At 37.9% G+C, this 72,089-nt stretch overlaps 5 protein-coding genes across 6 annotated transcripts in view; 3 read left to right on the top strand and 2 right to left on the bottom strand.

The window, feature by feature from the left end:
- Positions 1–19,698: 19,698 nt before the first annotated feature.
- LOC109240757 (pre-mRNA-splicing factor ATP-dependent RNA helicase DEAH7) lies at positions 19,699–32,346 on the bottom strand. The gene is made up of 18 exons (XM_019407436.1): positions 32,211–32,346; positions 31,033–31,088; positions 30,730–30,865; positions 29,087–29,311; positions 27,687–27,757; positions 26,286–26,532; positions 25,795–25,971; positions 25,572–25,711; positions 25,296–25,393; positions 25,045–25,153; positions 23,569–23,746; positions 23,239–23,468; positions 22,962–23,138; positions 22,553–22,624; positions 22,263–22,439; positions 22,037–22,098; positions 21,771–21,923; positions 19,699–21,675 (listed from the first exon to the last, which is right to left on the bottom strand). The coding sequence occupies exons 2-18, from the start codon at positions 31,036–31,038 to the stop codon at positions 20,076–20,078; spliced, it is 3,858 nt and encodes a 1,285-aa protein (XP_019262981.1). The 5' UTR covers positions 31,039–31,088; positions 32,211–32,346; the 3' UTR covers positions 19,699–20,075.
- A 4,325-nt stretch (positions 32,347–36,671) lies between these two features.
- LOC109240756 (copper-transporting ATPase RAN1-like) lies at positions 36,672–40,569 on the top strand. Of its 2 annotated transcripts, XM_019407435.1 has the most exons (4): positions 36,672–37,136; positions 37,275–37,378; positions 39,620–39,878; positions 40,044–40,569. In XM_019407435.1, the coding sequence occupies exons 3-4, from the start codon at positions 39,635–39,637 to the stop codon at positions 40,331–40,333; spliced, it is 534 nt and encodes a 177-aa protein (XP_019262980.1). In that variant the 5' UTR covers positions 36,672–37,136; positions 37,275–37,378; positions 39,620–39,634; the 3' UTR covers positions 40,334–40,569. The 2 variants fall into 2 exon arrangements, with proteins under 2 accessions (XP_019262980.1, XP_019262979.1); XM_019407434.1 differs by having other exon boundaries at positions 36,673–37,136; positions 37,275–39,878.
- A 6,941-nt stretch (positions 40,570–47,510) lies between these two features.
- LOC109240748 lies at positions 47,511–49,085 on the top strand. The gene has a single exon (XM_019407422.1). It carries the CDS (start codon positions 47,511–47,513, stop codon positions 49,083–49,085), a length of 1,575 nt encoding a protein of 524 aa, XP_019262967.1.
- Positions 49,086–54,046: 4,961 nt separating this feature from the next.
- LOC109240747 (ATP-dependent DNA helicase PIF1-like) lies at positions 54,047–54,640 on the top strand. The gene has a single exon (XM_019407421.1). It carries the CDS (start codon positions 54,047–54,049, stop codon positions 54,638–54,640), a length of 594 nt encoding a protein of 197 aa, XP_019262966.1.
- Positions 54,641–68,971: 14,331 nt separating this feature from the next.
- Positions 68,972–72,089, bottom strand: part of LOC109240755 (receptor protein kinase-like protein ZAR1) — a 4,512-nt gene continuing 1,394 nt past the window's right edge. Inside the window, exons 1-2 of the mRNA XM_019407433.1 lie at positions 71,614–72,089; positions 68,972–69,877 (exon numbers count right to left, since the gene is read on the bottom strand). The exon at positions 71,614–72,089 is cut by the window's right edge and continues 1,394 nt beyond it. Coding sequence (XP_019262978.1) covers positions 69,237–69,877; positions 71,614–72,089 — 1,117 coding nt within the window. The 3' untranslated portion in view covers positions 68,972–69,236. The remainder of the gene's footprint in view (positions 69,878–71,613) is intronic.

Genomic DNA, 72,089 nt, shown 5'->3' with positions numbered 1-72,089 from the left:
GCATGGACTACCGGAAGCTAAATAAAGTGACCCGCAAGGATCATTTTCCGTTACCATTCCTTGACCAAATGCTTGATCGCCTTGCGGGGCGTGCCTTTTATTGCTTTTTGGATGGATATTCGGATTATAATAAAATCTTAATTTCTCCGGAGGACCAAGAGAAGACCACATTCACTTGCCCATATGGCACATTTTCTTTCTCTCGGATGTCGTTCGGGTTGTGCAATGCTCCGGCGACCTTCCAACGATGCATGATGGCTATTTTCACCGGTATGGTGGAAGACATTTTGGAGGTCTTTATGGATGATTTTAGTGTGGTTGGTGATTCATTTGAAGAGTGTTTGGGAAATTTGGATAGAGTTTTGGCCCGGTGTGAAGACACCAATCTAGTGCTAAATTGGGGAAAATGCCACTTGATGGTTGAAGAGGGCATAGTGTTGGGCCATAAAATTTCAAAGCATGGGATTGAAGTAGACAAAGCCAAGATAGAAGTGATTTCAAGGCTTCTTCCCCCCACTTCTATAAAAGGGCTAAGGAGTTTTCTTGGGCATGCGGGGTTCTACCGGCGGTTTATCAAGGATTTTTCGAAGGTAGTGAATCATCTTTGCAAGTTGCTAGAGAAAGATGCTAAGTTTGTGTTTGATGAGAGATGTATGGAAGCTTTTGAACTCCTTAAGCATAAGTTGACCACCACCCTGATCATTACCGCACCCAATTGGGGTTTGCCTTTCGAGCTCATGTGCGATGCAAGTGATGTTGCAGTTGGGGGAGTGTTGGGTCAAAGAGTGAACAAAATGTTTCGTCCCGTGTACTATGCAAGCAAGACTATGGAAGGAATTGTTGGCTATTGTGTTCGCCATAGAAAAATTTTGGCCATATCTTATGGGAGCCAAAGTCATAGTGCACACCGATCATGCCGCCCTTAGGTATTTGATGACAAAGAAAGACTCCAAGGCAAGGTTGATGCGATGGGTGTTACTTCTTCAAGAGTTTGATTTGGAGATAGTGGACCGGAAAGGTAGTGAGAACCAAGTGGCGGATCATTTGTCCCGCTTGGAGGAGGAAGGAAGGCCGTGTGATGGCTTAGAGATCAATGATACATTCCCCGATGAGCAACTACTTTCTGTGTCGATGTGTGATATGCCATGGTTTGCGGACATCGCTAATTTCCTTGTGACTGGCATCATTCCGTGTGAGCTCTTTTCTAACCAAAGGAAGAAGCTCAAACGGGATAGTCTGGACTTCTATTGGGACGAGCCATACTCTTTCAAGATTTTCACCGACGGAGTGATCCGGAGGTGTGTACCTGAGGAGGAGCAATTTAGCATCCTGGAGGCTTGTCATTCCTCCCCCTATGGTGGCCATCATGGAGGGGTGAGGATGGCTTCGAAAGTTTTGAGTTGTCATTTTTATTGACCAACCTTGTTCAAAGATGCAAGTGTTCTAGTAAAAAGATGTGATCAATGTCAACGAGCAGGCGGGATTTCCAAGAAAGATGAGATGCCTCTAAACACTATTCTTGAAGTTGATATCTTTGATGTATGGGGTATCGATTTTATGGGCCTTTTTGTTAGCTCGTGTGGTAACAATTACATTCTTGTAGCGGTTGATTATGTGTCAAAATGGGTTGAGGCCGTGGCCTTGCCCAACAATGAAGCTAGGAGTGTGGTGGCATTTCTGAAGAAGAGCATTTTTACAAGGTTTGGTACACCTCGGGCAATCATTAGTGATGGAGGATCGCATTTTCTTAATAGAGCCTTTGATGCCTTGCTTTCCAAGTATGGTGTCAACTACAACGTCTCTACGCCTTATCATCCTCAAGCAAGTGGCCAGGTTGAAGTGTCTAACAGGGAGATCAAGAACATTTTGTCCAAAACTGTCAATGCCAATAGGACCGATTGGTCTAAAAAGTTAGATGATGCTCTATGGGCTTACCGGACCGCTTACAAGACCCCGATTGGTATGTCACCGTACCGGTTGGTGTTTGGGAAAGCATGTCATCTACCAGTGGAGTTGGAGCATAAGGCCATGTGGTCCTTGAAGAAGTTGAATCTTGATTGGGATATAGCTGTTAATCTTCGAGTGGAGCAACTCAATGAGCTTGATGAATTTAGGTTCCATGCCTACTCTAGTTCGTCCCTGTATAAGGATAAAATGAAATATCTTCATGAAAAATACACTCGGGGCAAGGAGTTCAAGGTGGGGGATTTGGTGCTCTTATTCAATTCTCGTCTAAGTTTGTTCCGGAAAGACCACTTCCCACTTCTCTTCATTGATCATATGTTGGACAGACTGGCAGGGAGGTCACACTTCTGTTTCCTAGATGGGTACTCAGGGTACAATCAGATCTCCATTGCACCGGAGGACAGAGAGAAGACCTCCTTCACCTGCCCGTATGGCATTTATGCCTTTAGACGGATGCCAATTGGCCTATGCAATGCACCTGCCACATTCTAACGGTGCATGATGGCCATATTCACTGACATGGTAGAGGACATAATGGAGGTGTTCATGGATGACTTCTCAGTGGTGGGGAATTCATTTGATGAGTGCCTGATAAATCTGACGCGGGTGCTGAAACGGTGCATCGAGACTAACTTGGTTCTGAACTGGGAGAAGTGCCACTTCATGGTACAAGAAGGCATAGTCTTGGGGCACCGGGTGTCAAGCAAGGGAATTGAGGTGGATCGTGCGAAAGTGGATGTAATAGTAAAGCTGCCTCCCCCAACCTCAGTCAAAGCAATCAGAAGCTTCCTTGGGCATGACGGTTTTTACGGGAGATTCATAAAAGACTTCTCCAAAATTGCCAACCCTCTCTGTAAGTTGTTAGAAAAAGATCACCCGTTTTTGTTTTCTGATGATTGCAGGGTAGCATTTGAGGATTTAAAAAAGAGACTGGTCACAGCACCCATCATTGTTGCCCCCAACTGGGAGCAACCGTTCGAACTAATGTGTGATGCCAGTGACTACGCAGTGGGGGCAGTGTTGGGCCAGCGGAAAGACAAACTAATGCACCCAATCTATTATGCTAGTAGAACATTGAGTGGCGCCCAGTTGAACTACACTGTGACTGAGAAGGAGATGTTAGCTGTGGTGTTCGCGTTCGACAAATTCCGATCCTGCCTGATAGGGTCCAAGGTAATTGTATATACTGACCATGCAGCTCTCAGGTACTTAATTGAAAAGAAAGAATCTAAGCCACGCCTGATTCGTTGGGTGTTGCTACTGCAAGAATTCGATCTTGAAATTCGTGACCGTAAGGGCACTGAGAATCAAGTCACTGATCATCTATCACGACTTGAGGGAGCTGTAAAGGCAGTTAAGGTTGAGGAAATTCTGGAAACTTTTCCAGACGAGCAGCTGCTCGCCACCACTCTTCAGGAAGCGCCATGGTATGCAGACTTTGCTAATTACTTGGCCAGTGGTATAGTTCCTCACGACCTTTCATCGGTCCAAAGGAAAAGGTTTTATCGTGAAAGCCGCCAATATTACTAGGACGAGCCTTATCTGTTTAGAATATGCCTTGATAATATGATCCGGAGATGCGTCCCCGAGATAGAGCAATCTTCTGTTTTGCAGGCTTGTCACGCATCGGCGTATGGTGGACACTTTGGAGGGGTCAGGACAGCGGCAAAGGTGCTAGAGGCTGGATTCTTCTGGCCAACAGTGTTTAAAGATGATCACTTATGGGTGAAGGGATGCAATGAATGTCAGCGCACCGGGAACATTTCCCGGCGCCACGAGATGCCCATGAACCCAATTCAAGAGGTGGAAGTGTTTGACGTCTGTTGAAGTGTTCAATAGAGAAATCAAGAGTGTTTTAACCAAAACTGTGAACGCCACAAGAACTGATTGGGCGAGGAAGCTAGATGATGTACTCTGGGCTTACAGAACTGCTTTCAAGACACCAATTGGTATGTCACCATACAAGTTGGTGTTTGGGAAGTCCTGCCATCTGCCAGTGGAACTTGAACATAAAGCGTGGTGGGCATTGAAACAACTGAACTTGGATATGGAAGCTACGGGCACAACAAGAATCACTGAATTGCATGAGCTCGAGGAGTTCAGACATCTTGCTTTCGAGAGCACAAAGTTATACAAGGAGAGAATGAAGAGGCTGCACGACCAGAACATTGTTGAGAGGAATTTCAAATCCGGGGACATGGTATTGCTCTACAACTCAAGACTACGTCTGTTCCCAGGTAAACTTAAGTCACGATGGTCTGGACCATTTCGAGTAGTTGAAGTTTTCCCTTCAGGGGCTGTTGAAATTGCCACAGAGAATGACTCTCGTACATTTAGAGTCAATGGTCAAAGATTGAAGCCATATGTGGGTATGAGCGAGCCAAAGGAAGTGTCGGAGCTGCACCTGACTGAACCACAGAGGTCGAGCGAGCCTTAAATGCGCTCATCCTGCGTCATGCCGCGACGTTAAATCAGGCGCTGCGTGGGAGGCAACCCACGACATTGTTGTAAGTGTAACACATTATATATAAAAAAAAACGAAGGTTCAGAATACTGCCCAGACCGCGGCACCACCGTAACCGCGGTGAAACCGCGGTTAGCTAACCCCTCTGAAGTTTTGTCATCGCGTTTCTACCGTAAATGCGGTCAAACCGCGGTGGGAATCCCTCTCTGAACCTCGTCTACCGCGTTTCCACCGTAAACGCGGTAGAACCGCGGCAGACCACGTCGGGCCCAGGTACGAGATTTTTTTTTTTTTCATTTTTCTTTTTCCCCCCTTTTATCTAATCCCTCACCCACCCCAAACCCGTATTCCCCTCCCATCAGCAGCAGCAACAAAAACAAACCCTCCCCCCAAACCCAAATTCTCTCCTCTTCTCCTCTTTCTCTCAAAATCTCACTCCCCCATCTTTATCCTTCATTGTCATCTTCTTCAAAGCTCCATCACCACTACCCACCCCTTCCCTCCTTCATTCAAGTAAGTTATTTTTTCTTCTTCCTTCTCTAATTCTTCATCTTAATTAGTGTAATGTAGCCTACATTAGATTGATTAAACCCTAGGTAGGAATACTGTTAATTTTTGTTAAATCTTTGCTTCTTTTTCTGTTTTTATTGTTGTATTTGCTTCTTGTGGACTTGTGTGAGGCTTAAATGTGTGGGTCTTCATTGTGCTTCAATTGTAGGGGTTATTTAGATGATTTGGAGGCCTATAAATAATTTGTGTGATGTAGTTTGGTGGAGGGGCTTGTTTGGCCGAAAATTGGAGGTTTGTTGTGATATGTTGGAGCACTTTGTGCCCCCCTTAGGTTGTGGCGGTGTTGTATTTGGCATAAACCACTTGAAGGAGCATGTGTGGGGTGTTGTGTGCCAAAAATTGTGAGTTAGTACTATTGTGGGGCCATTGTGGGGGTTGTTAACCTTGAGCACCTTACTAGTTGGGGGCTTGGCATAGTTGTAAGAAAGAAATAAATGGGGGATCCTGTTTGGTGCCATNATATAATGCACCCAGGTTCTAGTAAGATGTATCATGACTTGAGGAATGTCTACTGGTGGAATAACATGGAAAAAAAATTACATACTGTGTGTCTCGCTGTCTTAATTGTCAGTAAGTGAAGGTTGAACATTAGAGACCAGACGGTTTAGAGCAGCTAATAGAATACTAGAGTGGAAATGGAAAAGAATAAATATAGACGTCATGGTTGGCCTACCCAGAACACTCAAGAAGGACGACTCAATTTGAATCATTGTTGATAGGTTAACAAAATCAGCTTAGTTTTTACCTGTTAAGGCAACTTACACAACTTATGAGTATGCAACTATTTATATAAAGAAAATTGTATGATTGCATGGCTCGGCAATGTCTATTATTTTCGACAGAAGTGCACAATTCACTCCCTAATTTTGGTAGAGTTTTCAGGAAGATATAGGTTCAAAGGGATTCTACTTCCCTTCATTGGTGACGAGGTTGTGCTTGCTGAAAAATGTTCCCACCAATCCTACTGATGGAGCCTTACCCGCTAAAGCACCATTCAAAGCGGCAGGCATCAAAGTGGGCCGAGATGCACCTGCCACCATTCAGCTCGATGATGAGGATAAAGCCCCAACACCATCCAGGAGATCCTATGACAGAGCCGGACCCTCTCGGCAACACCATACTGGGGCAGGCTTCTCTAGATCCCAGTCCACCCGACCTATGTTGCGTTCCATGGAGGAAGAGATCGTAGATCTTCGCACCACGGTGGATGGCCTACACACGCGTATGGATGCCATGTCTCAGCGGCATGCCAGGTCTGAGAGCCGGATTATGGCGTGGTTCCGTGCTTTGGGGAGAGCTTGCCATGTTGACCCCAGCACCGTCTCAGACTCCGATTGATGCTCAGGGAAGTCTTCCTACCCTTCTGTTCTTTATTTTTGATATGACATGGGGACATGCCATAATCTTAAGTGTGGGGTGGGAGACTTGCTCTGGTAGTGTATTGTAGTGTATATAGACATTGAGTATTTTGTAATATTAGATTGATGTTGTTGTGTATAATTGACTGTACTCACATTAGAAGTAACTGACTTGGCCCAACGACAGACACTTGTCGACGGGTCTCTTGAGGGTCAAAGTCAGATATAAAAAAAAAGAATTTGTAGAGGACTCTTCCTGAGGACGGACCACTTGGACAGTACTCTTGAGGGAAGTAGTCCAGGTAGATTTTTCTTTATTTTATTTTATTTTTTTAGGTAGTGTAGTAATTCTCCCTTGATTTTTCTTTTGACCACGATTCTTTTCCAAGGGCTTTTCTTGAACCGGGTTAGGTAGATTTTTCTTTTGTAGTTTTAGGACCAAGATGGGTGAAGGCTAGAATGCAACCCTAGATGTACACACCTGAGAATAACAAAAACGAACTGAGGGTTCGACGTCTAGGCTCGTTTGTAGACTCATACTTTGATGCCTTAATTTTGCACATCTTGTCTTGCTTGAACGCTCGTATGAGTGTGTTGATAAACTGATTCGTAATGAGTTACATGCCAAGTGTGTGTGAGCTATTACTTGCATTCTGTGCTTGCATGCGATACCTAGAACTTGCCCTGTGTGTTTGCAAAGCGAAATAGAAGCTGTTTGGTTTTAGAGATGATTAAGGCATTTCTTTGTATAGCCTGTATAATTGTGAATCCACCTGTACATATTGCCATAGTTAACCCCTTTGAGCTTGAAGCTTGTTCTTTGATAACCCTATAATAACCTACATCCCTGTGTTTGAGTAGTTTGACTGCTTGATCCTGTACCTCCTAGAAGCACTTGAATTATTAAAGAACATACAAAATTCAAAGTGTGGGGTAGTAGGGGAGTGGAAAAAGGGGAATCAGGAAAGAAATACTTGAATGGTGCAATGACTGTTAAAAAAAAAGAGAAAAGAAAAGAAAAGAGAAAAAGGCCAGTGCACCTAAAGAAAAGTGGGGGGCAACTATGAAACAAAATGTGGAAGAACAATTGGGCTGAACATGGAAATTGAAACAAAGGGAAGTTTGTATTAAAAGTGCTTAGGGAGGTTAGTCANAGTTTCAAAAAATAGAATAATAAAATAAATAAAAAATAAAATATAAGCAATTACATGGAATCACAAGAAGTAAAGATAGAGAAATAAAAGATAAATAATATACAAAGAAAATATATTTTAAAATTTCAAAAGAATTAAAAAGTAAAAATAAAATTAAAAAATAAAAATAATAAAAATAAAAAGTTATANAAAGTTATAAAGAAAATAAATAAAAATAAAAATAAAAAGGAAAAAACTAAAATGCGACCTTGTAATTACACAGTGTAACTACCACCAATTCTCACCTCCCCCTTGAGAATTGGAGAGTGTAATTACACCCCTCCAATTACCTCCAATTCCATGCTGACTGATAATAGGTGAATTTAACTATAATTAGGCCCTAAAGAACCACCTTCTTGTATAGTTTTGATGATAAAAGTGATAACAAAATACTCTGATTAGTGTTTTTCATGCTTTGCAGGTGATATATGATAAGAGAAGGCTATGGAGTACTTTTGGGTAGTCAAATATGGAGAAAAAGAAGGCCAATCGTAAAATTTTGCCAAGTGAACCAAGCGAAGCAGCTCAAGCCAGGCCTGAAGAAGGACTGCCGCGGTTCCACCGCGACCGCGGCAGAACCGCGGTAGAAGACTGTCGCGGATAAGTTGAGATTCAGAGAAGGTGTGTGGCCGCGGTTTGACCGCGACCGCGGCAGAGGCGGAAAAGTTCAGGGACTTAAGTGCAAAATACGGGATTTTTAGCCCAAAACCCTATTTTAANTTGCTTAATTTTATGTGTGTGGAACTTCTCTCAGATTTGTGATGTGAGGGCATGTGACTCAGGAAGAAAAAGTGAGTTTTCACCTCTGTTAGAGTAACTAGAGTGAGCACGAGTGTGTCATGGCGTTAGAGTCTGCATTTGAGTGTGACTGTTGCACTGCTTAGGTTATTCTTTCATAATGGCGGGTGTGGCATAAACTTGGGGCAATGCATCCAACGGTTAGGCCTAGAAGTGTGGTTTAACTTGCTCGAGGACGAGCAAAGGTTTAAGTGTGAGGTGTTGATAATAGGTGAATTTAACTATAATTAGGCCCTAAAGAACCACCTTCTTGTATAGTTTTGATGATAAAAGTGATAACAAAATACTCTGATTAGTGCTTTTCATGCTTTGCAGGTGATATATGATAAGAAAAGGCTATGGAGTACTTTTGGGATCAAATATGGAGAAAAAGAGGCCAATCGTAAAATTTTGCCAAGTGAACCAAGCGAAGCAGCTCAAGCCAGGCCTGAAGAAGGACTGCCGCGGTTCCACCGCGACCGCGGCAGAACCGCGGTAGAAGACTGTCGCGGATAAGTTGAGATTCAGAGAAGGTGTGTGGCCGCGGTTTGACCGCGACCGCGGCAGAGGCGGAAAAGTTCAGGGACTTAAGTGCAAAATACGGGATTTTTAGCCCGAAACCCTATTTTAAATACTAGACTTCGCCCAAAGGAGGCAAGGATTGTATTGGAGAATATTTTAACAAGCAAAACAATTGTGAGAGATCACCAAAAATATCATATCTTCTTCTTCTTTAATTTTTCTTGCAAGTATGATTATGAATATTGTTCTAGTTTATTTACCCATAGTCATGAGCAGCTAAATCTTTTGTCTAGGATTTTGATGGAACCTATTGAGGGATGAACTTCTTGTTTATGTGAATACAGTTTGCCAATTTAATTTCTATTTGTTCAACTACGTGTTTGTTGTAGTTAATTGACATGATCCTCAATTAGCTGTGCCTATTTAGTGTGCATAACTCGGGAGAGAGTGCATATTTAGGTGAATATTGAACAACACAACTTCCAAAGTATAAGAGGGATCTATAACTGCGGGTTTAAAGGCGGGATTAGGAATAACAAAGCCTTGGGTGCAATCTTAAGTGAACTGTGATAAATAAAGCTAGCTAGTGTATCTCGGGAGAGTGTAATTAGTAAATTGCTGTGATTATTCGGGAGAGATTTACGGTAAGAAGAGCGTTCATGATTGATAGAACGTGTTGGTGAATTTGTATGAAACATAAACAGAAGGAATTCCATCAATAGGGGAAATCAGTACCTTAGCGCTTTCTCATTATTGTTTACAACTTAGCATCTTTAATTTGCAGCTATTAGTTACTGTTAGTCTTAGTTATTAAAAACACCATCAACTGTGATTCTCAACGTTCGGAAAATTGATTCTAAAGAGTTTAATAGGTCTAAAGATAGTAATTGATAGGTTAATTCTCTGTGAATTCGACTCTGGACACAATACTCAGGTTATATTTGCAACGTCCGCATTGTCCTTTTTATAAGGCATAGTTGGGCGTGATCACTGACCAAGTAATTACTTGGCCAAACAAACATGCCAAACTGTGTAATTACACCCAATTACACCCAAATCCAATTTCAAGGTGGCTTTCCAAACAGGCTCTAAATGAATTTGAAATTTTGGCATTTGACTCCTTAATGGAGATTAACGTTCTTCATTACCTATGAGATGTCCATCTCCCTTTTGGACTACATATAAATATTATCTATATATAAGTATATGTTGGTGTTCGTTTTGGTGAAGTGAAAAAGTAAAAACTTTTCTTTCTCTTCTTTTATGCTGGGTTTAATTTTGTTAATCTTTGTTGTTTCTGCTCCTAGTTATACTAGAAGAGCTTGTTGAATCCTGGGGGATACGCCTAACTTTATTCATCCCGGTGTAGGCGAAATATCCTTAAGGACAGTGTCCTTAACACGCCTCAAGCCAAATCTTTTATTCTCCATATTCATCACATTTTTCCAACAATCTTAAGGATATTTTCATTTTGTTTATTATGGAGAATCAAATTTGACGATGTCCAAGTTATTGTTCTAATTCTGAAAATGAGACCTACAATTCAAGTTTGCACAATGGTCTCATGGAGAATATCACTCTGTATTCAAATTATTTTTGTTGGTTGCAATATGTCAATCAAGTCAATGAGCATTATAGTGGTGAACTTCAAGGTATTATTGCTCCCTAACTTACATGTTTCTCACAAATGTTCAAAGGATTCTACTGGATTTTAAAGATAGTAACCTTAACCTTTTTCTCTTGTCTTGTTTTTTGTGTGCAACATACTATAAAATTTGGAGTGAGTTTGGTTTGTTTTACCATGTTATGTGCATTTGATGTACATGCGTTTAAGTGATTTTTCACTAACCTAAATAAAAAAAAAAGTGGGTTAATGAATAAATCTCTTCAATAGCAAAAGTTGACGAAATTTGCTATGTCAAGTTTGACAAATTTTCAATTGTAGTATTTTTATTTTCTTTGAAATCACATGAACAATATTTATCCAAACGTTTATCAGACATATGTGCTTTGAAATTTTCTTTTTTAAAGATAAATTTCTATCTCTTGGACGGGTTAATTCTACTCGTGTAATTGAAAATCTTCGGGCGAAGCTATATTATTAGCTTGTTATTTGTAAAGTAGAATTTTTTATGACTTATGAAAAAGTTATCTCCTTAACCTGAAATTTTCTAAAATGTGGGGGACCGTGATGTCTAGAGTTATATAGCCTGATCCTAAGAAAGAAAAAGGTGCTAAAAATTATTTATTAATGTCATAATATAGCCTTACAAAATTGAGATTTTTTGTGGCAAAAATTTGAATTGGAAGATCAAAAATATTTTATATTTTTGGCTTTAAAGAGTTATGTTTCTTCGGGTCTCTTAGTCATTTGGGTGAAGAAATTATTGAATTATGACCCGTCTCCTACTGATTTGAGATATTTCTGTCGAAGTTAAAGTTGCTTCTATATTTAAAATTTTTTACTTTGGTATTATAGTATGGAAGATACCAAAAAGAAAACTAAATTCTTATGTGTTGAAAGATGTTACAAAAGGCACTTGTACAGAAGTCAAGTTTTATTTCATTTGAGATGATTTTATACTTTATTTGAGAAATACTATAAGTTAGTATTTTGTATGAGGATTTTCCACTGTATTAGAAAGATACAGTGATGATATTGACTCTCTGATTCAGATGAGGAAAAAAACTAGCTAGTTGTTGTGTGATCACCTTTGGTGGGTGTTATGATATTAAAATTGTCTGGCAGTGAAGCTGATTAAGCAATCTCTTGGCGTGTATTCCACTAGGAATTAAACCGACAATATTTTGTGTCGATGAATTGGGATTGCCAAGGTGCAATAGCCATTGTAAGAAAATAAATCTTTCGATGGGAAAAGTAGACATATTTTTTAAGATATAATGTCATAAAGCAATTGCTTAGAGATGAGAATTTTTTATACATATTATGTGTAGTCAAAAGAGGATTTGGCCGATCCTTTGACTTATAGTGAAACATCGAGGGGTTGAGACTTTTGCCAATTTGAGATTTATCAACAATGATGGTAACCCAACCTATATGATTGGAGATCCTATGAAGTAGGTTCATATGGGTAATAACAAGTCATTAGTTGATCAAATATGCACTATCAAATTATGTCTCTTCTTATGGTGTGTGTGTGTATATAGTGCAAGGCTGCAAGGAATGTGAGGTTGAGTTATTAAACTCTTAATCCACTAATCCATAGCCTTTTGTAGGTGGTGTATTGTACTGCAGAATACACTTGATGGATGGACCTATATGAGTGTGGAGTGGGGCCGCTCCTATGAAATTTGTGGCGAAATTTCTAGAGCACTCATGAAAACCAGGCGCGCGCATGGCCTATTAGCGCAAAACCGCGTCAAACATTTGTGCGAGTATAATGTGATAGATAAGACACTAAATTTACAAAAGAATTCTTGGTTCATAGAAGTTTTAAACTTCACCAATTGTTCTGTAAGTTTATTCTTATTTTATCTAGGTCTGGTTCATAGTCCAAGAGACACCAGATTCGACGCATTATGCTTATTTGTGAAACCCAGCGAATTGTTTTTTATTTCATTATAATATTCTTTTTGAGTTATGAAAAATAATTTTAATAACTCAAAAAGAAATATTCAAGTTGATGTTTAGATTCATTCTTTTAATATTATGTTAATAGGTATTTATTATACAATCAATTTGAATATATTTTAATGTGTGTAATGGTACATTATAATAACTTTAAATAATAATATTTTATTAATATTGAATGGCTATCAAAATAACTTATCTTTTTATAACTTTGAATTTGACCAAAGTTGGTCTTGGACGACCGTTTCATTAACGTTAATTTTGATAACGTTTCTTTAACTTTGATAGATAATGCTTCTTTGGTCTTAAATGATTTTAAAGTTGATAGCCTTAAATGATTTTAAAGTTGATAGCCTTAAATGAATTTGAAGTTTTGGCATTTGACTCCTTAATGGAGTTTAACGTTTTTTATTACCTATGAGATGTCCATCTTCCTTTTGGACTACACATAAATATTATCTATATATAAGTATATGTTGGTGTTTCGTTTTGGTGAAGTGAAAAAGTAAAAACTTTTCTTCCCCTTCTTTTATGCTGGGTTTAATTTTGTTAATCTTTGTTGTTTCTGCTCCTAGTTATACTAGAAGAGCTTGTTGAATCCTGGGGAATACGCCTAACTTTATTCATCTCGGTGTAGGCGAAATATCCTTAAAGACAGTGTCCTTAACACAGCTCAAGCTAAATCTTTTATTCTCCATATTCATCAAATTTTTCCAACAATACTAACATTATTTCTTTGTTAAATATGTAATATATTCTTAAAAACACTTCTTGATTATAAAGAAATGGATTGAACGAGCGCAAGAATTAAAAAGAGAGGTGAAACGATAAGGACATAACAAGCATAGCACCTACACTACGCGGCAAATTGTAACAAGTGTTTGCTACTTCTACTCAAGCTATTTTTTTATCTCTCACTGCAAGTATTTACTAAAGTCCCTGAACATATCACTTATCAACAATATACAAATATTTTCTTGAAAAATGCACTAATATGGGCACACCTGAATTTAAAATTCAACAACTAAAGTTTGCGATTTCTCATAACTAATGTAATTTTGGGTAATATTTGAGGTGAAGTTAAAAAAAAGGGTACTGTTTATCTCGAAAATACGAGTAACAATTAAATTTGATTTGTGGTTTTAAAGATATGTGGTTAGATTCAATACCAATTAATAATCAAGAAATATGAAGTAGAAATGAAAAAAACAAGTGAATCAAACCAATGTAACTCAGCAGCAGTGACCTCGAGCTTAGTGACCTCGAGGTGGGTTAAGAGCAATAAGAATAATGAAGCAAGAAAAGTAAAGTAAGAGCTGTAAAGCTAAGGGACAATCCTGATGAACAGTAGACAAAAGCAGAGAGAATATTCTTTTTCTCAGTGATTATGTGATGTTACAAATGATTGGGGCCCTTTTATATAATAGGGGAATCCTAAATATGGAATATTTCTATTTATAGTAGGGAATATTCTTGATACAACTGTCTAACCACCTAGTACGGAATCGTACAATCATATTCCGGGATTTGCGCCACGATCATGGGGATGTGGCATGAATCTAGCTCATTCTATTACAAATCCTCAACGGTACAATTTCGGGATCGAGCATAATCGGCCTCGGTGTACGTCGTCCTTCAGTCTTCGGGCATTGTACTCTGTCCTCGAGCTCGAACTCGACCTTGCCCGAACTCGGGCTCAAAATGACCCCTCGATCCCATAGATCGGAGGCATACGATTTCGATCGTATACAGATTGTCCCCGCGTTTCTTAGAGTGGGACGATAAGAAACGAATTGAGTCCTTAATCCTTACCTCGATTTGTTACGACATCATCAGTGGCGTAAGCGACTGAGGAAACAAAAGTTTGGAAGATGGCCCTTACCGAGGGCGACTCCGAGAACTCTAGCGAGTCCGGCGGTGGGGAAGATTCTGAGGGTGAAGACGCTTCTGCCGATAAAGATCGTGCTGCTTAGGTTTTGTGTTCTTTGTGATTCTTCGCTTTTGAGGCTGATCGGCCCTTATGAGGCATTCTTGATCGTGACTAATAGCCCTTGTAAATAGGTTTATACAAAACTTTTATCCTTCCATGGCTCCGGAATCTGTTACCCCTTTGTGCGGGTCAGAGTGTCTTAGCATAAAATTCCCTTTGAATGTTCACAGACTAGAGATGGTAATGGCCGAAAATAAGTACAGCCCTCGACCGTTTCTGATCAATGAACCCCGAATAATCGTTTGAACTTAAGTTTGAATAAATCTTAGACCAAACAGTCGATGAGGTAAGGCAGCCCTTGGGCTTGATGGTTGAGTGGGTATATGTTTCGGACTTGAAATGAAAGATAGCCCTTAGGCTTTATAGTTTGCTCGAACTCGAAGTAAAGTTAGCCCTTAGGTTTTTATTGATTGGCCCTTAGGCTCTTTTAGATCGGCCCTGGCTCTTTTATATTGGCCCTTAGGCTCTTTTGGTTAGCCCTAAGGCTCTTATATATCGGCCCTTAGGCTCTTTAAGTTGGGCCGATTCGGCCTCTAAAGTGGCTATAATTTTTACCTCTTTTCGGCTAAAAGACTTAGTGAAAATTTTTGTATGCCTTAGCATGTGCTTTTTGTACCCGTTAGGTTTTTCGAGGGTTCGACGTATCGGAACGTTATTAGTAACTTGTTTGTGTAATGGTAATCGAATACCTCTTGAGGTTTTTTCGAAGGCTGAAATTATCGAAGCCTTTAAATTATTCAAGGGCTGATTTTATCGAAGCCCTTTTTGCTTTTGCCGAGGGTAGCCGAGTTTAACCGGTTTTTCGAAGTATTTGAAGGCCTTTAATTTATGGCGGAAGTCGGACGTCTCTGAGCCGCATTATTTCGGCCGTAGCCTTTTTATATGACCGTAGTCTTTAATATGGCCGTAGCCTTCGGGTATGTCTTTTGGACTTGTTTTCCGATAACATTTCGAACTTGTTTGAAATGTTAATTCCCGAATGCGATGGCCTTGGCCTGTATATCAGGGGTGCCTCATGAGGTCTTATTGTTTAGATAGCTCGGGTAGGTAGTCCCCGGGTGTTCGAGATATGCTTCCGTTTAGGTTAAGATAACCCTTGGGCTTTTGTATCTGTTACGGATTTCAGGTGTCTCCGATCCGCGTTAATCTGGCCGTAGCCTTTTTAGTTCGGAACTTTCCCTTTGGGCTTATCTTCCGTTTTACTTTGAGCTTGCCTGAAATGTCAGTCTCCAGGTGGGGTGGCTGTGGCCCGTAAAGTCGAGGATTGTCTTTAAGGTCTTATGGTCTCGAAACGTTAGCAGTTTGATTCCGTTTGCTTTTGGGACGACAGTCCTCGAGCATAGGGTCGGTTGTTCGAAATTTCGTCGTGGTCGGCCCTTAAGCCTGTTTACACAATAGATCAAGAGTATAAAATATGAAATTCCCTAAAGCCATGAAATATCAAGGAAAAATACTTCTCTCAATGGACGATTATACATGAGCGCATGTTTAATGTTTGGGGCTCAAGTAACCTATATGGGTACGGTGCATCTGACCGTTTGACCCTTACAACATTTTCCTTTCGAGGCCCCGCCGTCATAAAGTAATCTCCTTGCCACAAAGTAGTCATTCGAGGGTAATGCCCCCCGATACTCGAGGCTTATTGTAGGGAACTTCGGATACTGTTGACTTGCTCTAAGTTAGCACGATCAATGGTTGCCTCGTTAAAAACCTTGCCGGAAAAACCCATTTGGGATAAAACCGGTCTAAGGGAAAAAGAGTGCAACGCGTGCTTTAAGACCCATAGCTTCCTGACACCTTTAACGTGCAAACGTTAGTCAAAAAAATAAAAAAGATGGGGTCGTACCTTTATTCGAATTTTAGATATTCGATGTGATCTTCCTCGGCGTCGAGTCCCCGTGAATTTTAACCTCGATCATTTCGTGCGAGGCTTCGCCCAGATCCGATGCTCCTACGATCTCCGTTGTACGATTGATATCGTTCTCTACTCGACCTCGGCTCTCGATCAATGTCCCTTTTGACCCTATCCATGGGCCTGTTAGAATAAACGGACCCCGAAAGAGTCCCCAGTTGATCATCCTCGACCCTAATCTTTGACTGATACCGATTGTGTACGTCGGGCCAAGTGACAGCCGGATACTCGATTAAACTTTGCTTCAACTGCTGCAAAGCTATAGAACTCCAAGTATTGAGACCTTGACCGAAAGCTTGAACAGCCCAGTCATCGGAGACCGGGGGCAAATCCATTCTCTCTGTTTGGAACCGAGACATGAATTCCCTGAGCATCTCGTTATCTTTCTGCCTTACCTTAAAAAGGTCTGATTTCCTCGTTGCAACTTTGAGGGCTCTGGCGTGTGCCTTTACAAAAGAATCTGCAAGCATAGCAAACGAATCAATAGAATTAGGGGGTAAGTTATGATACCAAATTAAGGCACCCTTCGATAGAGTCTCTCCGAATTTTTTCAATAGTACGGATTCAATTTCGTCATCTCCTAAATCGTTTCCTTTGATGGCGCACGTATACGAGGTGACGTGTTCATTCGGATCGGTCGTCCCGTTATACTTGAGAATCTCGGGCATACGGAACCTCTTATGGATTGGCTTCGGAGCAGCACTAGGGGGAAAGGTCTTTGCACGAACTTTTTAGAATCCAGCCCTTCCAATATCGGTGGTGCCCCTGGATTTGATCAAGACGAGAGTTATATGTTTCCACTTTTGTCATTATCTCAATCTTTTTCTCCCCGGGCTCGATTCTCCTGGAGAGTTCCTCTAGCATCCTCATAATTTCGGGGTCAGTCCCCGAGCCATTATTGTTTGATCTTTACGATATCGGCTCAGTACGCTAATTGTTTTCAGGTTCAGCTACACTTGGAGTCTTATTTTGACTTTGAAGTTGAGCAATTGCGATCTGTTGAGCTTGTAGCATTTTGAATATCACTTGGAGGTTGATTCCTCCATCACCCACGCCTTGTGTTCCTTGACCACCAGGTCGGGCTTCCTTGTGTACACTCCCTCCGGGGTCTGTGCCTAAATCCACGTTTAGAGCAATATGAGAACTAACATCAACTGATTCCATGTTTGGCACTTCCCTAGGGTTTACTGGTGGTATACCGACCCCTACATTGTTGTTTTCACCAAGACCTTCGTTGTCATGAGCAGTTGCATTTTGTGAGCTAGACATGTTTCAGCCTGAGAATAATAAATTCTTGACAAGAAAAAGTGTAAAAATAACGTGTGTAATAAGAATCAGTAAAGAAACAATCACTATTATCTTTAGCCCCACGGTGGGCGCCAAACTGTTTACCTCAAAAATACGAGTAACAATTAAATTTGATTTGTGGTCTTAAAGATATGTGATTAGATTCAATATCAATTAATAATCAAGAAATATGAAGTAGAAATGAAAGAACCAAGTGAATCAAACCAATGTAACTCAGCAGCAGTGACCTCGAGCTTAGTGACCTCGAGGTGGGTTAAGAGCAATAAGAATAATGAAGCAAGAAAAGTAAAGTAAAAGCAATAAAGCTAAGGGACAATCCTGATGAATAGTAGACAAAAACAGAGAGTATATTCTTTCTCAGTGATTATGTGATGTTACAAATGATTGGGGTCCCCTTTATATAATAGGGGAATCCTAAATATGGAATATTTCTATTTATAGTAGGGAATATTCCTGATACAACCGTCTAACCGCCTAGTACGGAATCGTACAATCATATTCCGGGATTTGTGCCACGATCTTGGGGACGTGGCAGGAATCTAGCTCATTCTGTTACAAATCCTCAACAGTACAATTTCGGGATCGAGCATACTCGGCCTCGGTGTACGTCGTGCTTCAGTCTTCGGGCATTGCACTCTGTCCTCGAGCTCGAACTCGACCTTGCCCGAACTCGGGCTCAAAATGACCCGTCGAACCCATAGATCAGAGGCATGCGATTTCGACCGTATACAGGTACTACAATTATCTTTGAATATGAGTTTTAATCAAAAAAAAAAAATAGTAAAAGTTAAAAATCTAAGTGAAAGTTAATATTTCACATAAAATACACCTTCAAGCTAATATTTCAATGTCTTATTTAAAGATGAATTAACTTCAATATTTAATATAATGAATTTGTAAGTAGTTTAACATTTTTATGTCAATTATTCTATAGTATTTACTTATTCCTCTTCCTGTTTTGTTCCTAAGCTACAAGGGAAATTGCAAAAGAGAAGAAAATGGCACACGTAGGTTGAATTAAGGGGCATGCTAGAAAGTACTCCTTATGTAGTAGACAAAGAAATAGGAGGTAGTTTGGGAGTAGCAAAATTTATTGTGTACGTTACTCAGGAGTCAGGATTGAGGAATAGGTAATTACCCGTCAAAAGATGCTAAACTACACTTGATATCTTAGAAATTCTCTACATTTTTATTGGACACGTATAACTTGATTCTTTACGGAAAGTCTATGATGAGCTCTTTTGGTTCTTCCTAGGAGCAGTACAATGATTAATATGTCACAATTTAAAACGAGTAGTATCATAAGTAATAAACCAACTAAATGACTGTTCACCCATTTAGATCTGAAAGTTCGTTGAAAATACATTTTGAAGAAAACAACTTGAATTTCTTACTGAGATGTGTAACTTTTCATTTCTATGTTTACACTTTACGCCATATCAGTTAGGGGTTCGTTTGATATGAGGTATAAGAAGGTATAGTGTTGGTATAAAAATTTAATACCACCTTAATACTTTATTTTGTTAACAAACTTAGTATAAATTATCCCGGGATTAAAATTAATACCAGGACAACTTATACCTTATAGAGGGTGGGGTAATTAGTGCCGGGATAACTTATACCTTTCTTCTTAGAAATTATGCAATTGTCATTTTTAATACAACATACCAAACAGTGGATAAAAAATAATACCAGGATAACTAATTCTAGCATAACTAATCCGAGCATAAGCCGTATTTAAACCAAACGACCCCTTACTGTTCAATCTATAAACATTATATCACCCACTGAACCTGCCAGCAGCATTCCTCTTTCGCCAACCTGAACAACCTCAAGCACTTCACTATGTTACATAAAAGGTGAAAAGAAGTAGAGCTCACTTTTACAGGTGAAGAGTAAGCTTGTTACAAGCATACATTATGTGTCATTTTTCTTAATCAAGAAAGGCATGAACGACATATTTCCACAAACATAAATGATTCGATCTGCATCTAGGATGAAAAAAATGGTTCTTTCCTATCACAACAAATTATGATAACAGAGTGAATGATTGCAGAATTTCTTTTTATTCCTCTCCAGATAAGAAGTTAATACAACACCATGCAACATATATTCCTGCTAATCAGTCTGCCAAAAATAGTTAAAACTCAATGTTCAAGGTCAAAAGGAGCAAAAATAATTGCTATATGAAGAACCTTATACGAGCATTTGTCAAATTCAGGGTTAAAAGGAGTAAAGATAATTGCTAAATGGAAGAACTTGTACAGACATTTGTTGACTTCATTTGGATTTTTTCATTCTCCAAATCTCGTGTCTGCATCCTCCAAATTAACTTGAGGATGAATAAGAAATGGAGTGAATTGCATGTGTCACACGTGGGCACAAATTATCTCACCAGATATCTAACTACAGCAAATAGTGTATTTACAGACCGAGCCGCTTAGGTCGTAGATAGGTAGTTGAGCCTTTCTTCAAACCAGGCATTGAAACTTGTTGCTGCTCTTTTGCTCTCTTTTCCCTCTCCTTCTCCTTGCTGCTTCTTTCAGCCTCAGCCTGGACCATCCTCAACTTCTCCATTTCTTCCTCCATGGCAGTTTTCTCTTCTTTCTGTTTCTTTTTATGTTCCTGCATTGACGTATCAGAATCTTTCACGGAGAAAAACATTGGGCCCAACTCTGCCAACCAGTGAGGCTCCACAGCCGTCACACACTGCATGTACTCTTTTGTCGTCAAGATCAGCTCATGATAAACCACGTGATCAGGAGTGTAACCCAATCCATAGAGAGCACTAGTGGGATGCAAGTTACAAGGCATCCCATTCCTGCAATTAACATATTCCCCAACTCCCTTCAGTCTAGCTGCATTGTGGAAGTAGGCAGAACAAATGGCTTTCCTTACAACATCCCAATCAGGACCACAGGAGGTGAGCGGAATTTTAAGTGTCTTGAGGATGTCCAGCAATTGGGATCTTACTTCCCTAGCCTTGCGCAGACCTTTGACCTGTAAAAAGTGGTCGTTACACCAGTCCCCCCTATATTGATTAGCTTTCCATTGCTGGTAAACATTAAGCAGTGTAAGATGATCAGATTCAGGCACAAAAAACTTTTCCCTAGCCGCATCACTTTCCTCTGCCCTATCCTTGGGTCTAAAGAAAACTGAAGGCACTGAAAGCATAGAAACAATTGTTAGAACCTCATTTAAGCATTCTAGTTGTTCTCCCATCAAGAGCATTTTGGCAAGGGGAGGGTCCAATGGGAACTCCACCATTTTCCAGCCAAGGTCCGTTAAATCCCCAACATTGTTAAGTGCACCTAATACCCACAACTGATACATGGAATTAAGGATGTTATCCTGAGGAGGTGGGTCCATAAAATCAAAATCCAACAGGTTCTGAATTTTGAGAGACTTGAGCAGCAAAACCACATTCCCAAGATTTGTCCGTTGAATTTCTGGCACGGGGCTTGGAAGCATTTCATTCTCATACGCATTCTCAGTGTAAAGCCGGTAACAAGTCCCTGGGCCAGTTCTACCAGCTCGACCAGCACGCTGGTCAGCAGCAGCTCGACTAACAGGAAACACTTGCAGAGCATCCATACCCATTCGTGGATTGTACACCTTCATTTTACCATAGCCTGTATCAATGACGTAGAAAATTCCATCAACAGTCAAGGATGTTTCAGCAATATTTGTAGCAACAATGCATTTGCGAGCCCCATCTTCAGCTTTCTCGAATATTTTTGCTTGCAAATCAGCAGGCAATTGGGAGTATATAGGAAGAATTAACAGCTTGGGCACTGCTTGCTTTGTTGACGAGGTAAGTTGTTCCATCCGCTCTGAAAGTGCATAACAGGTAGCTTCAATCTCATCCTGACCAGTCATGAAGATGAGTATATCACCTGGTGCACTAGTAATATGGATGGTCATGACTTGTTTAACTGCAGCTTCGACATAGTCTTCACATGGGGTTTTACTATACAGTTTTTGAACAGGAAAGGTTCTTCCAGGTATGTGAAATATCGGTACACTGCAATAAAAAAAGACACAGGTTATGTGAAGTGGAAAGGAGATGAAAGCCAATGCAAGCAGTCACCTCGTCCAGCTATTCAATAGAGAACCGACCTCCCAAAGAAGTTGGAGAATTTTTGGGCATTGAGAGTGGCAGAAGTGACGATAAGCTTAAAATCACGTCGCCTAGCCACAACTTTCTTAAGAATGCCAAAAAGGACATCAGTATTAAGTGATCTCTCATGGGCTTCGTCCATAACAATTACACTGCAAAAAAGAGAAATTTTCAGTGACTGCACTACATAAAGAAAGCAGAAACTTGACGTTCTAGGAAATCAAATATTAAATGCTTATGAAAGTATTAAAGAGTGAAACAATACCGATATTTTTCAAGATCGGGATCTTTGAGTGTTTCCCTTAGAAGCACACCATCAGTCATGTACTGCACAAGGAAATTTACATATATTCAACTACACCAACTTACGAGTGAACCAAGGGCATCTAAAGGAAAAAGAGGGCGATTAGGGGTACACTTCCTTTCCAATTGCATAAATTACAACTAAGAGGTGTGAGTATACTCACATCTCATATGATCAAAAGACTCACCTTGATAACGGTACTTGGCCCAGTGACATCTTCAAAACGAATAGCATATCCAACTTTATCACCAAGCTCAGTTTCCATTTCTTCACTAACTCTTTTTGCAACACTCATGGCTGCCACACGCCTGGGTTGGGTGCACCCAACGATTCCACTAATTGTATAGCCATCTTCATACAGGTACTGCATGCAATTACAGACAAAAAGTCGAAGACTGTACAAAAATTTCTACAGATTCCAATTTAGACTTTAAAAATAGTTTAGAAAAAAGAAACAAAAAAAAAGTCTAAACGAACCTGGGTTAGCTGCGTTGTCTTTCCAGAACCAGTTTCTCCAACAACAACCACTATCTGGTTTTCACGAACCACCTGTTACCCCAAAGGAAAAGAACCAGAAAAAACATTCTGCAAGTTAAAAAGAATACCTTGGAGAACCAACTCTGTTTTTCATAGGTAAAACAGTTAGTGAATTTATCCCAAGGTAAAGGACATTGATAGACTTTAGAAAGCAGCTTATCGTCTAATTTGTACACACTGCTTCAAGTCCTACCTATGGGTGCTCATGTCAGTTTTACCATTTAACTGATTCCCAATGATGTTCAAAGCAAAAGTTTCTACTTTCTAGGTCTATTAAGCTGGATAACAGGTTCAGTAATTCATCATTCAATAAAATCCCCGGAGTACCAAATGAGACAATGGGTCAAACCTGCAGTAAATCATCTCGCACAGAGAAGATGGGCAGATATTGCCTTTGCTGTGAAAGTGTTTTTGATTTTGCAAAATCACTAACAGCTTCCCCTGTCTTTAAGTGCTGTGAGAATCTAGCTTCTCCCTTAAAATCAACCTCACCATCCTCACCCACTACAGCAGTATCCGCATCAACCTAGCATAAGGTGAAAGGAAATGTCAGATCCATAACTTCTATGACCTAAGACATACAGGACTAACATAGTATATTCAATTTGATGGCAAACATAAGGTACCTGCTCTGCACTCTTCTCCACACCAAGGATATCTCCGAGTTTTGAGCCAGCAAGCTCCCAGAATCTTTGGCGAGACTTGTGCATGTTTTGTTTTTCACGTATTTCCCGAACTAGAGCTGACCCTTTGCGTGAAATTATGGCCATATCTGATGTGGGGTCCTTTATTGGCATTATCGGCTCAGCTTGCTTGGTGAAAACAATTCTCCCATCCAAAAAGGGGGGCTTTGTATCTGTCACAAAAAATAGTAAGATATCCAAACAAAAATAGAACAAATATTTTTGAGAAGCCAGATTGAATTTCTCACTGGGAAGCTTATCATAGAGATGTACCATGAACAAGAAGAATAACTTTCCGTTCCTCCTCATCATCAAACTCCGTCTGCAACTCGGTACCTCTAACAGCTCCAGATCTCAAAAGCTGACGATCTTCCCATTGAGCATTGTCTGCAGTGAGCTGTGATAACCTTTTACTTTGAGCAAGTGACATCTTGCTCCCATCTCTACGAACCTGTTACATGTGGCAAGGTAAAAGGGAAGAAGGTGGCGTCAATGACAGACCATACACGTGTTTGCATGAGTTTTGCAACATATATAACCGATTGTTAACCACACAGTATAGTTAAGTTTGATAGATTACAGAAGCTCTTGATATTATGCTAACCCACGGAGAACAGACTTTCTTTAGCAATCACATCGGGAAAAGTCCAAGAAGCTCTGAATATTATCTTCAAATGATGAAAACTTGACTTACAATGTATATGAACTTACTAGCAATGCTTATTCAGCTAAAACATGATCAGCTATTTTGACATGTATAAGAACTTACTAGCAATGCTCATTCAGCTAAAAGATGATCACCTATTTTGACAAGAGGGAATACTTTTTTTTGATCAGAGAAGCAACAATAGTATTAGATGATGTCACCAAGGAGGTGCAAAATCAAGAACATCTAGATGTATGAAAAGTAGGCACAACCACAAAGAGAGAAAAATACAGCACTTTCATTTAGTATAAGGTCTTCCATACCTTTTGTTCAAACGTCTTTGTGACCTCTCAGATGTTTAACACGGGTCTAAAATAGGAGGATACAAAATACATACTCCCTCCGTTTCAATTTATGTGAACCTATTTCATTTTTAGTCCGTGCAAAAAAGAATTACCTCTTTCCTTATTTCAAAACAATCTACCTTTATGCAATGATTTATAGCCACACAAAATATATGAGCCTCATTTTACACCACAAGTTCAAAAGTCTTCTCTCTTTTCTTAAACTCCGTGTCCAGTCAAATGGCTCACATAAATTGAAATGGAGGGAGTATCTAAAAAGGACGACCTATCTAAATAAAGGATTTCGATCAGAAGGTGGCATAAGGAAAAGCACAACTGAATATAAGTTGATGCAAATTCTCAAACACAATCACAATAGTGATAGAAACATGTTCGCACATCGAAAGGCAATTGGCACCAGAGAATTTTACTAATTCATCTCTGGAAAACAATCACTCTTATTCGCATCATCAGTTATTGATGACAGCGAGATCCAGTGCAGTAAGCATAATCTCCATAGTCTTTCTCAAATACAGCAAGTTATGGCACGTAAGATTGTCATGCAGACAGTGACATGAACTGCCAAGTGTAAGCTAAACTTAACCAGCAAGCAAGTTTTCTAAACAACTGAAAGCATCAGCCATTCATATCGTTACAACTTCCATGTAACATACACGAGTTTGCTAGTTCTAGCACAAACATATAAATGCGAATATATGCCAAAAGCATGATTTAAGACTTCTGTATCTCCATGCTTACCAGTTTTTTGGCTAATTCCACCTCTTTCTTCTGGAAAGATGCCTCATCACCAAGGAATACTGATGAACCGTCCCCCTCAAACACTGTACTACCTTCTTCTCGGTCATACCTGTATAACAGAAGTGGTTATTGGCTCTATCAAAAATAATAAAAGTGATTACTAGAAGCGCAAAAGAACACATAGCAAGCACGTATAATCATACGACTTGCTTCATAATACTGTAGATATTATAAAATGGAAAGATAATTACCAGGCACGATCAGAATTATACTCCATCTCTAGGCGCATACTTTCAGTAATCTCTTGATTTTGAACTTCAGAGGCACCATTTGTGTCATCTACTCCATCCTAGAAGGAAGTAAAGCATAGGTAAAAAATTCAAACAATGTCACTTATAAACTGTCAGCCAGCACACAGATGGCCTCATATTTAGCAACACATCAAACTTTATTTTCCTAGTCCAGTCAGCCCCCCAAGCCCAAAAAAAGGAAGTAAGAAAGATGGAAGTTTGAGTACAAAGCACTACCTCGGACAGAGAACTTTTTGTAGAAGACATAACCAAATTGGATTTCCCACCATATCTAGAACTTGAAGATCTTACTGATGACCCAGATGCCCTTATTGGAGTTGGAGAAGGAGCCACACTGTCCCACGGGGAAGCAGCCTCTGCAGGTATGAAGGTTTCTCATTAATCATGTGCTGACAAAATTTTGCGACAACGCCAGTGTTAGAATTCACAGCCACCATACCAGCAGAATGAGGAGTACGACCCCCCAGCCATGGAGAAACAAGCCGAGCATCAGGTGAAGCACCAAGAAACATTGGGGAAGGTGAAGGCTCATGACGTCTGCTACTACTATTGGAACGACTATCACGACGAGGGGTATCTTGCCACTCCCATCTACCATCATCCCATTCAGATCTTCCTGAATGGTTACAAATTTGCCAGCTCAAATGTCAAATGCCTAAAGAAAATGTCACAAAATTACAGCGAGGAGATTCTGTAACAAGTAGATACTTCCGCAGGAGCATAATCTATATCTGGTTAAATACATTACGATATGTTTTGAAAATATCAAGCACCAGCAGACTGAGAACTAGGTGCACTGTGATGACTTAAATCTTGGTCAGCATGTCCGCACGTTTGACTGTATCACATGCTACCCACTAAAATTGTTTTAGATTTGAAAAATCAGAACAAAAAATACAAGGAATTGGTAAATGAAGATGTAATGCTAACCAGGTGTCCTCCTAGAGCCTTCATATCTACTTCTTTTTCTTCCGCCATCCCCATCATATTCTCTTTCATAACCATGTGCTGAATCCCTGTAATGGTGCTCTTCCCTGCTAGTTCTCTCTCCCCTTCTCCCTTCCCTGCTTTCACTTCTGTAATTATCCCTGTATTTACTTCTATCCCTTTCACGGTCAACTGACTCGCGCCTAGTAGTATTCCTAGAGCGTGAACTCCCAGAAGATGCAGCTGGAACCTTGAATAAGACATAAGTCAGTGACACATTATTGTCTTCAAAATACAGCAACGATACATTACAAAGCATAATCACTCCATCAAGTTAAGGCGAGAAACTAAAGCATATGATTCAATCTACATGAAATTCACCAAAATACCAGGACACGTGCACTGAGGAATGGGTTTCCAAAAAGTCATACAGAGATTTCAGACGCAGAAATCTCAAGAAATAAGTAGAGAACTCTTAAGGGTACCAAATTATAAAATCCAAGCAGGAGAACCTGACCATGGAATCTACAAGAAATTCACTAAAATAGCAGGACACAAGCACTGAGGAATGGGTTTCCAACAAGTCATACAGACATTTCAGACCCCAAAATCTCAAGAAAGAAGTAGAGAACTCTTTAAGGTACCAATTTGTCAAATCCAAGCTGGAGAACCTGACCATTTTTAACGGATACGAGAGGAACGAAAGAAGAGTAAAAGAGTGAAATGAACTGCAAATGACAGAGATAAGTAATATTACTGCCACATTTGCATATAAGACGTTCTGATGAAACTCATGCTGTACTTTCTTAGCGATTGCTTCATCAAAAATAAAGTTTGGTCAGTTGCAACCAGTTACCTTGATTCATTTTGTTATTTCATCATATTGAATGATAAGATGCATGACCTATAAATGTGCATCCATATGTATTATTTATAGATAACCATGCATTCATATAGTTTATTATGCTACTTTGACAATTAACAGTGATATTTCACTGTATTGAAAAGGACAAAATGTATTCAAATTTGCTACATGACAACGTTGCTGACTGGTCAATCTTAGACCCCAGCTGAGCCAGGTACCAACTCCGCAAAGTTCTAAATTCTGAACGTCACTTCCTTTCGTCTCACTTATTCTTCCCAATGCAATATGCGAAGATATCAAGCAGTAAGAGAAGAGACTTAAACTACACATAACCCTTCTCCCTACGTTGGTAAAAAAACTGAAACACTCGAACACAGAAAAAAGGAAAGGAAACTAGAAACTTCCACGAAAAGAAATTCAAGGTACTATTAGAAAAGCAATTTAACAACATCATGCTTAAGTTATAGAAAGTAGAACAGCTTTACATCTTAAAATGGCAATGAGTTATGTCAGAGCAAGGGTACTTATAAGCAATGTACCTCTGTGTCCTCATTCAAGTGAGGCCTCGGGACTGTCTCGGGATCTTCCCATTCATCCGTTACTGTACTACCTAGAAAATAAAGGGTATCAATCGTTGCACAGGTAGCAGGAAAGGTAGGTAAAGGAAAACAAAAAATGGAGCAATATCTCTATATGTGAAAGCAATTTAATTAGGTTGGGGAAAAAAGCAATTTAATTAGGTTGGGAAAAAAAAGCAATTTGATTAGAAGTTAGGTACTTCCCAAGATCCTTGTCGATGTATCCGCAGAGTAGCAAAGGAGTTTCAAGGTCTCCTACTATGATTGATATTTACCCCTTCGAACTCTTTCATGGAAGGGAAGTATAGTCTGATCATGCCCCAAACATTGATGACGGGATCCACCAATTATGCTGCTCTAACTTATTTAACTACCGCTAAAACATTAAAGCCCTTCAATTAGTCAAAAGTCTCAGTTTTTTTTGGGAGTGATAAGGAAGTCTCAGCTAGGGTCGTTACTTTTTTTAGCTTTGAGTGGAAGGCCCATTTAGCTTACAAAACCGGCTTTGTTTAAGCCCTCACCTCACATTATGTTGGCATAAACACAATTTTACAAACCTCAGAACAAAAGCTAGATTTTTTTAATAAGTTTTAACGTAATCCTGTTTCAACCTTCTCTTTTTGCTTTTGGCTAATTTTAAATAACATCAGCTAGCAACTAATTCCCAAATTCCCCTGCCACCCCTGCCTCGAGACCCAAACACCTAAAGTTATTTTAGGTTTACCTTTACCTTATGTTAGAAGAATTACTAAATCTGACCATATAAATCAGGGTTTGCATCCTAAAAAACGAAATTGTCCAGATGATACTTTTCCGCTACTCCCTGTTTTGTCAAATCAAAGAACCTATAACAGAACCAAATGGGAACAAACAATAACTACAAAAGATAAGGAAACAATCTATGTTCAGAAACACTCCCCTCCCTCCAAAAACCAGACAATGAAACAAAAAAAAAGCTGCTTTGTTAGTTTAGCATTGACGTTACAAAGACACTCAGAAATGCTATTTAACGTAACAAAAAGTTGGAAAAGGAAACCACAAATGAACAGGATGACATATTTCTAACAAGAAGGAAAAGAAAGCAAGTAATTATTAGTCACAACTCAAAAGATGTCACTGGATGTATCAAATGATTTGGCAAATTTCGAATGAGAGGAATAAGGGATTCTTCCAGAATAAAGAGAGGGACACTAGATGTATTTAAAGGTATTTAGTGTTTCAATGTTTTTTCATGCAAGGAATATATTATCTACATATGATTGGGGTAATTTGATCAATGAATGGGGTTGAGCCAGTCCCTACTTTGTAAATACTTGATACCTTTTTGATGTGTGAAAAGAAAAAAGAGTTAGAGCTGGTACCTGAAACATATGCCTCACTAGCACAGGATTCACGATACCTCCTCTGTACATTATTCCGTGAAACATTAGATGCACTACTTCCCAACTCATCAATTCCAGAGGCAGCAGATGCCTCCTCGTCCTCATCTAAAGAAGACACAACTGAAGCAAGTTTCTCCCTTGGAACTTTAAATCCACTCTCCACGGTAGCCCCTCCCTTTTTAGCAATCGCCAAGGCATCAAGCCCTATCCAATAGTAAGAAGTTGATTAAGATGTAAATCACAAGAAGATTTCATGTTATCACATTTTACCACTCAACAAGAAAAGAACATAGTCAAAGTTGATAACTCAACAAGGCAACGGATCTAATACATGTACCAATAGTCGAAAACACATAAGAGCTGAAAAGAAGCAGATGAAACTATTACAAATAAAATGTAATGTTCTTATACTACTCTTTTTGGAAAGACATCTTGAGTACCTATATGTTTATGGGGTCACCTAACAAAGAGAGGAATTTGGATAGACCAAAATAATATTTTTTTTAAAAGTTTCTCATGGATGAGTCTAAATGAAGTGACATATTCAGTGAGGATTCATATAGCCGACCTAACTTGTTTTGGACTGAGGTGCAGTTGTTGTTGTTGTCGTTCTCATGGAAAAGCATACATCTCAGAAGAAGAAACTTGTATCTATTTTTTAAGCGAGCAACAAAAGAAAGTTTATTATAAAGCTTTTAATATAGTATGAAAATATTCAATGTAGGAAGCAAGCTATATAAAGGTCACATTTTGTAAAGGAATCCAACATACAAATGAAGGAAATCTGCAAATTATCATATGTGTAGGGTGAGGGACCCCAACTATCTAAAGCTTTAAAAACCTAAGTGAAAAACAAAATATGTAGATATGTAGAGCTATACAAAGCTAAGAAAGCATGAAAGGATGCTGTATATCACAATCAGGATACATGAGGTGTCACGAGGTGAACCTTATTTCCTACTTCTTTCTTGTTATTTCAGTGTGAAATCTTGATTCATTTTTTCCCCCCAAAATTAGTAAGGTCATTCTATACCCTTTATATACAGGTTTGTCACATTTTGGCCTTTTCCCTTTTCAGTTTTCACCTGCCAAGACAAGTAACAAATTTATTGAAAAGCAAATTTATCATTGACAGATAGCTAGAGAGGATGATAATCTAAGGTCATACGATAGTATGGATCATATTTCCTTGTTAGTTTGCAGATGGTCCTTCCATTTGTTAGAGAAAGTAAGGAAGGGGACGGTATGCCTACATACTAGTTAGGACTTAGGAGTCATATCCAAGTTAAGTTTGTGTGTTTACTCATATATCTTTCAGAAGGTGGCATTACCAATCATCAAATGGATAATCATTTTCAGCTTTTAGAATACATAAGTTCAGTAAAAGCAAACAACTAAATCTGGATACAGTTGAGCCAAATCAACCTTGCTGTCATATAAAACTCCAATTGCTGTGACGTTGAACTATACAACATACAGAAACTATGCCTTATTTGCATTACATATAAACCACTTTTATTTTAGATAAAACGGAACCAAATAAAGTGCCAAAACCGCAAAATACATTCACAAATATGACCTAAATATTGAAGAGATGAAAATATAGGTCAATCAAATCATACCTAGAAGAGATTTCCGCTCCGAAGGTTTGAAAACTACTCTATCCTTCCCAGGAACGAAAAGACCCCCACCACTCGTCTTATCAGGTTCCAATGTCGTTGTTGTCTTATCCAAATCAATTGGTCCAACATCTCCTTGCTTTTGGGAGAAAAAAATAAGAGAGATCAATAATATAATGAATTTTTGTCCCTTGAAAAAAATTCAAACGATTTAAGGATAACATTGATGTGGTAGAAACAAACTATTTAAAGAATTATCTTCCTTATATTTAGAATCAGTGTAGGTTTCTCAGAGTAGACACTCACCTGCATGTTCCTCTTTGAGGAGCTCTAGCAACTCTTAAACAATTAAACCTGCACTACTGCAAAGCAATCAGAAAAACACATCAAATGGGATGCAAGCTTATCCATATAAGTCAAGAAAACTTAAGCCAGATATTTAATAATTATTTTTCTTCATACACTTTTTATTCTTTGAATATATACCAAAAAAAAGTTATTTAGCGACTCTCTTCAAATATCTTGGGAGTCTCTTTTTGTAAACTAGTTATGTTACATAGATCATTTACCGTGTCAAAAAGTCATGTATAGGTACTTTGTTCAGATTCTTCAAAGTACCCCGAAAATTAGCAAAAAGAAAAGTACACATATCACTATTAGATACTACTCAATGTAATATAGTAACAATTCATCTTTGTAGCTGAATAACTACTCTAATAATAAAATTTATGACTCTCATAAAAGAGCTGAAAACTCACAACAAAGTCATAAGAATTTCATATTTTATTGGCACCAATACTTATGGGAGGTAGCAGTGTAATTGTCTATTTGTGACGCAAGCTGACCGGGACACACCATTGTAAAAAAGTCATATTTGTGGCTTTTCTTTTCTCTTTTTTCCTCCTTCTAAGAGAAATATATGTAGAAAAGATCACTACTTTCCGGAAGACAAAAAATTACTTTGCAGCCATTATCACGAGAAAGCAAACAGCAGCGCATATTAGATTGTAATATTCTCAAGATAGTGTCAAATTTATGGAGTTCATGGTTCATTTATGCAGTGAGAGCAAACACACACACAGAACATTACAACCCATTTTTCACAGTTTCTGTAATTGACAATTAAAAGTCGTCACTGAGAGAGTAGTAGGAAATATAAAGACAGATGAAAAGGGGAACTACTCAGATTTCGCCGGAGGAAGAAATTGAGAGCAACAAGGGCGGCTCTAGGGTAAGCACTACTGTTTTATAATATAACAGTAAGTCAGTAACAAAACCATAATGCAAACAAAACCAGAAAACTTTCTAAGATAGCAGTTAAACTAAAATCATATTAATCACAGCAAAAATATATCAATGAAATACAGAAAATCGTAGCCTTTTGGAAATTTTCATGATTAAGTTCCTCAATGTTCATCCGCACGCTCCTCAACAAATTAAATCGATTTCACAGAAAGTGGAAAAGGAAAAGAAAAAGAAAGTACCTATTTAACCTAGTAAGACTTCAGCCAGTTACACACGCCTTCTTTTTATAATTCTTCGAAAAGCTCGCAGCTGTGGGGGAAGGAGGAAGAAGAAGAGCCAAAAAGGTTTATTTGGGAGAAAATCTGAAATTTTTTATACACGAGGATTTTGTTAGTTTGTTGCTCCTATTTGGGGTAGAAGTCGGTGTGTCCGACCCGTTCACTGACTATGGTTTTCGCGGGTCGGACTGTCCATATTCGTTTTCTAAATTTCGAGGAAAAGACTCAAATGATCCCTATTTTTACTCTTCGTCGTCCTGTTTCCTGATTTACAATGTAGGGGTATTTTTGTCACTTTGTACTTTCTAAAGACTGCTCAAGAGTTGGTATGTGAAATAAATTATTTGTACGACTCTGGCAAGTTGTATGAGGCTCCTTATCTTATAAATTTGTGGACTCCAATCTTACACTTTTGGGTCCACAAAAATTTGAGTCCATAAAATTGTGAGATAAAAAAGTTGTCTCATACAATTAGTGTCAGTTGTATGAAACACAAAATAAAAAATTTCGCTTGAAGCTGTACCAATTATTTGAACTAAATTATTTTTTCAGTTTTACTCTCTTCTTGCTTTCTTAACTGAACCATGTTATTTTCCTGAAATCTTGGTGGGTGTCCAGCAGCTTCTCTATTTGTTCGGATATTTCAGTTCTGAATTTTCATACGCGTGTCAACCTTTGCACACTAATACATTGTAGGTGGTTTAATTTGTTAATGTCTTAATCAACATAATCTTTTGATTTTATGCATGTGCTGACCTTCTCTCAAACCTTTATTTTTTCCTTTTTTGTTTAAGTGTGCACTTATAGAAATACTCTTAAATCAGACCATTTCTTCCATCTATATTGTTGTTACAATTTATTTTACTTTGTATTAGCAAGAAAAATTAGATAGAGATATATGTATTTTCAGATTCATACCAACCTACAAATATTAAATTAAATTATACAAAGTTGTCAAGTGTTTGGAATAGAAATGTGTGGCAACAAAGATACTATGGATTTATTTCTGTATTTTTCAAAAGATTGAGGAATGACAAATTGTCGAATTTTAGACATCCCACTGGCCACTGCAAACTTCGGTTTTTCCGCAGTTTGATGTAATTAAGGTGTTTGATGATACGCTTGAAAAAACTAAATGATTCTTATGCTCCTCTGTGAAAGGAAAATGCATGAAAAGTAGAAGCCATTGCAATTTAAAGGAATATAAACAATTTGAATGGACAATTTACTGTTAATATCCAGGTTTTATGCAATAATGATTCTGGAATTGGATTGACTCTATTTGAACGTTCTTACAAGATTATTGATAATATTTGTTGAATTCGAAGGCAAATTGACTGATCCTTTCCTTCCCAATAATTTTTCCTCTATTTTCAAGATATGTCGGTGATAATAAGCGAAATCTAGGTGATTTAGCTATTGTTTATGCTTCCGCTTGATTATATTCCAACGTAATAATATGGTTAATTGATGAAAAATAAGCTCTAATTGTGATTTATATACATTGTAGGATGAGGAGCTTATATGATGCTTTCAAGAGGCTATTGGAATGATTTATGAGCAAGAACGACCCCTCGGAGCTGAGTGCGCGCAAGAACGAGACAAATAATGGAAGAAATCATGGCCCAGATGCGCGAGCAGGCGCGCGAGTTAGCGCAGTAGTTCGCGCGTGTTAAGGGCTGAGGCAGAATGACGCGCGAAGTGACGCGCGAGCTCGCGCGAGGCCGGTCCGGAAAAGAGTTATTTAGGGGTAAAATTGGAAATATGGAGAGAAACCCACTTAACCTATATAAAGTCAAGCTCACCCAAGGTTAAATTATCAAGGTTTTCATAGGGTAAAGCTTACTTTTGAGAGTACTTTGGCAAGAAAAAAACAAGTGTGAGAGATCACCCAAAACATCATTATTCTTATTCTCTTTTATTTTTCTTGCAATCTTCGATTATGAATCTTCTAGTAGTTTATTCCTCCATTGTTGTGAGTAGCTAAATACCTTAATCTAAGGTTTTGGTGGAACCCGTTGGGGATGACTTGGTTATTTTATTAATATAGTTGGATTTGGTTGTTAATCTCTATTTGTTCATCTATGTTTTGATTGTGGTTAGTTGAAAGGGCCCTCAATTATCCGTTCCTATTTATTATGTATCTACTTGAGAGAGAGTGCATATTTAGGTGATTGTATGAACAACATCACTCCCGGAGTATAGGCGAGAGTCATAACCGAGGGTTTAGAGGTTGGATTAGAGATAACGATACCTCGGGTGTGATCTAAGTGAACTGCAATGCGAATCTAGCTAGCGTAGCTTGAGAGAGTGCGTCTAGTAAATTATCATAATTGCTTGAGAGAGATTTATGATAGCTGGAGAGTTCATGCTTGATAGAGGCAACTAAGTCAACGCTATAAGAAACATACAACCAAGGAAATCAACAACGGGGGAAACCATTACCTTAGACCTTTATTCTACTTGTTTACAATTCAAGCATAGTTAGTTTTCAGCTGTTTATTTATTTTCAATCTTGTCTTCTTGGTGATATTAAACAGATACAGCTAAGCCTTAGTTCTTTGTGGGATTCGACTCCGGACTTTTAGACCGGATTATATTTGCAGCGACCGCTTATCCTTTTTAGGACTAGAGTTAGGCGTGATCAGTCGGCCTAAAATTAATCTTATTAAGCCTATTACTTCACTCCTAACAGCTCTATGCTATTCATGTTTTGCAGTAATAGTTCTACCTTCAAGTTTTCTAATTAGCTTCATATTCCCTATGAATAAAAATCTTGATCGGTGGATTTTCATGTTCTGTGGTAATATGAAATATAGAACATGTAGATGTTGGATCTTCGCCTTTTGTTCCAGGTTATTTTTGGAGTTGTCTTTACTCCATCAGCATACTATAGTTTGTAGTGAGATTGGGTGGATTCCTTAGCTTTTAGCTTTGATTAACCCATTTTAAGCTTATTGTAGTTCCTCCCTCGCATGCATGTGGAATTGTTTTTCGGCCAGCATGTATATACACAATCTTTTTACAATTTTCTACATATATAATCACTTTTCCGGTGTAAATCAATTTAAAACATATTCCATAGGAGAGCGGGAAAGAATTTAAAGTAAATTAGTGCATCATGAGTTCTCCAACTGTAAAAAGAAAGCACTGTATTTGAGAGAATGAATATAACATCAACTGAAGATAATGAATTTAGGAAAAATTCTTTATTTTGTCAGACAAGTCAGCCTATTTTATGTGTCTGTTAATGTGCCAGAATGATATTTTTAGTGATTAGTATCTATTAGAACACAAACAAAGAAGGGAAAGAATGGGGAAACAATTTGCTTTCACCCTACGGAGATGAATTGAACCATAATTGTTTTTTAATGTTTGCTTCGATAATAGACTGTTGCCAAAGTCTGTACGAAATTCTCTTTTATTAAATCCTGAAAGGTTCTCCCATGAAAATTGGTGAATTACATGTTATTTTGATCGATCAGTCCACATCATAAAATAATGGAATAACAAAGTAGTGCACACCAACAACCTTTTTTCTTCGCTGTACCATTACATTTGAGACAGTGACGTTACAATTTCCGTAGAGAATTATTTCTAAGAGTATTTTCGATGCCCAACATGTTCTGCATGTTGACCACGAGGGAAAGCCTGAGCTTGGTCTCTGCTTTTGCATGTGCCGATTTTGAAACTTTTTTGGATGAATCCTGTGAGAAAACACCCAAATCAAAAGTAAGAATATCACCTACTTTAGCTTTTTTAAGGCTAATCTTCGAGAGTGGTTTCTTCTTCATTGAAAATTAAGCAAAAGTTTAAGCAACTACAATTTTGGTAGAGTATTTGGAGCTGAAATCTCTAAAAATGGAGAGGGATTTTTGAAGAAGTAGAGGGATTTTTGCGGAAGATTGAAAATAGGCGTTAATGATGGAAATACTGAAGATATGCTGGGGGTACGGAGAAAGAAATGTGGGGGAAATGGGATATGGAGAGAGAAACATGGGGGAAGTGGGATTTGTACGTTAGAGTGATTTCAGGAATTCCTTAATTATCATTCAATTCATAAAAATGTAGATAATTGGTAATTATGTATATATTATGTAATTAAAGTAAAACTTGAGTAGGGAGGGTAATAAAGTTTTTAATAATGTATACCTATGTAAAAATCCCATAAAAAAATAGAAAGTATCCGTTGGGCCCACTTAGGCCCGGGACCATTAGTTCGTGGGCCGGTTCCTAAAAAAGCCCACGAAGCCCGGTCCCGCGAAGCACGTTTAAGTTGGGACCGGGCCCACTTAGGACTAGCCCACAAAGCCCACTTAGGCCCGGCCCGGCCCATATGCCAGCCTTAATTCAAAACCCACACCGGAGAGTGTAATTTTTTGAAAACAAAAAAAAATTACACTCTACACCGGAGAGTGTAATTTGCATAATGCAGTTATAAGAAAGGCTTCTATGTACATGAAATATGAACCTGTTAAGTGAAAATAGTTGTCTTCTTCTAAAGTTAATAAAAAAGAATCATAACAACTTATTCAAAAAGGGAGCAAATTCTATGTTGAGTCAACAAATGGATGGTTCAATCTTAAAGTTTTAGTCAAACTTGCCTTACAAAGATTGAACTCTAAACTTGATTTTGCAAAATAAGAGCATACAAGGAAGTTGTCGGTGGAAAAGTGAGAGGAAGTGAATCTTTATAAGTTAAAATTTAGATGCACTAAAAATATTACAATATCAAAAGACGAGAAGTTATTGAAAGAAGCAAAGAAAGTGCTACGGAGGAGCGATTAAGTCCCAAAAATTGGAAGGTTTGAGATGACGTTGTTAGTGACCTTGCCGCAATCTGCGATTTCATAGTTATTCTCAAGGGCACGTGCCTATGTGAATTCGGTGAGTATTTACTTCAGTTAGGATGTGATTCCATTAGATCTGGTTTACTTTGTTTAAAATTTCCTTTGTGGCAATCTATATGTTGGTGTAATGTGATCGTATTTGTTGAAAGACTTCCTTTTTTTTGGAAATTTTTAGGGCTATCTTGTAGGAAGACTGTAGCAGATTCAACTGCACCAATTCAGGAGAAGGCTCTTGATGTCTTCATTTGTCACTTAAAATGTTGATGCTGAGGCTGGGAGGTATACTTCATTTTAGTTTTATTTTGTTTCATTTGAAGAAGTAGCAGATATGTGAAAGAAGTATGTGATGCAACAGTGGCTAAATGCATGATCGGGAGGCCAAAGACAGATTATTCTCAATTGTTGTTTCCTGTATTTGATGTTTTCGTCCAAAGTTATAACCTTCGGCTAATGGCTGCAGTTTAATAGGATGGGTTTGACTGATTTAGTGGGTGTTCTAGCCAATTGCTAAGTACTACTGAGGATCTAACTAAGTAATTGTAGTCTGTAATTCAGATTCTTCGTTTTTGTTTTTATTGAAATGGTTGGCTAAATCCTCAATTTTGTTCCTAGAAAAATCGTTGCTATATTTTGTTTTTTTTTATTGTAGCTTTTCTTGTGCGTATATTATCTGCCATGGAGTCTAGAAGCTTTTTGAGGGAACTGAAATCACTCGACAAAATTTTGTTGATGGGGGGTGGATGTCAATTTCCTTTAAAAGGGTACGGGTTGGTATCTAATGTTTGTACCTAGCAGCGTGGGTGCTTGTGTTTTCCACTTGGAAAACTGGAAAATGCAATTTCTTCGGATACTGTGATTCTAACGTGTGTTGATATTGTGATTCTAATATATTGATGAATGCTACTCTATGGTGTTGAGTTAAATAATGGGACTTCCTCGAAGAACTTAGTGTTACCCAAATTCCTAAGGAAGTGATCTTCGTCACTTTGCTCTCTATTACCCATCCTCATGTTCAATTTACACAATCGATTTAACTTAAAAGCAGTGGAAGTTGCAATAGCTATGTCTATGATAAGTTGGATATTGATGTAGGGGTTTCTATAAATTCCTATTTAGGCCCTAGGAAGAAGATGTGGTGGTAGCATGGTCGCAGGTTTCTAAGAAATGTTTGTGTGAAAGGCGATGCTCTTTTTTAGTTAGTAATGAGTGAGTTAATTTTATTGGCGTGTTCATTTGACCTTCATAACCCCGTAACGATAAGACACCTGATTTTGGATTGAAAAATTCAGAGTTATGGTAGATCTTACCATTTTAGTTAGTGAAACAACATTCTCTTTGTTTGAAAGTGTTTAATACAGCCTTGTTTGTCATTATATGTTATGAACCTGTATTGTTGTAGGTAGTTCCAACGTAATTATGAGCAAACGTCTACCTTATATTGTGCTTTAGTTTTTAGTTCTCACTTCTCTGTAGTATATATGAAATCACTGAGACTTTATTTCCTTTTAACTTATCATAAATAACTTATTATCTACTCTAAGCACATATATTGCTTGGTGGTAAAAGCGTTCTTCTTTGGTAATTGTCATATGAAAATTAGTTAACTCTAAAGTGCTATTCGGGTATTCTTTTGGTCATCATCAATAAACTAAAGCTGACTTCTAAGTAAATAATAAGTTCAGCAGAAAAAAAGTTGATCATTTGCTGAAACTCTCATTTATTGTGCTTATAAGCACACTAAAATGAATAAATTAAATAGGATTCTGCTAGGTTCTTCATTATAACTTCTCTGTGTTTATGACGTTAAGAAACCTATATGTTTTCTTGAAAAGAACATATGCATGCCATTATAATGAAAGAGTTGATACTAAAGTAAAAGGTCAAAACTCTTAATCTTACTGAATTAGGTGAAGATTACATATCATGTTTGGAAGAGTTTATAGTAAGGTATGAATTACAAGCATATTTCCTTTTTAATTATAGATAGTCAAAGAGTATTTGGTTAGAATACATTAACTGTAAGGTATTTTAGAAATACTCATTACGGATATACTGGAAGAAGTAAGCTCCTTGTTATTTTTAACCGTCGACCTTAACACATTCAATGATTCAAATGTGTGTGTAAGATTTCTAAAAGGTTTTTAATTTTTCGTTTCAAATATAAACTCATTAAATTTCAAAGTAAGATCATATTTTGTCAAGATTTTTCACGTGAGAGAGAGGGAGCGAGAGAAGTAATAGGTTATTTTTCTTTGGAACTGTATTAGAACAGTTCACGATTGGTGTCATGACATGTGCAGCTTGTGTAAATTCTGTTGAAGGTATCCTTAAAATGTTTCCAGTAGTAAGAAAGGCAGTAGTTGCTTTGGCTACATCACTAGGCGAGGTTGAATACGAACCATCCATAATCAGTAAGGACGATGTAGTGAATGCAGTTGAAGATGCTGGTGTTGAAGCTTTCTTAATACAGAGCTTTATTCCTCTAACATACCTCTGCTTTACCCTTTATTACTTTGGCAGTGTGGTCCCTTCCTAATGGGTGATTGGCTAAAGTGGGCTTTAGTGACTATTGTCCAATTTGTCATTGGTAAGCGTTTTTACGTTGCAGCAGGAAGAGCACTTCGAAATGGTTCCACAAACATAGATGTCTTAGTTGTAGTGAGAACAACATCTTGCTATGTTTACTCTGTACATGCACTACTTTATGGTGCAAAAAGACGTCAGATGCTATCAAAAAGTCGTAGAACTGACTCCACTATATTGCTTGTCAAAGATAAAGGTACAAGTATTCGGAATTTCTTTTATTGTTTCAATAATAGTGCCTATCAGGTTTTTTTATACTACTGGCAAATGTATGTAAACAAGCAACAACTTCTCCCAAAGTGCAAAAACCAATTCTGATAACAAAGGACTCACTTTGAAGTTATGTTTGATCTGTCTATAGGTGGAAGAGTCGTAAGTCAAATAGAAATAGATGCTTTGTTGACTCTACCTGGTGATGTACTCAAAGTGCTTCCTGGTGCAAAAGTTCCGGTGGGTGGCGTGGTTTCAGATCATGTTAACAAGAGTATGGTCACTGGAGAATCTGTTCAAAGAGGTGAATTCAGTAGTCATTGGTGGTACAATCAGTTTACATGGTTCGCTCACATACAGGCTACAAATAACACAGTCTTGAGTCAGATTATATCTCCCGCTGGGCGCTGGTTCAGATGTCAAAAGCTCCTATTTATGTGAGTATTATTTGGCATGTCTTTTGTCAAAGTAGTGTCATGGCTCTTGCAAAGTAACTGTTTCAGCGGTGTACAACTTTATTATATTTGCTTGCTCTAGGACTAATTACCGACGGCCTTGGAAAAGCATCTATATATATATATAAAGGAGGGAATGAAAAAGATACTTGGCACCTCTCTTAGACTAGGATTGTCATTTATCTTTTTTCTCCTTTTTTGGCAATTTTTCTTTATTCATCTCATTCATTCTATATATTTGTTTTTTTTAAATAAAGTCTCACTCACTATATTTAATAGCCCACTAAGCACTAAATCAAAAAGACATTGTAACTGTTGAAAGTTACAAAATAATTTAACGTTTGAATGTTATTCTTTTGAAACCCTTAATCTTCCATGTAAACACTATATATTCTAAACAGTAAATTTTTATGAGAATAAATAATAAGCTTATGAGAAGAAACGTAATAACTTGGAAAATAGGAAGTGCAGATTCATGAAGGTGTGCTGGAGGTATCATTTGTTATGAAATCCTGATTTATCTTTTCATTTCACATCTAGAGATTTTATTGGTTCATGATTTTATATATATATATATTTTCATTCCCTTCAATTGAATAACTAATAACTTTACTTTTCAATTTTTTCAAAGGCTTGAGTAGTTTTTCTTTTCTATATTATCTCCTCTTTATGTCTTTGGGAAGAACGAGTGTAGTCTTTATGGAGAAGGAAGTGCATAAACAAAAAAATAGAAGGTGTGAAATGGTGCAAGTGTCCTAGGTAGTTTCTAATACGCATATGTATAAAATTAGGATATTTTTGTGCAAATATATAAACTGAGATACTCTATTGCTCTTGGGTAAATATATGCAAGAGGAGTAGAAATACGTAAAGGAGCAACTTGATATATTATGTTTACAATGATTGGTTATCTTTATGTGACTATGTCAAAGGCTATGAGGCAGGAAAGAAAAATTACACAACGGCAAAAGAAAAGAAAAACTACACAAAGGTATGACTAAAATTCTATTATTTTTTGTTTTTGTTTTTGACATGGTAAATGCATAAATGTACTATGACATTGATAAAATAAAGTATAAGATAGCAATAGCTTTTGAGAAAGGATAACGGGTCAATTTATGAGATGTAGTAGTTAAAAGTTTTTTGTTATATATATATATATATATATATATATCTCGTAGATGATTGAAATTTATATCGGCTATTTTAGTTTTGCTTCCTTATCTTCTTTGAAGTCCATTCTATTACTCCCTCTGGTCCAGTTTAATTGATTTTTTGTCTATTACATCGGCTATTTTAGTTTTTTATCTTGATTCAGGTAACTTCTTTTTCCTTCTGATTTCAAAGGAGATTGGGACTTCTAATAGTTCATTCTCAATTTCTTTCTTTTTTGTTTGTGTTGAGTGGGATGCTGACTTTTCTTATTTATTTTAAAATTGCAGGCAACGTTTTTTGTTGTATATTCTCCTTTTAATCTTTTTATGTGCTTGCTATTTTAAGCATTTGATTTTTCTCTCATTGGTGTTCAGGGAATAAGTGAGAATTAAAGAGGTAGAGAGTACTCTTCTCATACAAAATGAGAATAACTACTAATGCTTTATATGTCTTTCAGTAACATTCATAAAAAGGATTCATATTTTTTATTTTCTTGCCCTTCCATTTTTATTTTATTTTTGTGCAGTTTTATTTTAAAAAATCACATCAATAATGCTTTGTTTCTCTTTAGTACATATCATTATTATGCCTTTAAATCTCATTGGTTACCTATGGTTATTACGCATTGAGGTTCTTTGATTACTTGCTATCTTTATTTTAAGAAATTAGAGAAGAAGAAAGAGGACTTTTGTATTTCTTTATTTCTAAATAAATGCGTAAGGAGTAATAATGGAAAAGGAAAAAGAAAAAGGAAAAATGAAAAAGGAAATAGAAGAAAAAGGTAACTGAAATGGAAAAGGGAAGGAAACAACTAGAGAAAATATTTGTAAAATTTGATTCCGTTGATTTGTGTCACAGATTTGATTTTACCCTTCTTCTTTTAATTTCTTTCATTATATTGTCTTGGGTAGGTCTAAAAGATTAAAAACTCGTAAGTGGTGGAAAACCAGAAAAAGAGTCATAAAACTAATTTGTCAAATGAAAAATGGATTAAGAATTTGAAGTTTAATCTGTTGTATTTGAAAAAAGGAGTTTTGTCTTTTTCCTTCTTTTTTTTTTTGGAAAAATGAACGGGTAAGAATGTAAGAAAGGAAAAAGAAATAGAAGAAAAAGGAAAATGTAATTGAAAAGGGAGGGAAAGAATTAGAGAAAATATTTGTAGAATTTGATTTCGTTTATTTGTGGATATATTTGATTTTACCTTCTTTTTTTTTTTAATTTTCATTCTGTGTTGTTATTATCTTTATATTGGGGAGGTCTAGAAGACTAAAAACACTTATGTGATGAAAAATTAGAAAGAGGTTTTAAAACTAATTTGTTAGATAAAAGGTGGATTAAAATTTAATTTATTGGGTTCGAAAACTGTATGAATCTTTAACATATTCGAATATTAGTATAGGGATTATTTTGTATGTCGATAAAGTTTTTAACAACCGCGCGAAGCGCGGGCAAAATTAACTAGTTTATGAATAGAATTCACCAATTCTAAGAATGTCCAGATAGGAACTAGACTTAGTACGTATACACTAGACTTAATACGTATACAACCTATCACCAAAGCGCAAGATAAAAATTGTTTGACTAGTTATACAAAGGACTTGAAATTTAATATTACAATTGAAAGTATACTATACTAGAAAAACCAAACACAGTCGCAAATCGTCTACTTCAATAGAAAGATCTATTGAATCATTAATAGTCTCTTGACCACTCATCTTAAGAACCAAGAAACTTAATTTTAAAAAAATTAGTTTAGTGCACCCAATAATTTATTAAATAGATACTTCATCTGCTACTGTAGATAGGCTGAAATTTTTGGCCTCATTGACTTCCATTTCATGCTACATGAGTCAATACAAAGTAAAAGATATCAACTAAAAATGGTAGATGCATTAACTCATTTCTCCAATAATCTACTCGATCAAAAGCTCTAGAAGAATAATGCTGAAAGCATAGACACCATTGCTAATAAATGTGGACTTTCAATATTGCCACGAAGGACTATATCCCAAATAACACATCAGAATGTGTACCTGAAACGCCTGTATTATAACTCCTCCACAAAATTGATCTTAATATACTCTATAAAAAATTATTCACTAAAATGATATAAATTTTTAACTTAATGCGTTCGGGCCCGGGCTTAGCACGGGGCATCCTCCACTAGTATCTGATATAATCGATAGCCCAAATCGATAAAAAGATATTGGATTATCGATATTAGTTTATTGGATAAATAGTTCGATAACGGTTTAATGTTGCCTAATTTTATTAACGGTTTAATCAATAGTCCAATAAGCTTTAACAAAATTATAATTTTACCCACTAAGTATATAAAGTCACCTTATAGCTTCATTCTCTCATTTTTTAAGTTCTCTCGGCAGTTAATCTTCTTCAGACCTTAATCCTTAAAGCAAGTTTTGAACTTTTTCTGAATTTCTTATCTTTGCCTTACAAAGATTGATCTCTAAACTTGATTTTGCGAAATAGAAACTTACAGGGAAGTTGTCCTTGGACAAGTGGGGGCAATTGAAACATTATAATATGAAATTTGAATGAAGTAAAAATTTTACAATGTCGAAAGATGATAAGTTGTTGAAAGAAGCGAGAAAATTGCAACAGGAAATGACATTAACAGTAACATCGCTGCATTCATTATTAATACTATGGGCAAAAAGCAGAAGTTGTTACTGCACAGTGGCGGACCCAGGATTTCAAGCAAGCGGGTTCAATAAAAAATAATATTAATACCGACAAGTAAGATTTGTCTGATGCCCTTTTTACATTAAATTCATAATGCTACCACAAAATGAACAACTTAAAAAAGTTGCAGTCAACATCCCTTTTTTCTATAAAAGAAAGTTGAACAATTTTTTTTAAATATTTAACAAAGACCACTTACTTTAAGTAAATATATTAACAATTTATCTATTTAATTTAAGAATTTTATTTCAAAGAATTTCACCTTTGTTACTTTAACTAAAAATCTATTTACCCAGTTTAGAAACCTTCTAGACTCTAGAAATTGGGAAAAATCTAAAATCTGTAACGAAAAAAGTCAGCTAATTTACAAACAAAAGACAACGAAAAAAATAAAGAGTTATGACTTAAACTAAACCAATACAAATTTATGAGAGAAGAGAGCTTATATGGTAAATTAATAATTTTAATGTAACATAAAATAAACAATTTAAGTTGAACTAACAAATTATAAATAATTTTATAGATTTCACTTGCATATTTTAGAAAAAATAATGTAAGATTTCATTTTTGTTTACCTCGAAAAATGTGAGTAACAACTAAAGATAATTTATGGTTTTAAAGATATGTGATTTATTCTAATACTAGTGAATATACAAGTAATATTAGGTTTAAATGAGAAGAATTGATGAACTAAACCAATATTGTTAGAGCATAGGGACCTCGAGCTTGATTATCCCGGGGGCCTCGAGGTGAGTTAAGAAATAATGAAGTATGAACAATAAAGAAGAAACAATAAAGCTGCAGAATAATTATGGAGCACAATAAGCGAGAAAAGCAGAGTGGAATGTTCTATTGCTGAGTATCAGATGTCTTTTACAAAGATTGTGGTCCCCTTTATATAGAAGGGGAAAACCCTAATACGGTACATTTCCAATTATGACAAAGAATTCTATTGGTACAGCTGTATAACAATCTAGTACGGACTTGTACTATTTCGTACAAATCTTATCCCTTATTTCATACTCTGACCCACGTGTCCTTGAGAAATTCCCGCTCTTTTTTAGTGTCATCGAAATTGTACTGCCCTCGACGAAGATGACGCCGGGTCTTTGATTTTCTCGAGGTACGCATTTTCCAGTCAGCTCTGGTCTTTACTTCGTGCTGCCCGAACTCGAGTCCCGGGGTTCCGTTGAGTCTTCGAAATCGAGCTCTCCGATTTCGACCGTATACAATTTTGTAGAAAAGTTTGATCCTCATAAAGTAAAATAAACTGTAAAATATTTCCTACTAGATTTTAGTAAAGAGATGAAATGTAAAACAAAAATAAAGTACAAAAATAAAGATAAAAACTAAAGCTCATAGAGGAAAAGGAAGAATCAACTAACAAGGGTAACTATTTATTAGTCCCTTAAGCCTACAAAAACTACGAAAATATGCAAAAGAAGCTGCCCAAGGGTTGCAGCCGAGTTTCGAACTCACGACCTACACTAAAGTTGGAACCCGTTTGACCATCTTTCTAAAGGATCATCTTCAGTCAAGTGTGTTCAACAAAGGGTTATATTTATATTTTACAGAATTTAACCTATATAAAATACCAAATTTTTCAACGAAGCGGGTTCATATGAGCCCTTTTGGCTCTAGGTGGGTCCACACCTGCTACTACAGCATCGACTTAAATACCAAGAGTCAAAGACACGTACACCTCCTGAGAAAATAACTATGGATCGCTTGACTGGAATAATATAATGGATCCACCTGAATGCTCTACGAACACTTCTTACATTCTCCATCCAGGTTAGAAGATACGATTCTCCGTGCATTATCGCTTTCACCTTGTGTCGCAGAGTTATCTCTCATTTTAAATAGTCAACTTCCTCTACGCTTTCTCTTAGAGGTAGCTTTTAATACATCTAAGGATCATCCTCTGCCTTCTGCTTTGGGTAACGAAACAGATGTACTGCATCCACTTTAATTTCTATCTATGAAAAAGGTGAGTATGACGCCTTCTACGCTTACTTTTCCACTACTAAGCCATCATTTTGTGCCATCTAATTAAGGACCACCTAACTTGGAGCCCATATGGATGAGCTTGTTTTAAGTAACTTTTAAGCCAAAAGTCATAAGTTAGGAATTCTAGCTTTTGGCTTGTTTTTGTCATTTTAGCTTAAAAACAAGTGCTTAAAAGCACTTTTTTTACTTTATCCAAACACTACAAAATGACTTAAAAACTATTTTGGCTTAAAAGCACTTAAAATACGCAAATCCAAACGGGCTCTTGGTCTTAGGTTCAACGTCAGCAGTACCCGGTGAACTACGTAACAAAGACTCCGAAATAGTTATGCCTAAAGGTTCGATCGTTTGGTTTTCTGTCCGTCGAAACACTAATTATTTCCTTTGGTTCACCTTAATTTTAACGGCCTATTTCCAATATATAGGTCGTACACCAACTACAAAGTCTGCTCCAATTATCGGCCAGTTGCATGCGTTCAAACTATGCACCGCTGAAGAAAGTTCCAATCTGCAAATTTTGCTTAGCAAAGAGATTTGAATATGAACCGCCTGCATTTTGCCGTGGCAGTGGGACAATAAAACTTCTCATCAAATACCTACCAAACTGCGTAATTTATTTCTTGGAAACAGTGTGGAGTCCAAATAGTACTTCCGAACATACATTAGAACGTATAATAATCTTTTTGCGTTCACATCACTTGGTATAAAGTATGACAAAGATTTAGCAAAAAGAAGCTTTGGTATCTACACCTTTAGAGTTCTACGGGAAGATGTACCACTGGATAAATACCTGCACCCTACATATGACAAACCAAGAAATATACAGCTGTACTTTTATGATAACTGCAATGAGCTGGCACATAGGATGGCATGTTCCGACAGAATCCACAAATCAATAGTGAAAGAATTTATGGATATATTATCAATAAATTCATACTCTGTGTTTTTACGATCTTTGCTACATATATCGAACCTTCAAGATTTCCACATATCCCTCAAATACGACTTAAATTTGGACCAGAGAGTATATAATTTGCCGACTTCATCTAAAATTGCAGCAATATGGACCGAGGAAAATGATAGCGCAGCCTTTAATGCACCACATTTTCAAATTTACCCTCGCACTGATCGAACACAAATAGTGAATTACTATTATGTCTGTTATAATGCATTGCAATATCCGCCATTGTTTCCGCTAGGGCAAAGTGGATGACATTGTGGTATTAAGAAGCTCCCAGCAAAGTGTCCTACGTACTTAAGAACTGCGCATCACGAAGAGGTACCAAGTATAAGAAATGTTACGTCACTTGACAGATATCTTGAAATGGAAGCTGAAATTCTTAAAAAAGGACAGCGACGAAGAGATACAGTTTCTGTTCGCGAGTATTATTGTTACAAATTACAAATTAGAAATGATGATGAAGATGAAATATTGCATACTGAAAGAATATTTCAATAATATTCAGTTGATGAATACATTAAACTCGAAACACAAAAGGTTGGATTTCGCAGCGTTCAATCAAGATTTATTCAGGATGGCTATGCTACAAGGACTTCTTGACATCTTGCGATTAGGTGAACGCGATGCTTCTAGTATCGGGAAACAAAATTTCCTTCCAAGCTCTTTTATTGGAGGGCCCCGGGATATGCGACAATGGTACATGGATGCTATTGTGTTCGTGCAACATTTCGGTGAACCTGATTTATTTATAACTATGGCATATAATCCCTCTTGGACGGAAATAAAGGAACATTTAATCTCAATTAATAAGGCACATAATAGGCCTGATTTGATCAGCCGAGTATTTAGAGCGAAAATAGAAGAATTCAAAAAGGATATAGTAAAGCGAAATATCTTTGGAAAGGTAGTAGCTCTTATGTATACTGTAGAGTTCCAAAAGCGAGGTTTACCACACACTCATTTTCTTATAATATTAACTAATGAATACAAGTTACTTACCCCAAAGGCTTACGATAATATTATTTATGCTGAAATACCTGATGAAAATGCAGAACCAAATTTATATTCGCTTGTTCTTAAACACATGATGCATGGTCAATGCGGTAATCTAAACCCAACAAATTCTTGTATGAAGAAAAAAGGTTACTGTAAATTCAAATATCCAAAAAGCTTTGCGGACCAGACATCAAAAAGAGTAGAATCTTACCCAATTTATAGAAGATGCAATACAGGACTGGTGGTTAAAATAAGAGAACAATACTTGGATAACTCATGGGTTGTTCCATATAATCTTTTTTTGCTCGGTAAATTTGACTGCCATGTGAATGTTGAGATATGCTCTGATATTAAAGTCGTTAAGTATCTCTATAAGTATATATGTAAAGGACATGACAAGATTGAATTTTCAGTACATAATAATGGCACAAATGCAGAAGTAGATGAAATAAAGGAATATCGGTCTGCTAGATGGGTGTCGCCTCCCGAAGCTATGTGGAGCTTGTACGGTTTCTCCATTAGTGAAATGTCACCGACTGTATGCTCTCTTCAACTTCATCTTAAAGGACAACAATTTATTTCATTCAGAAGCAGCGCAAATATAGATACACTTGTAAAGAATCTGTTGATTAAGCGGACGATGTTAACACAATTTTTCGAAATGAATAGAACAAATGCAGAGGCTATAGATCTCAATCTATTATATCGGGAATTCCTTGAACATTTTGTTTGGTCTTCAACAGAGAGGATGTGGACACCTCGAAAACAACGACGTGCTATTGGTCGTGTTGTAACATGTCATCCAACAGAAGGTGAGCGATATTATCTTAGAATGCTATTAATGACTATTAGAGGACCAAAATCATATAAGGATTTACTAACTGTTAATGGAGAACGTTGCCAGCACCTTTAGAGAATCTGTGGAAAAACGGGAGTTGCTACAAAGCGACAATAGTTTGCTTGAATGCATGTCATAAGCAGCAAGTTACCTGTCACGACCCAATTTCCCCTCCGTTGGGTATCGTGATGGCACCTAGTTTTAGAGACTAGGTAAGCTTAACATTTACTGAATAAAAATAATAATAAAGAAAATCTAATAGTGTCGATATAGAAATCTTTACAAAATTTACAATTTTCCAAAATCGGTAGTACAAGTCATAAGCTCTACAGAGTTTACTACAACTTCTAAATACAACTGTTTGGAAATAAGTACAAACAATGTGGACACAAACAGGAAAGTGACTCCGAAGCCTGCGAACGCCACAACAGGTTTACCATGAATCTCCTCAGCAAGAATCCGCACAGCTACTAACGAACAAAATACTTGGATCTATACAAAAAAATGTACAGAAGTGTATTATGAGCACACCACAACGGTGCCCAGTAAGTATCAAGACTAACCTCAGTGGGGTAGTGACGAGGAACAGTCAAGACACCTGCTCGTCTAATAAATTGAACAAGTATGAGTATAGGAACAACAATGTATGAATTCTACATAAAGACTACGCAAGATAACTAACGATACAGAAATTTGCAAATCAGAAGGAAACAACAAGTAACATCGGAACACCATAATAATAAAACAGAAGGGTGAACCGCAACACAACCCGAATCCGAGAAACACAGATACAGCAAGGACAAGTAATAACTCGGCAACTACGACAGTTCTCACATCAGGTCTTAGCCAACAAACCCCAATCAATTAATCAAATTCTTCAAGTATAAATCTTTCAACCATAAGTTTTCAAATAAAAATCTTTAGAATATAATCCTTCCAAATAAAGATATTTCGTGATATACTTCCTTCATAAATATCTTTTAAACATAGTTCTTCCAAAATAAATACCTTTTGAATATAATCTTTTCGAATAAATATCCTTCAAATATAAGTCACCCAGTGACACCTCATCTCATAATCATACAATACGGGTCTCAACACTTGAACCCTAACACTTGGCATCCTGTGCTCTCATCACACTCATAACCGCACTGACGACTCACGTGCCCAATAGAGCCATTCTCACATAGAAGGCAAGTAAACAAGGGTGTGCATCTATAATCAACAATATCAAGGAAACCTCTTATCCGATAAGGGTGCTTAGCCACGTGTATGCTTGTGCTAGTGTCCTAACATAGTTCATACCGGCTAGTAAGCATAAGAAAAAGAACGGACATCACGTCGAATGTTTACACAGGAATAGAATCAATGAAAATCAACAGCTCAGAACACAATGATAACAACAGGGGATCTAGCGAGATACCGTCTCGTAGTCCCAAAGTAAATGTGCAGGGGGATCTACCGGAATACCGTTCCGTAGTCCCAAAATAAATACGCAGAACATGGGGATCTACCGGAATACCATTCCGTAATCCCAAAGTAAATATGTAGAATAGGGGATCTACCGGAATACCGTTCCGTAGTCCCAAAGTAAATATGCAGCGCAACCAACAGAGTTAACAGTTACAGCACGGTAGAAATCTCGCACATCACCACAACAAGTACAACAGCAGAAATGACAATAATACAAAGTACGACGAGTAAATCAACTCAAGAAATTTATACCACAAAGAAACGATAGAACCAGTTCACAAGGAATAACCACAATAAAGAATGCTATGCATAAAGGGGCCAGTTCAACAAGGGAAAACTAATATGTAGCAACGATCCCACAATAGACAAGTCAACAATAAGGAAGCCAACACGAGTCAAATAGTTCCAAATAAAGGTAAGTCAACTAAGATATAGGTTATCTAAACTCCTTTGAAGGTTGAGCAATTGCGAAGGATATTCAACAATTCAAATAAAGGTAAGCAGCAGAAGATAACCATAACTCCAATTAAGAATAAACAACTATAGGATGAGATAATAATAATTCCAATTAAAGATAAGCAGTTATTAAAAGGTAGCATGACGATAGAAGAGGCAAAATCTTCAGTTAAGTCAAATAAGAGTCAAATAGGCAATAAGAGTCAATCCTAAAGCAATTAATTCTAATTAAAGCGTGTAGAAGTGAAACCAGCAAATAGGAACTCAAACGTATCACGAACAACTTCATACACAGTGAATATAAGGACTTAAGAACCCTAAAGGCCACTTTTCATAAATAAGTCCGAGCACGCACTCGTCACCTCACGTACACGAACTACAATCAACATAGAAGACCCAAATTCTAAGGAGAAATCCCCCACACAAGGTTAGGCAAGATACTTACCTCAAAGAAGACAAACCGATACATTAAAATGAACTTCTCGGGTGAAAAGACCTCCGGACGGCTCAAATCTAACCAAAATAACTTCAAAGCACAAATAAAACTCATAGGAAACTATTTGGATCATAAAGTCTCAATCTTTAACAAAATCCAAAAATCGGTACAAAAGTCGACCCCCGGGCCCGCACCTCGGAACCCGATAAATTTTACAAAATCCGAACACCCATTCCAATATGAGTTCGACCATACAAAAATTATCAAATTTCGATATCATTTGGCCTTTCAAATCATCATTTTTCATTTTTGAAAATTTTCTTCAAAAACCAATATTTTCCTCAACAAAAGACACAAATTAAATGATAAAAATGAAGATAAAATCATGGAACATATTAGATACTAGGTGAAGAACACTTACCCAATCGATTTTCCTGAAAAACCCAAAAAGAAGCTCCTAAAATCGAAGTCTAAAACTCAAAATATGAAGAAAATGGCCAAACCCTCAATTTAAATGATTCTGCCCAACACTTCCGCATCTGCGGACACATAAGCGCATCTGTGTGCTATCGCATTTGCGGGCAGACATTCGCATTTGCGAACTTGACTTACAAGCCTAGGTACGCATCTGCGGACAATATAGCCGCATTAGCGGCGCCGCAGAAGCGATAACAGGAGCGCAGAAACAGGCTCCTTCGCAGATGCGATAGATCAACCGCAGAAGCGGTTACGCACCTGCGTTCCAGCATTCGCATAAGCGAGCTAGCTTCCAGGCCTCAAAGATCGCAGATGCGACTCACGCAGAAGCGGAGCAGCACCTGCGCTCCAAAGTCGCAGGTGCGAAAACACAAGAATTAGACATGTTCAAAACCATGCAAAACATCCGAACTCGTCCGAAATACACCCGAGGCCACAGGACCCCGTCTAGACACACAAACAAGTTCTATAACTTAACACAGACTCGCTCGAGGTCTCAAATCACATCAAACAACGCCAGAAATGCAAATCGCGCCATGAATCGAACTTATGAACTTTCAAATCTTCCAACTTCTAAAACTCGCGCCGAAACCTATCAAATCAACCCGGAACGACGCCAAATCTTGCAGACAAGTCCCAAATGACATAACGTAGCTGTTCCAACTCTCAGAATCGCATTCCGACCCCGATACCACAAAAGTTAACTCTTGGTCAAACTTCTCCATTTTCCAAACTTTAACTTTTCCAACTTTCGTCGAAATTCTCCAATTTACCCTACGGATCTTCAAATCCAAATTCGGATGCACGCCTAAGTCCAAAATCACCATACGAAGCTGTTGAGATCTTCCAAAACTCATTTCGGAGCTGTTTACACAAAAGTCAAATTCCGGTCAAATTCTTATCGCTTAAGCTTCCAAAACTAGATTCCTTCTTCCAATTCAACTCCAAATCATCAGGTAACTGATTCAACCATGCACGCAAGTAGATAAACATAATATGAAGTTTCAAGACCTTACACTGCCAAACGAAGCTTAAATTCTCAAAACGATCAGCCGGGCCGTTACATTACCAGATGCCATACAATTTGAGACGTTTATTTGCTACATTACTGATTTACTGTAATCCTACTAATCCAAGACAACTCTGGGAACAATTTGAATAGCACATGTCCAAGGATTATACGTTGGTACCCGATATTCACGAAAAAGATATTCGATACCGGGTTTTAAACCATATTAATGACATATTACACTCTATGGGTGGTGACATAAATGAATATCAACTCATTCCTGAAACAATAAGGCCTTCTGTAGCGGCAAAAGAGGCAAATGAGGTACACTTTGAAAGGACCATCGCGGTTACTAATGAGGATATACTATTACACAAAAAGTTGATAAAGATCAACCTAAAGCATACAATATAATTATAGAGAGAATTTTTTCAAACAAAGTTGGGGCATTCTTCATTGATGGACCTGGAGGAACAGGGAAAACCTTTTTATATCGTGCATTGTTGGCAACTGTACGATCTAAAGGGTATATAGCATTGACAACTGCCACTTCCAACGTAGTTGCATCTATACTTCCTGGTGGACGAACTGCACATTCACGTTTTAAAATTTCAATAAATACTGATGAAAATATGACCTGCAACATCAGAAAACAAAGCTCACTTGCCTGTTTGATTCAGGATGCAAAATTAATTATATGGGATGAAGTATTTATGGCGAAAAAGAGAACGATCGAACTGCTTGATTTACTTTTAAAGGACTTAATGGATTCAACGATACTATTCGGCGGAAAAGTTGTAGTTTTTGGAGGTGACTTCAAGCAGACATTGCCAGTATTTCGGAACGGAAAAAATAAAGATTTTATTAACGAAAGTTTACTATATTCTCATATTTTGGAAGAACTTGAAAGGCTGCGATTATTCGAAAATATGAGAGCGAAATATGATCCTTCATTTTGTAATTATTTGTTGCGAATAGGAAATGGAGAAGAAAAAGTAAACTCAACAAACAAGATTGAAATTCCAACTTCTTTGATCATTCCTTATACAACCGAAAAGGAATCTTTGGATAAAATTATTCGCGATAACTTATCCAGACGTGCATACAATTTTTTCCTCCTCATCCTGTACAAGTTCCCCTGTTATCTTAACAACTAAGAATGATTTCGTCGATGATATCAATGACATGCTTGTTGCTCGCTTCCCAGAAGAATCAAAAACTTTTATTGGTATTGATGAAACTATTGAACCTCATGATCAATCACAATTTGAGGATATGTACAGTTTAAATCCACCTGGTCTGCCTCCTTACAAATTGACATTGAAACAAAACTGCCCAATTATATTATTACGAAATTTAAATTTGTGTGATGGTTTATGTAATGGAACACGTTTGACTTGCTGTGATTTTAAATCGCATGTCATTAGCGCCAATATTTCAGTTGGTCACTTTAAGAATACACGTGTGTTTGTCCCTAGAATACCATTATTATCATCCGAAGATGAAAAAATGCCTATTCCATTTAAAAGGACACAATTTCCTGTAAGACTGTGCTTTGCAATGACTATAAATAAAGCGCAAGGTCAGACATTAGATTTTGTTGGAGTTTATTGGCGAGAACCTGTGTTTTCGCACGGTCAACTTTATGTGGCTTTGTCCAGAGCAAAGAGTTCGAACTGTGTTAAAGTGCTAATTCGACCCACTATACCAGGTAGCGAGGACGATCACTACACGGATAACATTGTTTACAAAGAAATCATCGAAAAAGCTACTTTATGAGGATATTGCGACAAGAACAGATAGTATCCTAACAAAAAAAAAAATGAAACAACTCATGAAGGATACTGATGATGTGCAATCCGGTGGGTAGCAATCAGCTTGTATTCGCTCAAGCGATGAAACGATAGCTGATGCTCTTTTCGCACATGACTGCTCCAACAAAGATGAATCAATAAGAGGCTGTGGCATTGGCTAAGATGGTCGTGGAGAGGCATTTTTGCATGAAAATTTAGTACATACTGCTGAAGCTAAAGGGCAATATATAGCTGGACAATCGATGGCATCACTTAATACACAGGTGGAGAACTGTTCCTAGCTATATGTAATTATTTCACAATCTAAAAGATGACATAGATATTTTTAAACAGATGTACCTCTATATTTTGAGAGTTTACTGCAATTGAACTTTACATGAGAAAAAATAATATGTTAGGTTCTACAGAGTCATTAGGTATACATGGACAAGCCAATTAGCCATGAATGATCTTTTAAACTAATAATGCCAACTTTGTGTGCTAATTATCACTGCATATGTATAATTATTAAATGGAAAATTTTATTATCTGTGTGTACCTATTTTTTATCTTTGGGTATATACTGATGATGTCTTCTTTTTTCCCCCAATGTAGAGTCTGCATATATAATATATGGAGCACAGATTAACCATTGATAGGATCACTCCACAAACAAAAGAGTGGACGTTAAAGGTACAACTCATTGAGAAACCTTGGCCAAGGCAAAAGTAAAGATAGAAAGACGCGATTCCAGATTGTTGTTGTCCGAGACGAAAGAGTAATCTTCTAACTACCGCATCACTTCTTATTCTACTGGTTCAAATATAATTACAATAGCCACTATTCTTTAATTGAAAGAAAAGAAAGAGATCCGTCAACTTAGGTAATCACAACTTAGCTATGTGAGGAAATCAATATTTGGGATGCTCTATGAAAGTAGATATTCCACATTTACCATTCATGTCTGTCTGATATGAGTTTCTTCAGATAAAAATTGTGGTACCAAACTTTGGAATTTCTTCTTGGGATTACTTACTTCTGCCTTTATAGTACTTTATTTGTCCAGAAGGATGGATATATTTGTGTTTGAAATTTGCTTAAACTTCTTACATCTTGAGAAATTAAAGAGCAAGAATTCGGAAAGCAGGACCAATTTGATGGTAATTATTTCATTCATTAAATGTTCTTTCTCCAAGGCCGCACTCTGATAAAACAAATATTCATAAATTATTGTAGTTTGTTCCTTCATTAGATGTGAACATGTAGTGGTCAAATATGATGATAAGCTTGTCATTAAGTACCTCTAATTACTTTTAGCTTAAAATTTATCTTCCGAGATATGATATATGAGATCTATTACGTTACACAAAGTAATATAAATCGTTATAAATTCTAGGAAGCTGCTATTTGTATCTTAGGAAGCCTTTTCAAATCCAAATTATGCATTGCAATAAACAACACAAAAGCAGATTACATATACTATTTCAAACAAAAGAGTAAATGGAAGCATTCTTGCATACGGTGGAAATTGGGGCTACCCGATTTCGTCCTCTGATGGAAAAAGTGATACCACGTCGGAAGGCCAGGACGTCGAGCTCGGGGTCGAAGTTCCTTTCCAAGATTGAGGTTGGCATCATTCACCGAGGTCAGAAGAGGTCATACTTCGAGATGATGTCATTATAATTCAGTAACAGAAAGAGCGAGATACCCGTAACAGACCGAAGATCAAGGCGCGAATTTCAGAATGGATTCGTCCTCGGCGGTTAATCAATTTTCAAATATGATTTCCTACTATAATTAGAAGTGTACCTTATTTAGGGCTCCCCTATTATATAAAGAGGGATCCCATTCATTTGTAGGCATGATTATTCATTGAGAAGAATATATACACTCATTGCTTTCTTATTATTCATAAAAGTTGCTTTATCATTTGCTATTCTTATTATCACACCTCGAGGCTATCACAAGTCGGGGTCGAAATTTGGCTAGCATACTGGTTTGATCTATTTTATTCTCTAATTTATCTATTTAATTCTTTGTTTATCAATTGTCATTAGATTGAATCACATATACTTAAATCCACAATATAAGTTTAATTGTTACTCGAATTTTAGGGTAAACAGTTTGGCGCCCACCGCGGGGCTAAGGATAATAGTGATTGTTCCAGTGCTGATTCTGATAACACACGTTATTTCACACTTGTTCTTGCCAAGTATTTTTGCTTTCAGGTTAAAACATGTCAAACTCACAAAACGCACCCGTACATGGTGATGATTGTCTCGGATTTCACGGGGAAAATGACAATGTAATTGCTCCAGGAGCCGGGGTGCCACCGAATCTCGGAGGAGCACAGTTGCCAATCCAGTCGATATCAGTTCACACGTTGCTCTAAATGCGGACCTAGGCGCAGACCTCGAAGGAGTGTACGTAGGGAAGGACGATCTGGTGGTCAAGGTACACAGGGCAGAGGAGACGGAGGAGTTAGTCTCTAGGTGATATTCGAGATGCTACAGGCTCAGCAGGCCGCTATCGCTCAGTTGCAAAATCAACATAGCACTCCAAGTGGGGTCAAGCCCGAGCCAGTGCTAGGGAGGTCGAATGGTAACGAGTCAGGGACTAATCCTGCGATAATGAAAATGCTCGAGGAGCTCACCAAAAGAATTGAGTCAGGAGAGAAGAAAATCGAAGATAATGACAAAAAAGTGGAAACATACAACTCCCGAGTTGATCAGATACCAGGGGCACACCCGATCCTAAAAGGTTTGGATTCAAAAAAGTTCGTGCAGAAGCTTTTTCCTCAAAGTGCGGCTCCGAAGCCCATTCCTAAGAAGTTTCGTATGCCGGATATACCTAGGAGTAGATCCATTATGAAATGGCGTATCGTTTACATTCATTTCACTTTAGATCATGCCAAAAGAAATAAGGAAGAGTCTTAACATACCTTAACCCCATTGAGTTTTTAATACCTTTAAAGCAACTCTTCAAACAAGTCAACTCAATCTTAGCTAGTAGCAACAACTTGAAATTTCAGCCAAACACAGCCCAAAACTATCCTCAATGACAATACAACCTCAAAGAAGTGTTGTTCTTTACCAGAACTAACTTTTGACGTTGAAATATGGTGTAATCACTTAGGAATAACTTCAAACCCTTATGGTATCTGTTTAGGAGGGTTAGAAGAAGTTTGGAGATGAAGTTGGGTTGAAAATGAGCAAAAAAAAGGCTTCCAAATCGTTTATAAAGTGAAGTAGGTCGACCACCGCCTAAGTGGGTCCCATTGGGAGCTGCTTGCGCGGGCTCGTAAAAATGTGAATATCTCTCTACTCCGATGTCATATTGATGAACGGTTTAATGTATTAGAAACTAGACTCGTAGATATTCAATTTGATATGTAGATAATCCCTTAATTCCAAGTATATTGGGTGAAAAGCGCAGCTACATTTGACCTAATTTTTAGCATATTATGAATGTAACTTGTGATGATCTTTGCCAACGTTTGTTCCATAACTCGCTTGACTTCAAAACGTAACATACGACTATCATAAAACTAAAATAACTCATAACATAAGCTCCTTATCATGTTAAGCACCCTAGTCTCACCCCAAAAGTACATGTTATAACATTCAAAACTTGTCGACTTTCGACGAAACTTATTTTCTTCAATTCGTTTGGCGTCTAAGCTTTCCAACCCTCTTGGTACTTTTTATTCAGGATATTAAATATTTGTAACCTCCAAGGTAACATGATTATCTTACTTTATGCACTTTCAAAAACGATTTCATTTCTGAGCTTACATCAGTTGACTTACGACGTACTCTCACGTACGAAAATATGGGGTGTAACATCAATATGTTTAGTTAATATTCTTAAGTATGATCATGAAATCAACAAGAGCCAAGTAAGCTAATAGCCATTAAATTATAAATCAAGTAAGGCAATTGTATGACAAAGGCCATGGTGAAAGAAGTCTGTCATATCTAAATCAATAAGTCATAAACCTAGCATAGTCTCCAATCATGATTAAGTTTCATCATGTAGCTATAGAATCAATGAAACATGGATAAACAATTCACATAGTCCAAATAAAGCATATCATGAGTCTAACTCTAGGCTATGCTCATAACGTAGCTACGCATATACACTCGTCACCTCGTATATACGTGGCACCTAAATCAAGTAACAAGTAGCAACTAAATTACCTATGGAGAGAATTCCTCTTACAAGAATAGACAAGAGAATTACCTCCCACCTCAGAACACCTTCAACCTACCAAGATTTAAGAATAGTCAAATATTACTTCAATGAGTCAATATAAGATACAGAATAAACCCCAAACAATGAAGTTTGAACCTTTAATCAAATCTCAAAAAGTTAATTAAAGTCAACTCGGGCCCACACATTCAAAATCTGAGTCTAGGGGTAGTTCATGTTGACCCATTACTCCACGAATCCAAATATATGTTTAGATTTCCATTTGGAGTCCATTTGGGTACTCAAAACTCAATTTGGGTGATTCTAGCTCTAGGTCTCAAAAATCCAAAATTTCTCTTGTTCAAATCCATGTTTTGATGTTAAATCTAGTGATGAATTTATGTATAAACCATAGATTTAGGTCAGAGTCATTTACCCTAAATGTGTAGGTGAAACCCTTTTCTCAAACCTCTCAAAATGAGCTCCAAAAGTTGAGAAATAAAATAAAAATTTATAAAAATCGACCTTAAATAGATTCCGAAAGTAGCTGTCAAAAATGTGCCCAGATGAACGCACAATCCCAAAGGCCTACACTGACCCTCTTCTGGTAAAATTGCCATAACTGTATGTACAAAAGTCAGAATGACGAACGATTTGAACCACCAGAAACGAGACTCAAAGTGCTACGAACTCATCCCAAAATCCTTTATAGATTGGGATAAATGATCTTTTGAAGTCAGGCCATCTACAGAAAAGACATGTTTCAGCAACTCAATTCTTCCCGAACTTGCTCCAAATACGTCGAAACTCACTAGAGACGCTCGGGACTCCATCCAATCATTCCTAACATGTCTTAATACCCTACATGAACTTTTCTAAAGGCTCTAAACACCAATGGTAACATTAAAATATAGAATCGAGGCTCAAACCGAATAGAATTTCTATTAAGTTCTTAAATCATCATTCTTTCAAAAGAGTGTCCAAAAACACACTTAGACACTTCAGTTTACTTTCAAACTTTGCACACAAGTTCAATTATACTAAATATACCTATAAAAAGTCTCAAAATACCAATTGGAATACAATAACATCAAAGTCAACCTTCGTCAAACTTATGAATTCTTAAGTTCTTCGAATTACTAACTTTCGGCAAATGGTGCCGAACTCTTTTAGGAACCTCTAAAACCAAATCCGAAAATATTCCCAAGTCCAGAATATCATATCAAACTTATTGGAATATTCAAAATTCGATTCCGAGTTTGTTTACCCGAAAGTCAAACCTTGGTCAACTCTTGCAACTTAACGCTTCCAAATAGGAACTAAGTGTTCCAAATCAATTCCAATACTCACAAAATCTATTCCGACCATGCACATACGTTATAAACCGCCAAATTCACCCAAGGAAAGTCTCCAATTGGAAAATAATGTGTTAGGACTCAAAATGACTAATTGGGTCATTATAAAGGGCATGTGAACGATCATGCAACACTACCTCGAGTCTCCTAATAAAGCTAATGGGCACCCTCCTGGTCTCCACTTATACCAATTTCTAAATCTGCACACATGGNGAACGTTTTAGAAGCTCAAGACAGCGTTGACCACAGCCCCAGTGTTAGTTTTGCCATCATCTTCAGGCTCTTATACAGTATATTGCGATGCTTCGAGAGTTGGGATTGGTTGTGTTTTGATGCAGGAGGGTAGAGTTATTGCGTATGCTTCTCGTCAGTTGAAGCCCCATGAGCAGAACTACCCCGTTCATGATTTGGAGCTAGCAGCTATAGTACATGCACTGAAGATTTGGAGGCATTACTTGTATGGCGTATCCTGTGAGGTATTCATGGATCATCGCAGTCTTCAGCACTTGTTCAAGCAAAAGAATCTTAATTTGAGGCAGCGTAGATGGTTGGAGTTACTTAAGGATTATGACATTACTATTCTGTATCACCCGGGGAAGGCCAATGTAGTGGCCGATGCTTTGAGCCGGAAGTCGGTGAGTATGGGGAGCTTGGCATACATTCCAGTTGAGGAGAGGCCATTTGCAGTTGATGTTCAGGCCTTGGCCAACCGATTTGTGAGATTAGATATTTCAGAGCCCAGTCGAGTGTTAGCTTGTGTGGTTTCTCGGTCTTCCTTGTATGACCGCATCAGGGAGTGCCAGTATGATGATCCGCATTTGCTCGTCCTTAAGGACAGGGTTCAGCATGATGATGCCAGGGATGTGACCATTGGAGATGATGGTGTGTTGAGGATGCAGGGCCGGATTTGCGTGCCCAAGGTAGATGGGCTTCGGGAGTTGATATTAGAGGAGGCCCATAGCTCGCGGTATTCCATTCATCCGGGTGCCGCGAAGATGTATCAGGATCTTAGACAGCACTATTGGTGGCGGAGGATGAAGAGAGATATTGTGGAGTATGTAGCTCGGTGTCTTAATTGTCAGCAGGTGAAATATGAGCATCAGAGACCATTCCTGAGTGGAAGTGGGAGAGGATCACTATGGATTTTTGTTACCGGACTCCCACGAACTCTGAAGAAATTTGATGCTATTTGGGTGATTGTAGACAGGCTGACCAAGTCCGCGCACTTCATTCCAGTTGTACTACTTATTCTTCAGAGCGGCTGGCAGAGATTTATATTCGGGAGATAGTTCGATTGCATGGTGTCCCAGTTTCCATTATATCAGATCGGGGCACTCAGTTCACCTCTCAGTTTTGGCAGGCAGGTCAGCGAGAGTTGGGTACTCAGGTGCAGTTGAGCACAGCTTTTCACCCTCAGACGGACGGGCAGTCCGAATGTACCATTCAGATATTGGAGGATATGTTACGTGCCTGTGTTATTGATTTTGGAGGGTCATGGGATCGGTTTCTACCGCTTGCAGAGTTTGCCTACAACAATAGCTATCAGTCCAGCATTCAGATGGCACCGTATGAGGCCTTATATGGGAGGCGGTGTAGATCTCCAGTGGGTTGGTTCGAGCCCGATGAGGCAAGATTGTTGGGGACAGATTTGGTTCAGGATGCATTGGAGAAGGTGAAGGTGATTCAGGAGAGACTCCGTACAGCACAGTCGAGACAGAAGAGCTATGCAGACAGGAAGGTTCGAGATGTATCTTTTATGATCGGTGAGAAGGTCTTGCTGAAGGTTTCACCCACAAAGGGTGTTATGAGATTTGGGAAGAAAGGGAAGCTAAGTCCGCGATTCATTGGACCTTTCGAGGTACTTAGGAGAATCGGGGAGGTGGCTTATGAGCTTGCCTTGCCACCTAGCTTGTCGGGCGTGCATCCAGTTTTTCATGTGTCCATGATCCGAAAGTATATTGGGGACCCGTCCCATGTTTTAGATTTCGGTACAGTTCAGCTGGAGGGTGACTTGACTTATGAGGTAGAGCCAGCAGCCATTTTGGATCATCAGGTTCGGAAGTTGAGATCAAAAGAAGTTGCATCGGTGAAAGTGCAATGGAGAGGTCAGCCCGTGGAGGAGGCTACCTGGGAGACCGAGCGGGAGATGCGGAGCAGATACCCCCACCTATTTGAAGCATCAAGTATGTTTCTTGACTCGCTCGAGGACGAGCGTTTGTTTAAGTTGGGGAGGATATGACGACCCGACCCGTCGTCACGTGTGTTACCGCCCCGTTTTCCCCATTTTCTATTTCCTTATGTTTCAGTATCAGTATTAGATGTGTTGGAGTTGATTTGGATTGGGTTTGATAAGAAATGAGACACTTAGTCTCTTTTAAGAAGGCTTAAGTTGGGAAAAGTCAACCGGACGTTGACCTTTGTGTTAGAGGGCTCGGATATGAATTTCGATGATTCGGTTAGCTTCGGGGGAGGATTTGTGACTTAGGAGTGTAATCGGAAGTAATTTTGGAGGTCCGGTGTAGAACTAGGCTTCAATTGGCGAAGTTAGTATTTTGGCGAATTTTGGTTGATAGGTGAGATTTTGATCCGGGGGTCGGAATGGAATTCCGAGAGTTTCAGTAGCTTAGTTAGGTGACTTGGGATGTGTGTGCAAAATTTCAGGTCATTCGGAGGTGTTTTGGTTGGGTTTTTGATTGAATGCGTGTTTCGGAAGTTTCGAAAGAACTTAGGCTTGAATTCGATGAGAAATGATGGTTTTAGTGTTCTTTGAGGTGTTTTGATGATTGGAGCAAGTTTGAATAAGGTATTGGATCATGTTTGTGTTTTTGGTTGAGGTCCCGGGGGCCTCGGGGTGATTTCGGATGCCTAACGGGAAGTTTTGAACTTAAAGAGATTGAAGAATTTTGCTGCTTCTGGTATTTTCGCTTCTGCGGAAATGGGACCGCAGAAGCGGTACCGCAGAAGCGATTCAAGAACCGCAGAAGCGACAGTAATCGCAGGTGCGAAGATGCCAACCGCATCTGCGGAGTCGCAGATGCGACAAAAGGACCACAGATGCGGAATTTTGGACTTTAAGGAGATTTCCGCAGGAGCGGAAAAAGACCGCAGATGCGGTAGCCGTAGAAGCGGAAAATGACCGCAGGTGCGGAAACAACTGATCAGAAGTGGGTTTTAATCCCTTCGCGAAATTTTACAGAACACATATTTTAACTTCGGACTTGGGGTGTTCTTGAGCAATTTTGAAGAGGAAATTCAAGGACTTCGATCAGGTAAGCATTCTTGGACTTAGAACACAATTTTATCATGCAAATACATGAAATTACACTGAAAACTCAAGGAATTAAGGTCAAAAATGGTGGTTTAGGGCTTGAAACCTAAGAGAACAAAAATGGGAACTTGAGGGGTCATTTGGACTCCGATTTTGGTGTTCTTTATATGCATGGACTCGTGGCAAGATAAGAAATCCGGTGATGTGAAATTTATAATTTTTCGAGAAGTGGGCCCGGGGCTCGGGTTTTGCTAACTTCGTGATTTTCGATGTTTTTCGAGTCTTTTCGCTTGGGTTATATTCCCTTAGCATATTGTGACGTATTCGTTGTGGTATTGGTCGGATTCGACGCACGAAGAGGTGAATTCGAAAGGCAAGGGCATAGCAAGCTAGGACTTTGGCCGGCTTGAGGTTAGTAATAAATGTAAATGCTTTGTTGAGGGTTTGAAACCCCGAATTTGCACATTGTGGTGCTATGTTGAGGTGACTTGCACGCCGGATAACGGGCGTGGGGTAGAGCACCGTCAGGGATCATGACTTGGTCCATCCCGCTTAATAAAATTACTACCTAATTGATTGTAGTTTTGTGATATCCTTATAAAAATGGATTAATTGTCATAATTGGGCTTCGTGCCAACTACTTGAATCCTTCAGGGATTATTTTTACTGGTTTCTTACCATATTTCTAGATATTGAACTCAGTCCTGGTATTTAACACTGTTTTTGTAAACTCAGCCATTTTTCTAAAAGTAGAAACTAAAGTAATATTTTTAAATGAAGTTTGGGCTGAATATTTTTATAGTATTGTGCCTAAAGGCTTATGTGATTTTGGACTGAGTATGGGATCGGACTGCACGCCGCAGTGGTATGATATTGTTATTGATATGAGGCCTAGGGCCTGTTTGATGCCACGAAATGGCTTATTATTGCGCTTGGGCCGTAAGGGGCCCCTCCCGGAGTCTGCACACCCCCAGTGAGCGCCGTCGACGTTAAATAAATGGAGCGGGCTGCACGGCCGCAACGGGGTACTGGAGAGTACCGGTCTATGTGTTGCATTGCATATTTTAATTGTCATTTATTCTTTATCTGTTGTGGTATTATTGTAATTGTCCTCGCTATTTTACTGTATTTATAGCTTTACCTTGTGTTTATTTGGGATTTATTATCCTCAGACATTATTTATATTTATTACTTTCTGGGTTGGAAGTACTCACAATACTCCCTGCACCTTGTGTGCAGATTCAGGTACACCACAGGGTGAGTGAGGACTTGTTGGCTGAGCAGCGTTTATCCGGGAGTATCGAGGTAGCTGCATGGCGTTCGCAGCCTTGATCTCTCCCATCTATCTTTATCCTTTTATTCGTATTTTCTTTCCTAGACAGACTTGTGATTAGGTGAATATTTTGTATTAGAGGCTCATGTTCGTGACACCAGATCTGTGGGCTATTGAGTATTTTATTTTGGGGTTTTCGGAGGTTAGAAATCATTTCAGAGATTCCGCATTTAAATTGTTATTTTTACTTGTGAATATTCATTTATCCATCTAGGTTATTTGGTTAAGGTTGTGTAAATGGTCGGGCTTGCCTAGCAGTGTGTTGGGCGCCATCGCGACCGGGATTTGGGTCGTGACAATAAATAATCATGACAATTTTAAAGTAGGTTAAGATTACTTACCGCTTGGACTAAGGGTGAAAATCTCTTCAAAATCGCCTCTCCTCCGAGCTAGGGCTTCAAAAATAGAATAAAAATGACAAATTCCTGACTTCAGCACTTAATATCACTGTCAGGCCCCTTTTTTGCCATCATGAAATAGCTCTTGCAATCGGGAAGCATGATAGTTCAAGCCTCTTACGTGATCATAGCAGGTTCCTTGCGACCGCGTTGGCCAACTGGTCAAGTCTCCTCTTTCCACTACACAAACGTAGTTACACTAACGCGATCGTGATTAATGCCTAGATCCTCTTTCCTAATAACAGAGCATCACTGGTGTCGCGGTTAACAAATTCCCCCCGGGCCATTTCTTCTACCCGATGTGGCTGATGACCACGATCGCGATGCGTTTCTGAGCATCAGCAAACCGGCAACAGTTGCAAAACACTTCAAAATTGTCCGAAACTACCGGAAACTCATCGAGGCCCCGAGACTCCATCTAATTATTCTAACAAGTGCATATACCTCATACAAAATTTTTGAAAGGCTCAAAACACGATTAACAACTTCGAAATCACGAATCAAAGATCAAACCATGTTTTTGTTAACTTTCAAACTTCCAACTTCGCTGAACGCATTCAGATCATACTTAGACCTTTCGGATTATAATCAAATTTTGCACACAACTTCCATTCAACAACACGAACCTATCTTCAGTCCCGGAACAACAATCGAAATTTGATAACATCAAAGTCAACTATTGGTCAAATTTAAGAACTCTCCTATTTTTCAAATTGTCAACTTCCAACGAATAGAGTCAAAACGTTTTAGGAACATTCAAAACCAAATTCGAACATACGCACGATTCAAAAATCATCATACGAACCTGTTGGAACCCACAAAAGGCGATTCCGAGATCATTCACCCAAAAGTCAAACATTGGTAAACTTTTACAACTTAAGACTTCTAAAATAGAACCAAGTGTTCTAAATTGCTCTCGAACCTTTTGGAACCAAAATTAATCATATGCGCAAGTCATTAAATATCAAATAAGCCTACTCAAGGTCTCAATCATAGGATGAAATGCTAGAATTCTAAATGAACGATTGAGTCGTTACAAGTTTAGGCCTAACTCAGTGACATAAACATATTCACTATTCATACAAAATTCATTTTGACTTTTACATAAGGACGACGTCACACCAGACGTCCTGCTTTAACTTCCCTAGCCCCAACTGATCTACCATCTCCGTGGACGCTATCTTATCCAAACTCCCAGCATCAATGATTATCTTTGTACTGGCCAATTCCGACATAGATTTTGAATACAGCCTTCCGTCTTCTCCTCCTTTCTGAACCCCAGCCTCGGTTCGGTCGGTCATGGGGCTTCCCATCAACTTCTACATCATTATGGTCTTTGCATATATTTCATCCCTTAATCATCCTTCATTTATTTGTAAATGTCACAAACAACTTAACTTCAACTTTGTTACCATGTCAGCGTCACAAATTGGTGTCTGAGGACAATTCCAATAGGTAATCAAAGAACTCGCGACATGCTAAATAAAAATATATTACTTGCAAGAAAAAATAGGGAAGAAATGAGTGAATAGCCACTGTTTAGATCACTGATAAAACTTTAGCGATCTCAAATTTAGCCACTTTATAATCAATTGGATAAGAAGCCATAAACTAATCACGGAAAATTGAAGACAAATAGCAAAAGGGAAAACCCCCAGTCAACGAGCGACTAAGAGAGACACTGCCTAGCCCCATTGCTTACGGATCTACCAGTGGCAAATATATAAGAAAATCATCGTTGAATCGTTTGTTCAAAAAACACTCTTAAATATAAAAGTAACGGCTTTGCAAACAAAAAAAATTCTCCCTTTTATCTTTTTATCTGAAATGTGGCAATACAAAACTCCATTAATAAATATTGTAGCTTGATCAGTTCAAACTCCAACATACTTTTATGGAGTTTTGAACAGTCACAGTTCAAACTCCAGCTTTTTAAACTCTAACAATTTAGAACTCCATGAAAAATTCTAAGAGGCTATTGGAGATTCACCTGTAAAAGTTCCGAACTTTAGCACATTATGCTGGAGCTTTTTCGTATTTTAATTGTTATTCAAATTTTATTTCTGCACCAAAAATAATAATCTCAATTATATTTTAAATAGTGCCTAAATATTAACAATCAATCCAAATATTTTTTATTTCACAAATGGGCATACTAGATCATATATTTATATACAGATAAAAAGATCGACCGATACATTTGTACATGAGATCTTTCTATAGATTGTGAGGGCATTCACCCCTATGGCCATGTTCTATTCGGAGGAATAAAATAAAAATAACCTTTCGGAGATATGGCAGAGCAGTTGATAGCCCCAATCGCCCAAATTTTATAAGGAGAAAGTTAGTTGGGCTCACCACTTTTTGGATAGACTATTAGGCACCGTTTGGCCATAAGTTTTGCCAAAATAAATTGGGATTTATTTTCAAAACTCATGTTTGGCCATAAATTTTGCCCATATTTTGGCCAAATTCCAAATCTCAAATCTCAAATCCCAAAATCAGCTCTGAGCTGATTTTGGGCCGAAATCCCAAAACTTGGGAATTATATACATGTTTTTCCAAAATAAAGTTGGAAAATATGTTTTGAAAATGTATGTCCAAACACATTTTCATCTTCAAACCAAAATTCACCCAAATCAGATTTTTCAAAATAAATTTGGGATCTATGCCCAAACAATAGCTTAGAGTTTAGCCAACTTTCCAAATGTATTACGTAGCAAAATTGCTTTAGAGGCGACTGTAGTTAAGTCTTCATTTTCAGAACTTGCAGATGCAAAGCTTTAAAAGTTATACCCAACTCCAGTATAAGGAACTCGACTTTTACCTTCAAAAGTCGGTCTCTTATATTGGGACAGTAAAGTGTATTCATAGAGAAGGGTCCTTTTCTTAAGGTTCTAAAGTCTGAAGTTTCAGTCTTACAAGTTCCAAGCTCCAACATATGGTGTTGGAGTTATGCGTACAGAAATTTTCGTGTTTTAACTAAGGATACTTTTGTCCAAATATTTTTGGTATCAAATAGTGGCTAAATACTAATAGCTTTTTAAATGGGTGAAGTACACAAATAATCCTCAAAGTGGACGGTCTTGAATTTTTGTCCCTATTTGCCTCATGAGAAGAACTCCAAGTTTAACAAGTGTTGCCCTTGGCTCATTCCATGGGCAACACTTTTAACTTTTAACCTTAACGTTCTACGCATAAAGCAAGCGGGAGTAAAAGTTAAAGGTCAGCGCAAAAAGTGTCATATTTCTATAATTTTTTGCAAGACAAGTGTGGATTGCAAGATGCGTTGAGGCCGGTGGTGGATTTAGGGGGGGGGGGGAGGGGGGAGGGGGTTCACCCAAACCCCCTTCGCTGAAAAATTATACTATATATATAAGGTAAAATATGTTTTTTGTCTCTATATATTATGCATTGACTCCCCTTGACACAACTCAAAAGCATAGCGTAGTGGTAAGGGGTTCAAAACCTTTGTCGTTCAATTCCCACTCGCTACAGTTTCTTCTAAGTTTTTCACTTTTTTTTCTTTTTTGAACCCCTTAGCAGAAATCCTGTCTCAGCCATTGGTTGGGCGAGTTATTGAAGTTTGTTTGGGCTATCATCTCTCGTGGCTCACGGTCAATATGCTTCTCGTTAACCAGAATGGAAGTTCCTGCCTGTTCCAAAAAATAAAAAAAATGTTCCTGCCTGTGTTTCGCATGCATTCCCATTACAACAAGTCCCTTGAGCTCCTACTTCTACTGAGCTTTAAGCAGGTTTTTCCCTTGAGTTCTACGAGCAAAGAATTAATTTTATTGACTAAGACAAATTATTTTAACTTCAGAATAACAGGAATAGATTACAAAGATAAACAACTAATTAACTGCTAAAAATTTGAGCAAATTTTGTTTCAGCACACTGGGATTCTGTACCTTCTATAGTGGAATATAAAGATTGAAGAAGCCTCTGAAGAAAGAAAAAAAATGACAGGATCAAGTATCAACTGCAAAAAAATCTTGGGAACTCAAGAACTTCTTGACATGAGTGTAGCCAAAAGTTTAAGCTCCAATTTTCTCAATGTTTTCTGAGACAGTTTTCATCCTTGGTCGAATATCAGGATCTGCCTCGGTGCACGCAAGAGCTACATGAAATACAGCAAGTACTTCCTTCTTAGCATGGATTTCCTGAAGCAACATTGGTTCCACCATGTCCGATAGTGGATTTTGCTCCTCAAATCCCTTTCTTACCCATCTTACAAGATCTGGAACTTCCGTTGAAGTGGAAGTTGTGGGAATTGAGAGGTCAGGAGACTTTCCGGTTAGCAGTTCAAGCAAGACAACCCCGAACGAGTAGACATCCCATTTTTGTGTAGGTCTATTACCAGGGATTCGAGCTTCTGGTGCTCGATAGTTGTTGGGTCGATCTGGTTGAGAAGGCTTCAAGTAAGGAAGAGCTCCACCCATAAAGCCACCAGAAGAGGAGGGGTTGTTTCCCGTGATATTAATCAACCGATTGAGGCCAAAATCAGAGACAAATGGCTGCAGTTCATTATCAAGGAGAATGTTGGATGGTTTGATGTCTCCATGGACAAATTTCCTTGGGCTACACTCATGGAGATAAGCTAAACCTCTCGCTATTCCCTTGGCAATTTTCAGTCTCGTTGACCAGGTTAAGCTCGGCGATGGTTGCCCATTTCTCCCTGTGTAAAGGCAAACCACAGTTTCAATCACAACGTTTACAACACTATAACAAAGAAGATACAAGTTAATAACTTTTCAGCTCAATATTAACATTACACTAGAGGCAAATCGTCATTCATATTAACTCGGTTATGCACAATCTGTTTGACCATGAAATAACTGTTGCTAGTTTGATAACTTCAGACTTACCACATGGCAATTCAATTCAGAAGCAGAGACAAAGGAAGAGAAGAAAAGGAACAAGTCCTTAACTTCTTCAAAATGCAAAAGGAAATATTGTACAGTCAAATTCCAGTTGCATAATCTTAAAAGTGTATATTAAGAAACCAGGAATTTCGGGTACCATATAACCATGATTAAGAAGTATATATATATATGGCTTTACCAAAGAAAACCAAATATGTTGTCAGAAAGCAAGCACTTACTACTGGGTAGCAGTTGTGTTACCGATTCATAGTGACAAGTGTGTAGAGTAGTGTAGTATATATTCGATAAATGTAACAACAATTTGTGTCGGGCAAAAATCTAAATTAAAAAGATGAACATCAATGCAGCTATATCAACAGCAACAGTGCAAAAGTCACATGCAGAACACTAATTTTGGAATCCACCTCAAGGAAGAAGTCCCATTTCATACTGGATGGTAGTTACCAGACCAGATAACTACACATTCTGGTTTCCTTCGAAAAAAGAAAACATCCATACAGTCAAAATGCACCAGTCAGAGAGATTCTAAAATTCTTGAATATTAGCATATGTAAATCAGGTAATAGATCTCCGAAAGACATAATTGACCTAGTAGTATCCAGATGCAGTTGGATAAACAGATCCTTAACTCCACAACTCAAGGAATTGATTAAATTCTTGGACCCTTGTATTTATTGGTTTGTCTCTAACTGATGATAGATTGTTTTCGCAAGATTTATAGGGACAATCAACCATATATCACGCGGACAAAAACAGATTAAATCTTTCAAAACATAAAGAGTCCCAATTTCCCTCTACCAGATTCTGTATGATGTCAATATCTGATTATTGCATCTGCAGTAAATACTGCAAGTCTGCATAGCTGGATCATTACTATGTTAATACGCTGTGGCGTGCTTTATATGTCCATTGAAATGGATGGCAAATATTATGTTCTTGATCTACCCTTTATGCAGATAACTTTTACACATGAGATGCATTATAGAAGACTTCCTTATCAGCTGATACAATTAGGCTTAAATCCTAAGCATAGTATCAAGTCACAAACAATAATCATCCTCACTCAAGGATTGCAGAAGCACACATGGGACTCTTTCAAGATAAAACTATTATTAGATGGCATGTGTCTACATCACACCCTTTGAGGTGCAGCCCTTCCCCGAACCCTGCGTAAACGCGGGATACTTTATGTACTGGGTTGTCCTTGCAATAGCTAATAGTCATTATTTCATGACCAGGCATATATTAAGCAGTTATACGAGTGAATAAAATACTTGAACATCCCAAGCTCCTAACTAATCTACTACCAGAAGTCTTTTTCTGTTTTTCCAATTCTTAAAGAGTGATCAATAATTAAAACACCAATTCATTATTTTAGTTTGCTCATGAGTTTATCATGCTACTAATGGTAAGAATATAGTATACCCCAATGTTCCGAACATGGATGCATCAGATCATTCTTTCAAAACGATGTAATATCTACTACACAAACAAAATTGAAGAAGTTTTAGTATTATGAAAAGCTCACCATGAAGGGCAGAAGTCAAGCTTCCATTCGAAATGAAATCACTAATGAGAAGCTTCTCGTCAGGAGCCCAATAATAAGCTCTTAATTTCACGACATTAGGATGCTTAACCCTTCCGATCGCCTGAATCTCAGCCACAAACTCCTTATATCTCTGTTCCCCACCTTCCCCCAACCTCCTCACGGCCACAGGAATACCATTCCCGAGCACAACCTTGTACACTATCCCTAATCCACTCTTTCCTAAGACATAAGCAGAAGCCCTCAACAGCTCATCAAGCTCAAAGTTAAAACCTTTATCAATAGCCACGAGATCGCCCTCGCCACCACTAACACCGCCACTAGCTCCACCACCACCTCCCTTCTCAGACTCAACTTCTGATTCATTATTCGGAAATCCACTAATGCAAGGGAAATCACAGAACATTCTCTTCTCATTCCCACCAAATTTCCCTTTTCCAGTACAACTACAACCACCA

This window comes from Nicotiana attenuata, unplaced genomic scaffold, assembly GCF_001879085.1.
Source record: "Nicotiana attenuata strain UT unplaced genomic scaffold, NIATTr2, whole genome shotgun sequence".
Taxonomy (NCBI): domain Eukaryota; kingdom Viridiplantae; phylum Streptophyta; class Magnoliopsida; order Solanales; family Solanaceae; genus Nicotiana; species Nicotiana attenuata.
This window is presented reverse-complemented; position numbering and strand designations above follow the sequence as displayed.

Excerpts from the sequence above, each read along its gene's own strand:
- LOC109240748 (XM_019407422.1), top strand. The coding sequence starts at position 47,511 with ATGTTACGTCACTTGACAGATATCTTGAAATGGAAGCTGAAATTCTTA.
- LOC109240757 (XM_019407436.1), bottom strand. Across the intron at positions 27,758-29,086 it reads TAGTGAGGCATATGTTTCAG|GTAGTACAGTAACGGATGAA; the intron begins GTACCAGCTCTA and ends TTTATTTTCTAG. Across the intron at positions 23,139-23,238 it reads TGGAGAAGAGTGCAGAGCAG|GTTGATGCGGATACTGCTGT; the intron begins GTACCTTATGTT and ends ACCTTATGCTAG.
- LOC109240756 (XM_019407435.1), top strand. The coding sequence starts at position 39,635 with ATGGGTGATTGGCTAAAGTGGGCTTTAGTGACTATTGTCCAATTTGTC. Across the intron at positions 39,879-40,043 it reads ATTGCTTGTCAAAGATAAAG|GTGGAAGAGTCGTAAGTCAA; the intron begins GTACAAGTATTC and ends ATCTGTCTATAG.
- LOC109240747 (XM_019407421.1), top strand. The coding sequence starts at position 54,047 with ATGCTTGTTGCTCGCTTCCCAGAAGAATCAAAAACTTTTATTGGTATT.